Consider the following 72089-nt stretch of genomic DNA (forward strand, 5'->3'; position numbering starts at 1 on the left):
TTTAAAAATTATTTAAAAACACATGTTTCAAGAAAATTATTTCTCTCTCTGTCTTTATAACTCTTCATTTTAAAAAAAAGCACACAATTCAAGAAAAACAGATAAGAGCTTAAAAAAAAGCTCCTCCTAGGAGAAGGAGATTTTAGTTTTCAGCTTTTTTCTTCATTATAAAAAAAGAGTTTTTCATTACAAGAGCTTTTTCCAAAACTTGTTTGGCCTAGCTTATACTTATAAGTAGCTTAAAAAAAAGAATCCAAACAGGCACGAAATGTCTAGACATGTCATAGTAAGATAGTTAAATTTACCAACAAGTTTCTTGTACCCAAAGAGATTTGGTAGTAATTCTCCATCACATACACTAAGTTTCATGTTGAGTATTATAAGGCCTTGTTCCTGTAGGTTAAGGATATATTTCAATTGAGAACAAATAAAAATTTATTTGTACATGATTTAATTTTAAGTACAAGTATATATGTTTTTATTTGTTCAGTAACCTACATATTCGCCACGCTTCAAGTTAAAACAGTTTTAAGTGGCCAAAGTTCTTGAATTTGGCTTGGAGGAAGTTTTAATGAGAATAAAAGGATACAGGATGCAACAGTCTTAGCATTGAATAAATTGAGCAAATTCTTTAGCTATCATTATAACAAGTTTTGTAGATAAGTTGCTAGATTAAGCAACTTCATCAGTAGTAACATATCAAAATGTTGTTGTGACTGATTCTTTTGCTGAAGCTTTCCAATAGTTCTTTTTATTATGTCCTAGACCCTAACAAATACAACAAATGGGAGGTTTCTCAAGATTCCGTCCTTCGTCTACCATGTGTGCCATTACATGATGCCATAGGGTTGATTGGGAAAGCTCTTGAGCAAGTCATAGGACGCTAGAGCATAACTCCTTTAGCGTCAAATTATCAGAACTTATGAAAATTATCAACCATCAGATAAAGAACTGCATGATATGCAGAGGGGATCACTGTCCTAAATGTGCTATTTAGGCACTGATTCTTGCTTTCCCTATTAATGTAAAGTACATAAAAAATAACATTATAAAATACTCAAACCTCTCGATACAAACTTAATCATCAAGAGTGCATTTACCGATACCTTATCACTTTTTTGTTACCAACAAATCAGAGCTCAGACACATGTTGGACCAGACAAGAAAACATACAAATCCCAAATGAAGCTCAAAATAGGACAAGTTTTTAATCCACTCCTTGTCACAGTTGTAGTCTATTTATTTACTTTAATAATGCATCAAATAAAATAGATAATTATTCAATCAGTTCAGCTAACAATCGAATCTCATAACATTCACAAGACTATCAATTTTTAAATTTCTATAAATATCAGTCTTTTACAATGACTTTTGCAAGCCCGGGTTGCGTGCTAGGTGTTACATTTTTGGACCTCCATAACATATTTGATATAAAATTCACATTCCAGAAAAGACATGGGCGTAATATACATGAATGACAAAGGTTTGTAGTATCCGTCTCACTTCACAACTCATACAGAAAGTTCTAATAATGGTGGCTAGCAACAACTAACCCAGCTAAAGTATAAATAATTCATTTATCCTTGGACTCTTCCTACCACTCCTATTTTTACCTTTCCTATTGTATTTTCCTCATTTTCGGATATATAGTTGGCAATGCTCTTGAAACAGTGCATAGACCAAAGCCGAACCCAAAAAAATAATATATAAAAAAATCAATTCATCCTTGTACTGTTCCTTCTTCCCCACCACTTTTTCTTTACTTTCTCAAGTGCACCATCTTCACTTCCAAGTTTATTTATAATGACCTTTGTTTCACGCAGTCTTGCCCCATAATCCTTTTTCCAAGCTTCAAACATCTGTTTTAACCTTCGAAGCTCTTGATCTGGGTTCATACTTGCTTCTACTTGACCAGATTTTACCTCAACCAAGAACTTGGCATCATCACCAAATACTTGACTCCTCTGCTCGAATTCTTCAGCCAGCCGACTTATAACATTCAAACCAGCACTCGTTGATCTTGTCCCATTGCTTTCTTGGCGCTTGTGATTACTTCCTACATCCCAGCTGTAATCCCGCTCGTCACTTGCATTAACAGATGCATCTGAATTTCTTTCAGAGTCATCAATAGCAAGGCTCTTCTTTGCAATGGAGAGGCTAGATTGTAGGGATCTCATTTGTTTCTGCCACACTTCTTCCATGGATTTCATCTTCAATTCATACTCAGACCATCTGCTCTCGTATTGTTGCAGACGTTGGTGAAGGATGTCATTTTCCTCTTCTTTCTCTCTCAAGGCAGCTTCAGCCCTAAGTACCCGGCGCTGTAATTCAGCCAGGAAAGATGACTTAACCAGAACCTCATCTGACTCTTTCATCTGTTTTGGAGTTCATGTTTGTAAGTATCACAAAGATGGAGCTTAACAAGCAGAACATAAGAACTTTGCTTGTGCATAAAAAATAAAAGGAGGCCAGATATTATAGTTTCTGAATTTTGGGAAAATAATACCTTCAAGTCTCTGGATTTCAAAAATCCAATGTCTCCTGAGCATCTTCTGACCAACCAACCACGAATAACTGCAAAAAGTAGCTCAAATAAAATTTACCAACAATACCATCGAAAAGACAGCTAGCTGTCAACATTCCAACAAATATAGCATTTTTAATGTATAATTATCCTGTACTGCATTCCTACAATAAAAATTAGGAATTTGGAATGCAAAACACTTGGTGCAACACCTATGCTAACTTGTGATCATCATCTTGCATACTTTTAAGTAGAATTTTGATTTCATCTGTTTAAAGAAGATAAAGAAATGAGAGCCAATCATCTGTTTTTTTTAAAAATAAATAAAAAGGTGTACAGCCTTTATAAGCTCTAAATCAAACATCCAAACAATAAAAATTGGCAACACATATCTCAGCATGTATAAAATATAAACTCTTAACCTGATTGTATGACAATTGCAGCATCACTAATAGTCCTCATTCTATTTCTTGCAAGTACTGCTTTTATCCGCTTCTGTATAATAACAGCAGCTCTATGTCTCCGAAGTAAAGCTGCATATGCCTTTCTGGTTTTGTCTCCCCTAATAACTGCATGAATAAAAAGATGTTTGCATTATGTTGTACTTTTCTTCAGACAATATGACAGGCTGAAAGAATGAGGTTGTAAAAAAGGAAATACATGACTGCAGAGTAGTGATTCCTCCCCGAAACTCCTTGAGAGAACAACGAGCTTTGTGACCCCTGAAGCAACTTTGGACACGTAAAATGCCATGGAGGGTACGATTTCTAGTATCTTCAAGCACACCAATCTGCGATGTGGTCAAAGCAGCATAAATTGGAATATATTAGAAAAAATTCATGCTCCTACACCTTTCGTAAAGGAAACCAATATTAGATATAAATAGAACTATAAACTAGAAATTCTTATACAAAAAGAAATCACTATAGTTGAAAATTTCTTAGTTTAATATGCAAAACATAATCTGGAAATTATAACCCTAAAATATTAATCTTATTCTTCATCGGTACATTTGTTGATACTAGATTTCTTTCCTATACCATACTTAAGTGAAACACAGAATACAATGGTTAAAAAGTACATGGAGATAATCAAAGATATTTTGTTTAAAAATTCAAATAATAAGCATATTACCTGCCCTGTTCGGAAAAATAACTTGGTGTATCCAACTTGATACATCTCATGCAAAATTTTAAACTGATGAAGAATTGCAACTGAAACACTAAGTGGATCCTGAGATGCAACATTATCAAGCAGAAGAAAACCATATCTGATTCACCACAACCAAGCCAATAAGAAAAAGGTTAAACACATAAAAACACCAAGGAAGAGGGGGTGCGGGTGGTGGTAGTAGTTGAGAGGATATGAATCATCAGTTTCCTGTTATTATACCTTCTGGCAAACTTTTGGTGAGACATTCTTGTTGGAAAGCCTGATCTCGATATTCGAACTACTTCCAGGACCCCACAGCATCTTAGCTGTTGCAGTACAAGCCCTTGCTCATATGATTCAGGCGATTGGAGATTATTGGGCTTAATGCAGCGAATAAAATGTGGAGTAGTGCTCTCTAATCGTTGCATCAGTTGGAACAATTGACCCTGCATGCCAACAGAGGAAATAATTTTTTATGGCAACTAAAGTCAGATAAATATCTCCACCTATAAAAAACTGAATATTTAAGTTGATTTTAGTAGAGGGAAAAGTTTATAATTTATCTAGCTTTCTGTTAGGATCCTGTTAGAAACCATTTGCAAGGTATGGGACTTGAAGTCCCACATTAGTTGTATGGGCAACTAATGTGGGGTTTATAAGGCCTTCGACACCCACACCCTTTGAGCTAGCTTTTGGGGTGGTGCAATCCAAGGTTCTTATCAAATGGTATCAAAGTTTTTCACTATGTCTCCCGGTTGCAATAAAGTGGCGCAGATGGTGACGTTGACATTGTAATGTTTGCCCGGGGCTAGTAAAAGACTAGCGCAAAGCCAGCCTGCGTGGGCGCCGAGGCTATGGAGCGTGGTGGAATGTTATGACCCATTTGCAAGGTATGGGATTTGAAGTCCCACATTGGTTGTATAGACAACTAACGTGAGGTTTATAAGGCCTTGGACACTCCCACACTTTGAGCTAGCTTTTGGGGTGATGCATCTCAAGGTTCTTATCACTTTCATATAGTGCATGGTTTGATATATTGGAAATTTTACCCTATAGCCCACCACCAGTGTTGTTAAAACGTCGTTTCAAAATGTAGAAATGTCTGTTTCTATGTTTTTGATTGGAACGATGGTAGGAACGGATATGTGTAGAAACGCCGAGTTGACTCGGTAAACTCGGTTGACTCGACGAGTTTACCGAGTTGACTCAGTATTGGAAAAAAATTACATATTACTGGAGGATGGGTTCAGAGGGAGTGATGTGGCGGCAGAGGGAGAGACGGGTTTGAAGGCCTCTGCCACTTGAGGTTCCTGAGAGAGGAATGGGAATGTGGTGATTGTTTTGATGGAGGTGGTTTTGGTGAGAAGAGAGCGAGTTCGATACAAGATCGCGATTTGCGACGCCATTGATGGATTAGTGGAGTGAGTAAAGTGAGGGGTTTAACATATTTAGGGTTTGAGTGCTTCCGATTGGGTTTTGTGGTGGTGGATGAGCGACAAATGGTAAATTCGAGTTTTTTTCTTTTCGTTTGGAAGAAAAGGGGATTGAGGTTGGGCCTTGATTGTTTGAAAGAGGCCCAGTAACAAAATGGAAAAGCAGAACAATAAACAGGTCAAACTATGCAATAAAGACAACAACAAAAAAAAGTGCTCCAAAATCAAAGTATCAATCAAAAATTCCAGTGAAGTACCTTAAATCCAGAACCTAAAAATGGATCAAACAGCTAAAATACCCTCAATTGCATACAAGTAAATCCCAAATCATCAAAGCACAATAAACGCAAAATAAGGAGGAAAAAAAATCTCTTTTATAATTTTATTACCTAGGTGTTTTGATTTTAATATGTATTATGATGACTGAGCTTGAACTTAATTTTTATTTCCTTTGGTGTTTAGACTTAAATTTGTGATGACTTATGTATTGGTGTGTTTTAGTTTTATATATGTTGGATATATATATTTTTTGGTACGTAGTAAACTCTTACGTTCTGTTTACGTTTTACGTTTTTACGTTTCTGCTCACCCGTACCGTTTCTACGTAGACTCTACGTTTTAATAACATTGCCTACCACTACTTACATTTTCAGTCCTACGAAATTACAATATTGGTATCTGTTCCCCATCCTACTCCTGATAACCTAAACCAAGTTACAAGCAATATTCATTCAGTAAAACATGTAACATGAATTAATTATTTGTAGCAATTAAAAGAACTAATTTGAAGTATCTTGGTTGATACTTGATAGGCCATATCATGAGTAGGTCCATTGATATTTAGATGAGACAGTTTATTTTCCAGCAGTAAGTGCAATATTTCACATGGTTTGATCAAGATAAATACCATCAACAGCATAACAGAAAATCTAGCATATAGGTTGATTAGAAAGAAGGTTGGGATCACTTTATAATTAAGCACATGTACCTTGAATTTTGTTGCAACACTTAGCTTTTGGGAATCTGCCCCACCTGACTTGTGTAACGGACCAACTACCGGCTTATCAGACAGAGTAAGCATATGAGATGCAAATATTTGAGGAAGATGACATGTGGATGAGGATAGAAGTTGGATGGAATCCAAGTGCAATAGGTCCCTGTTCTTCTCCAGAAACCCAGTTGTATCATAGGAGACCTGAGGGGAGGAACAAGTAGAACTATCAAACAGTCAGGTAGGATAAGCAATTAAATTAATAAGAAATAAGTGACTCTCTGCTTTTGAAATTTCAATCAAATTTTGGGAGTTCAAAATTATTGCATATGAAATTTCAACCAAAATTATGGTTCCCTAATATGTGGACTCGAATCTGGTGGAATAGTGTCTCGCTACTTACATGCCCCGTAAAACCCAGTTGTATCACATCATAGAGGTCACAACAGAAGTTCAAATTGAATGCCTTTTGTAATGTAAATCATAGCGACAGATTTTAAATCTTATGGCAATTTTCAATAAATTTGGACAGTGATAGAACCAATATAGTTATATGAAAATGATCAGATAAATACCTCCCCAGCATAATGACACACAGTAAAGGCTTGGTCCCTTTCTCCTTTGAAACATAAATTAGAATTCAAATGCTGTTTCAGCTTGTTAGCAAATGTTAAATCCGTGCCATTTGGGAAAGTGGACTCTTCATCTAATAGGGATAATAATCCCAGTGGCCTCTGCAAAAATATCAGAAGTCAAGTTTAGGACACCAAAATTTCTAATTTCTAATCAAAACTGTCTGAATTTCCACAGCAAAATATAAAAGTGTAGCTGCCACAACAAACTTCATCTATTTACAGTTCACCAATAGGTCGGTACCTAATGTCAGGGATAAAAGGAGAAATCATTACTGTCAAAGCATCACAAATTAAACGGGTAGTAATACAGTTTAAGTTTGTAATTAAAGAATTTCAATCAAGAAAAAGTGCACTAACAGAAATCAGTCCCGATAGATTAGCACACTCTCCACCTTTGACAGTCCCATTCACAGGTGCTTTAGAAAGTAAACCCCTTTGGAAGTCCAAAGCTCCCTCTAAAGTTAAGTCTTTTATTGGGACAGCTGTGCTTTATAAAGTTTATACCAATGGCATGCTACGAGTTAGTAGGCACATGGTGTAAAGCACATGGTATGGTCTTTCTAAAGGTATGTCCCTCACATATGTTGAGGGATTGGGTAGCTTTGATACATTGATATCTTTTGTTATCTTCCGTCTGCTTTTTTCTTTTTCTTTTTATTTTAAGTATTATTCCTTATCCTTCTTTATAGATATATATAATATTATATATAATATATATATATAATATATATATATATATATATATATATAATATATTAGTCTTATGTAACAGTACTGCAGCTGTATAGTTGTACTACTCTTTATTTAAATAGGACCTATCTATATATTGCTAGACACTGACATTCACATAAAATAATGCTAAATTGCCAGTTTGCCATAAATGTACCAGTCAACACAGTTCATTAGTTTGGTATGTCAGAATATTCGATCAAGTATCGGATTAAATGCGCTTATTAAAACCTATCTAAAAAATAAAAAGGATAATATACTTTCGTTTTGAAAATCCAAAGTTGTGTTTCTTTTACACTGCAGGTGCAGATGCAAGACATCACATGATGATAAAAAATCAAATTGAATATATAAGCACTCCATAGCCGACTAAAGCTTAGATTAGCTAACATTTTCCCATTGCAACCATTCAATTAACAAGCTGTCAGCAGGCCCGAAAAATTTAGTTCGTTTTGTTGGTTAGAAAGAGAAATAACAGGATACAAATAATAGGAGGGAAGTAATGGAGTTCGGTTTTTGTTTTGGGAATGTTTGGGGGGAAAGCCAATACTCTCGAATTTCCTAGGGTTGGGAGAGTTAATTCCCAGTATTCATACTTTTCCATCTTCTATCTTGATTCTGCAATCACCTTGATTCAGATTTCAGAATTAAGGAGAAGAGTGACACTCAATAAATGATACATGTTCATCTCTTTCTGTTTTCTACTAGTTTCTGGTCTGGTTCCTATTGCAAGCACACTAAAGATTGAGCAGAAGAGGGGTTGGGGAATAAACAAATTATGCACCTTCTCAAAAAGATTAAGGCAGTCTTGGTTGTCTTCAAATTCAACTTTAGTCCAGTCAATGCCATCTTGTATATATTCCTGAAAACAATCAACAGTATAAGCAGATGTTTAGCTTTTAGAGGTAGGTATTCAATATTTTCTTTCGTTTAAGATATGAAGGCATTCAATACTAGTTTAAGTATGCAGTTTCTGTGGGGTACATACCTCCTGTTCTAACTTGAATAAATGACGATTGAAGTGTTGCTGTAATCTCTCATTTGCATAATTTATGCAGAACTGCTCAAAACTGTTCCTCTGCAGAAATAAAATGCATAGCATCAATAAATCCAAAATATTTTAAAATTGATAAGGATGGTGAGATAAATCTAAAGAAAGAGGGAGGTAAGGTTGAAGTTGAACGTAAACATACATTAAATGATTCAAAGCCGTAGATATCAAGAATACTGATTGATCTGCCAGTACGTCTTTTGCCAACAGCAAGTGATTTATTTATTTGTTCAACCAACCAATCGAACAGGCTTGCATATATTGACTTTGCCAAAGCATCTCTTGCATCAATTGCCTACAAGACAAAAGAAAGTAATATTTAAGCTATTGAGAAAGATAAAGTCTGTCATTATGATGTCATGCCATCATGCATCTTACAAATCTACGGAGGTCCAAGCCTATCTATATGTTCAGCACTACTTGCACGATGTTTTGACATAGAACGTACGCCTCCTAACCCCCCTCCCCAAAAAATCTTTTTCCTTTTCTTTTGATAAGTATAAACTGTTGTTTCAAAATCATTCAAGGTGCCTACTTATACTGTTATACAGGGATTTTAGAATAAAATCACACTCAATTTCACAATGTAGTACAAATGCACAGAAGCAATCGTCATACCAAGACCCTAAACATGATCTTTCAGATGTATCGAATGGGCCTCCTTTCCTCACAACAGGAGTAATGCGCCCATATATGCATGAATCGTTCACATTCAAATGTTTAACGGAACTCCTAAGAAGAAAATTAAAACAAGACTAGGTTCATGACCAATGAACTTTTTATTTCCTTTTCTTTCGAATAAGAAATTAAACAAATTGGCATATGCTCATTGAGGAACACCATACACATTCATGTTCCCAAGATATTCCAGCCTAGTAACTAGGAAGTTGCAATCTTTCCATCCATAACTTTAGGCAAAAGTAAACTTTTAAAACAGTAGTGTCATTTACCTGTGATAGTGTCAACTTTTGGACAATATTATCTTTACCAACTTTCATTTTGCGGGTTGATAGAGTCAACTTGAGATCTTCAATGTCACAGCCAATCAATTTGGCAACGTGGGACAGACCTTTAAGAAGTCAGAAAAGGAATAATTTTAAGTGAGGTATTGAATAACTTGAAACACAAGAAAGCATCTAAAATCTGTTCAAAATCTATGCACAGAAATTTAGGTATCATACACCATATGCAATTTACAGTTGTCAGATGAAAATCAAAACAAATCATAGTTACTACAAAAAAAACTTAAATGACAAGTCTGTGAAGGACCACCTCTCCTAAAATATTAAGTTATTAGGTAAAGGCTCATGAATTGTTTGATAATTTATATCCAACATGCTCCCTGTTAGAGTATAATATAAACTATTAAAGAGGCCCTCACCTAACAACTTAAGCTTTTGGGTTGAATTGGTTCTTTATATGGTTCAGAGTGTCCCGAGTTCGATCCTCACCGCCCCCCATTTTCTTTGTGGAATTTCTTAGCACAGGTCGGCTTGGTCTGATGCATCATCCATCTTTCAAGCCCAATGGGCTCTCTTGTGAAGGGGCGTGTTAGAGTATAATATAAACTATTAAAAAGACCCTCACCTAACAGCTTAAGCTTTTGGGTTGAATTGGTTCTTTACACTCCCTCGCACAAACCTTTTGGGCTTGAGAAATTGACAATGTATGGGTCCAAAACCACTTGATTATAAAGGCTTTGATATACTATGTTGAAATATATGATTTAGATAGGGAAGAAAGACAAGAAAGAATAGAGAATCTAAATAAAAAGATATCAGAAATAGTGTGTAGTGATATCATAATGATATGCAATTATATCAGAATGATATGGAGTGTACTTTATCTTTATGATATTTTCTTTTTAATGTGTTCATTTGTCACGAGCTTATGTCAATCGCGAAATGTACTCAAAGTTTAAGCTATTAAGTGAAACCTTATGAATGATTTTTATATCCAACACAAGAATTCTTTGGGCTCCAAGCATGGGCAATGCAAAAACTCACCTTACCTCATGTTGAAATTCAATTTTTATTCAAAAAACCACTGGGTCATAGAGGCTTTAATACTGTAAGAGATATAATATTAAATCTGTGGGAATTTCTTGTAACTTAGTGTAATGGGCCTTAGCCCATGTAGCTTTTGTTGTTTCCTTTTTTACCTTTTTTTCCTTTGTTATATATTGTAAAATCTCATTCCATTTGAATATATGAATGAAACATTCAGTTCTAATTCATTTGTCACTCACTTAACAGCTTTAAGCTTTAGGGATAATTGGTTCATAAAATGGTATCAAAGCCTCGATGACCAAGTGGTCTAGAGTTCAATCATTGTTGTCCCCATTTTTCTAATAAAAAGTTAAATTTGAGCACAAGATAGGTGGGCTTGTGCATTATCTACGTTTCAAGCCCAAAGATCTCTTGCATAAGGGGACATACTAGAGATCTAATATAAAATCATTCATGTGTTGTCACTCAGGAGAGTTGGTTAATGACAAATACCATTTCAAGGACCAATTCTCATAAAAACATACGTTGTAAAGTGATGGTTCATGAATACTTTCGTATCTAATATGTAACAACGAAATCAATCAATGCAATTATGAGATGTTTTGGGCATATTCTAACATCAATTAAATAAACTACAAAATCCTCTCCTTCTAAGTTACCAGAAAAATTATATATCAATCCAAAATGCCAAAGTAATTCCAATGCAGGATATGTTGAATGAAGCTAAGTGTTCTTCAAATAACATCCCAAACCTAAAGTATAGCATAAGAGAGAAGATTTGTACAATTTCCTAGAACACACAACACAAGTATTTCTTTAGTAGATTAGTTGATCACCCTTGAGGTTTTCATGCAATTACAATGACTTCCCTTCTACCTTTGGAAATTACTACAAATACCTTCCCTACTTTGATTTTTCACCAAACATATTCCGCTTGTATTTGCGAGCTTAGAGCATTGATAAAGTTACTCATTTGTAACTAAAAGGTCACAAGTTCGAATCTGGAAAATAGTCTCTATGCAAATATGCAAGGGTAAAGCTGCATACAAAGATTACGCACACCTACCTTCACTAGTCGGGGTTTGAAGGGGAGTGGTTTTATATACGCCTTGTATTTCTAATATTCATAGACATAAATCCCCTCTATACAGCCTTCTACCAATTCCACAAAGGTGAAAAATACACATAAAAGGAGGAAGAGGGAAACAAATGGACTCTGGTGAGAAAAATGAATCAAATGGAGGATAGTCCAAATAAAGGGGTAGAGGAAGACCTAAGCAAAGAAAAACCATTAAAACAAAACCGTCCTCAAACTGGTTTTATTGAAAATTTGGTATTCAATAAAGCTCAATGACGTTGATTAATTCATTCACTCAAACCCACCTAGTAGGACAAGGCTTTGCTGTTATTGTTATCCCCACTTCTCATCTCTTTTTATCCCACTTTTTTATATTATTTCTATCTCTACATGTTAAAGTGATCAGCTATGAATGCTTAAAATGTGGGATGAGTAGGTTAACAGTAGTTATAAATTCCAAATATTTCTTTTGGTTACATATAAAGTCATTCATGAGCCTACACCTATCAGCTTAAGTTGTTAGGAAAGCTGGTCCCTGAAAATTCAATTCACAATTATTGGTATGCTTATTTGAATGAGTTTAGGCACGTAATGACATATTAGACATAAATTTGCATGCAGTACATTACAACATAGAATCCAGAGTTTCTAATGCCAAAACAGGTTATACCGTTGTAATCTGCAAACTATCATACCCCAAAAATAATATAATGTGCATGCATTCAGTAAAGGTTCTGGAAAATTCTTACCCTCATCTTCTACAGCTTGAACATGATTTTCATTATCAATCACAGTAAATGATATGTTTCCTAACCATAACACTGCAGCAAGCATTGCAAATGCATTCTCCTGGTCTTCTTTACTAATGTGGACAACATCAAGAGCTTCCTGGAAATTGGTAAAATTATGATAAAGTTCGCATTTTTGTCAAACTATCATTTCAAAATCAATCAGTCGATCAAAGCAGAGGTAACATTTAAGCCTATACGGAGGCAGATCATCTTTGAACGACATAAAATAGTTTACCATGACTGCGCAAAATTCTTCTGCGTCATTAACACCAGTAACTGAATAACAATTGCTTTGCCTCAGATATTTATAGTCTTCTGCATTTTGTAAGTTTAGCTTCCCTGAAAATATCAAAGATCAAACAAACAATGAAATATAAAGTTAAATAAACAAGAATATAAAACATTAAATGTTACAGACAAGACATATATAACTTATGTGAGGTTATGTTCTAATTTCCAAGTATTCACCTTAATTTGTGTATGTTATCAGTATTCTCCTAACTAACAAGAATTAAAGTCAAAGGTCCTTTGTTGGTTCAGACCCATACTGTTTGTGCCTAAAACCCTAATTGATTATTGAATTGAGTAATACGGAACTAGGTACCTGTTTGGGTTAGATTGTAAAAGAATTGATTATAAAATGTTGTAACAGGCATCTACTAAAACTACATGTTAAAATTATAGGGATTTAAGTATATAAGGAAGAAAATAGAGAACAAACTCTGAATAATAGAATATAATATTGATATATGGTGTGTAATGATGTGTTATAAAAGACAAATACTAAGCTTTATTTATATTAATAGAAGACTCCTAATTCTAATTAAATAAGGAAAATATTATGATATATATGATGTTGTAATACTCCACATCAGTCTCGCATTCTATATCAAATAATATTCTCTGTAATTTATTATATTTATTATAAAATATTCTTTTACAATAGATATGTCATTATTTTATGCAATTAAATATTTAATTAGGTCTATATATTAAAATAAACCCATGTACAGTATTATTCAGAAAAATAATGTGCAATATTTTTCCATTGAGGTTGATATTAGAGCTCCCAATCTAGCTTCAATAAAAAAGCCTAGTCTGCCTTCATTGAGTTGTTGTCTTCATTGCGGTTAGCTTGACCTTTCATTTTGCACCTTCATCGCGCTCAAACCCTTCCCAACAACTCAAACCACCGCTGCCATTGCTGATCACCACCTCTTTGCCCTCAAGCAACTCCACACAATACAACTTCTTGTGCATGAGGCCACACACCTCTTCTTCTGGAAGTGTGTGGCAGCACATTTGGCCACTGTTCTGCCTACCGCCGTTCTGCTTGTCTCTGGCTCCTTTATCCAGATCTGGCCTCCCCTTGCCGTATTGACATCAACTCGCCGGTCTTTCTCCCAAACAGAAAGCCCTAAAACATTTCTTAATTACAATTGCTCACTTTTGGAAGGTATGACTAAAGGGAGGCCCCAAAGGTGGGAGATGAAATTCCAGTCATTAGTAAGGATAAGCTGAAGCACCTGCCACACTCTCATTGACCCTCTTAGTAAACCTTTTGGCTCTTGTTATTTGGTTGTGATTTGGTAAAAACTTATGTTCTCAATCCTTTAATGCCTCTAGTACCATTTCTAAGCTACTGATCATAGGACCTTCCATTCTCCACAATTTTTTGTCCTATCAACCCTTATCTGGTATACATCACACAGCATTCACTAATGGATCTCATACATAAGTTACAGGTTGTGGTAATATTGAGCTCAATTTTCCTCATATTTAATCAATGTGCTTCATGTTCCCAATCTTAACAATAATCTTATTTCTATTCCTAAGCTACCAAAGACCAAAATTGTGCAATAACTTCTTTTTGTTCTCATGGTGTGTTTTACGATCTTGCCACGGGAAAGATGATTGGAGTTGCTAAGGAACAGGGATAGTTATACCATCTCAATCTGCAAACTTAAAAGTGATGCAGGTCAGAAGTTACTACCCTACTGTCATCAATCTAGTTCAGAGTCTAAAGCTTGTCAAATTTGGATCCAACACAAACGTCTTCAACATCCTCCTTTTACTTTACTTGAGTCTATGTTTCCCTCTCTTTATGAAAGAGTCTGACGAATCTTTTCATTGTGATGTTGATGAATTTGCTAAACACCATCATGCAAAATATTCTCCTAGTTCCACTAAGTGTGTTGAACCTTTTGCCCTTATTCATTTTGATGTTTGGGATCCTGCATCCCTCTCAAATATTTCTGGTTACAACTGGTTTGTTTTGTTTATTAATGATTGCACTCAAGTAACTTGGGTATATCTCATGAAAGATAAATCAAAAGTATCCCAATTGTTTATTCAATTTTATCATATGGAAAGCATGTGATGACAAGTCATTAGTCGTCAACAGTCACATGACAGAATAACAGTGGAGACACCTATTCTAACGTCCCCCGTTGTTTGTGGGTTCAATTGGTAGATTTTCAGTTCATAGAAGCTATTTGCAACTGCCCCAAAAGAATTTGTGATTTTTCCATTGACAATATAGAGACAACAATTATCCACAATATGCAACAAATATATTAGTAGAAGTGAAACAGTAGGCTACAAGCTAGTTATTACCTCTGAGAGATGGTGATGCACCAGCACATAGCTGATAAAATATATGATACGATCTTTCCCCTTCATTGCATTGGACTACTCTGGACTGCTCAAATACCAGATAAAATTAGTGTTTACTAATGTAATATGAACATAATGTAGAAAATAAAATTAGCTCAGAAGAATGAATAATTACCTTTTCCAGCAAAACTGTTTATGGTCATTCCAGGAGCATCACATAGATTCAACACATAGATGCAAACATTTAACATTATAGTTAGTCAGAAACTTAGGAGCAAAGACACATGGTTTCAGCCAGCAGAAAACTTACATGTTTGAATATTAGCACCAGAGATTTTTCCAGTTTCACTGAAGTGAATCTCAATGAGCTTTCCCTGTCACACATTCAGCAAAATTAAGAGAACTTTCAGCTTTAAAAGAATATAAGATGACAGCTTAAAATAAAGAGTATCACAACTTGAAACCCACAAGAATGTAACCTTAAAGAATAATGTGATTAATATGATGAGGCAGGAATCTTACAAAACGACTTGAGTTGTCATTTCTCAATGTTTTTGCATTACCAAAGGCTTCTAGTATTGGATTAGTCTTTAATATCTCACACTCTATTCCACTTCCACCACCAAGGGCAGCCAAGTATTGCATTGCTATCTTTGCTGTCTCTGTCTTCCCTGCTCCACTCTCACCACTGAATATGTAGATGATAATTAATACTATAGGTCCCAATTCAGATACAATAAACAATAAAGGGGCACACAAGGTTAATGAAAATCAAGAAGAGCTTGACTTTAATGACAAAATCTGCAGACAGCATGAAGAAGTTTTATGTCCATCTAATTCTAAACGTTAAGCCAAGATGGGAAGATGAGAAGGTCATTTAAGTACATAGGAAAAGTTCCTCCATTACACGAAAGTTAAAACATCAGCAACTATAAATGGAAGGAAAAAAACTGAAGAATTTAAGCAAGGAACGCCCCAATTAACAGACCATAAAGAGTGGGTCTAGTATACTACAGAAAAATTCTGTAATTCAGCCATTGAAAGGTCAAAACCAAACCAAATACATGCATCTAGGCACTTGAAACTCAGAAGAAAATAAAACAAAAATAAAATGCCATAAATACAAAATTCAATCTATGAGTACTTAGGGATTATACAAGGTTCTATTCACTCTTTTTCTCAGGGGGTGGGAGGTTATGGGGGAGTATATTTCTTTCTACAGGTAAACTAAAATACTACTTAATATGGACAAATAAATTGTTAGGAAAAATGAAATTACAAAAATGGAGTTCAAACAATTAACCACTCAAGTGGTTAGTCATTAACCACTCTTTGAATATTGCTAACTGATTGAGTAGTTAATTGTTGTTAAATTGTTGAAAATATTTTTACCAAAAATTCCTTTTTCATAATTTTCCCTACAAATTAGTAGGCTTATTCCCTTACTTGATCCAGAATAATTTCAAGGTGAAATGACCAATCTGAGATTCTGTGTAGCCCTTTAAAAATGAAAATGTTTAGCTGATTCTCCAGAAAAGAAGTGTAAACAAGAATAAAATCAATAATCATGACATCGCAATTTAAAAAATTAATAAATTGAGTAAAACTTTAACATCAGTATTCATACAATCTTTGAACAATCTGCAGTTAAAATAAAATTTAAATTAAAGCAGCTTATAGAAAAGAAATTAAGAACGGGTTGTCATGACTAGCAGCTCATAAAAGAAAAATTTAACAAAATATTACTGACCTTATTATTATAGATTGATTAACTTCATCTGGAAAACAAAACAAGAGTTAGAGTAAGAAGTTCTTGCTTAAAACAAATGGAAGTGGTCTTGACCACTAAAACTTCATCCATATATGTACATATAAGGAAATAAAAAGCTACCTCGTATCATTTCTCGGATGGCTGTGTCTGTAATTGCATATACATGAGGGCTTTCAATTGTTTTACGCTTGTAGGCTTCAATATAATCATTACCATACAGAGGAACTTTCTTAAAGGGATTTATAGCAACCAAAACAGGCCCTGCTTTAGTCTGAATTGCACAGTTATACAGATAAATATGTTAGAAGTTTTGATAAGGAATAATGTTGTAAATAATAGTATTTGTTTATTTATTTTCATTCTAGAATCTTCTTTGGGCTTAGCCATTAGGTTATTTAGTCTCTTTATATAGAGAGCAATTGTACAGATGTAATACACAATTTTATCAATAAGACCATCTCACCCTATTTTTATCTTCTTTTGGCTTAGCCCATTAGGTTATTTAGTCTCTTTTTCAACTTGGTATCAGAGCTCTCGATTCTGAGGGCTTTGCTTCCGCAAATCACCGCCTTTAAAAATCAAACCTTATTTGCCTCTCGCCGCCACCGGAAAAAAAATTTCGGGGACCTTTTGGACCGTGAGGACCCCTGTTTCACTCCGTTTTCTCAGATCTATCATTCTACGGAGGTTTCTTTTTCATCAGACGACCGGAACAGCTAAAAAAAAAAAAACTGTTCACGGAGGTACTGTTCATCGCGCACTGTTCACGGGGGACTGTTTACCGCGCACTGTTCATCGGTTACTGTTCACTCAAAAAAAAAAAAACTTTTCTACTTGGTTTTGTATCCTCTTTCCGGATCTGTGTTTTTCTCTTCGGTCAGACATCATTTGGATTTGCGTTTGTGTGATTTTCACCTCAATATTATGACGTGTTCAAATGGTGCATCATCAGAATTTATTCGCCGAGATGAGTTGGAGCAGATTCGTACTAATTCTCTGAGTAAGCCATCTAATACTAGTGCTTTGGCTATGACTGGTATGAGCTCCGCTACTCATTCTTTTCTTTCTTCTTGTACTGATTTTAAACATTCGTTATTGATTTTGGTGCTACTGATCATATGGCTTGTTGTGCTGACTCCTTTCTTTCTTATAACCCTACTATTGGCACCCATACAATAGCTGTAGCTGATGGCTCACACACATCAGTTGCGGGTTCCGGTAACATATATTTACAGCCTTCCTTACATCTCCAAGATGTTCTTTATGTTCCCAAACTCTCCACTAATCTTCTTTCTATCCATAAAATTACCAAAGATTTGAATTGCACTGTAACTTTCTTCCCTACTCACTGCGTTTTTCAGGATCTCGCCACGGGGAAGACGATTGGGGGTGCTAAAGAGCAAGGTGGGCTGTACTATCTGGTGCCAGAATCTTCTGCAAAGTATGTTAAAGATCACACCTTGTTGACTGAGTCTCAGTCTACTGCCGACTCTTTGATTTGGCTCCAACATAAATGCTTGGGGCATCCTCCATTTCATTTGCTTAAGTCTTTATTTCCATCATTATTTTTGTCTAAGTCTGTTGAGTGTTTTCATTGTGATGTTTGTTAGTTTGTTAAACACCATCGTGTCTCTTTTCCTTCTAGTACCATTAAAAGTGTTGAGCCTTTTGATCTTGTTCATTCTGATGTTTTGGGTCCTTCTAAAGTTCCTCATGCTTCTGGTAATAAATGGTTTGTTTCTTTCATTGATGATTGCACTCGTGTAACCTGGGTTTATTTAATGCATGAAAAATCTGAGGTACCACAGATATTCTTTCGATTTTATAAAATGATTGAGACCCAATTTGGAAAAAGAATTAAAAGACTAAGGTCTGACAATGGTACCGAATATGTCAATCAGTGTCTTTCCAAATTCATCCAAGATCAGGGCATGATTCATGAACTTACTTGTGTGGACACCCCTCAACAAAATGGAGTTGCTGAGAGAAAGAATCGTCATCTTCTTGAAGTTGCTCGTGCCTTACTTTTTCAGAATCATGTACCCAAATGCTACTGGGGAGATGCCATTCTTACTGCAGCTTTCTTAATCAATCGCTTGCCCTCTCGGGTCCTTGACAATGTAAGTCCTATTCACTCAATGACTTCATTCTTTCCCTCTGTTCCCTCTATGCAGAGTCTTCAGCCACGAGTATTTGGGTGAGTTGTCTTTGTCCACGTTCAGAAACATCTTCGCAGTAAGTTGGATCCTAGGGCTCTCAAATGTATCTTCCTTGGTTATGCCTCTGATAAGAAAGGCTACAAGTGTTATCATCCTACTAGTTGAAAATTCTTTGTCTCAATGGATGTCACATTTCATGAATCTGAGTCCTTTTTCCCAAGTCTTCATCTTCAGGGGGAGAGCAGTTCTTCAGTAGATTCATCACCTTCTATCTTTGAGTCTGGACCTTCCATGCCTTCTCCTACACCTCTTCCTCCTGTTTCTGATTCTTTTGTGTCTGACTCATCTGATACATCGAAAATACGGAGGATTGTGACACCTGAGTTGGTATATCAAAGGAGAAAGCAGCCCACACTACTTCACCAGCAACCTCAATCGTCTAAACCACTAGTAAGTCCTGAATCTCTTGTTTCTGATTCTAATATTATTACTTCTCCTATTTCTGAACCTAATATTGTTGCATGTAATGACTTGCCCGTTGCTTCTTATAGCTTACCCAGTACCTCTGATGACTTACCTATTGCCTTAAGAAAAGGGAAAAGATCTTGTACCCAACACCCTATCTCTCATTTTGTCTCTTCTACTAACCTTACGGAGGGACTTCCCTCAGAAAGGTTTCAAGAGCTTACTAGCAAGATGGGAATGATAAATATCTATTCCTCAGCTTGAGGGGAAGTGTTGTAAATAATAGTATTTGTTTATTTATTTTCATTCTAGAATCTTCTTTGGGCTTAGCCCATTAGGTTATTTAGTCTCTTTAAATAGAAAGCAATTGTATAGATGTAATACACAATTTTATCAATAAGACCATCTCTTTTTCAACTAATAATGAGAATAACTTCAAAGAGACATAAACACTTACATAAATCATATTTTGATTGTATCTATATTGCAGATTGTATAAAACTGACGGTTCGTTTAAATAACTAAGTTGCATGAGGTCATCCACTCCATCAAGAATATCAGGATTTGCTGGTAGCAAACTTTCTTCTTTCACTTTCAAAACCTATAAAGAGGGGGGAGGGGGGAACATAGCATAGTTAATAAAGCCAATAAAGAAGAGCATTACACTTGAAAAATATTATAACTTGGCTTGCCTTTCCATCAGGCAGTGAAATGACTGATTCAGTTCCAGAAGTCGTTAATATCTTCCCCAGCTCCCAATTCCCATTAGGAAGTTGAAACCATGACTGAAGCTTCTGAAATTGTGAACTTCAGAAGTAAGGGAAAGACATAGCAAATTCTAAACCTTCTAGTAATGATTTATAACTAAAACAAGCTCACAAAACAAATGTCCGGAATTGCTTACATGACACTCCCTGTTTTGAAATTTTAAAGAAAAAAATTAATGAAAGCACTGGAAGAATTGCTTACATGGCATTCTCCAGTAAAACAAATTCACACATAAAACCATTAAATAAAGGAAAAAAAGAGAGAAAAATAACAAAGGCATAGATGCTTTTGTTTGGCAATAGAATAGCGACAAACAATAAAAAGTAGTGAATCTCTAAATCTACATAGGTTACTCTTTACCAAGACACTGAGCAGTCCGCAGACTGATGTAAGGAACTGAGTCAGTAAAAAGCAAAAATATCAAAGAGATTGAATAATGACTCTACTTCAATTTTCAAACCACCAAATAAGGCTATTCTGTAAAAACAAGGCCAAATTAAAGAGATAGCAGATGAAAAATAAGATCACAGCCCCCATCCTAACAGTTTCCAAACTTACTAAAGAAATTGAAATGCAAATAAATATTTCTTTTATTTAAACCCTATCTTTTAAGGCTATTGCCCCAGCAAACTGGAATTTTGAGCAAAAATGCATAGGAAGAGGAGAATAAAGAAAAGTTTCTTGTACTGGATATAGTATAAATTCTGATCAGATGGATGCACCTTCCAACTAATATAGGATTCTCTAGTGCAATTTTTCTATGGCTTGCTTAACTAATTACTGCTGGTAAAGCTAAAAGCCTGCTGCGATAGTCCCACATCATTTACATTTGTACTCATTGTAATTTTTTACCCATGGATTCTAGGTTGTCAGCTAGAATCCTAGAACAATTCCTAGCCCCGTCTTTCATTCCTTTAGGCTTGCCTTTGTCTTAGATGTATTTTGACCATAATTTAGAAACAGGATCATGACTCAAGTGTCAAGACTGTGACTCAGGATTACGATCAAAATCATGGCTCAGGATTAGGATCATGACTCAGGAGTTTCAATGTTCAACTGTTTCTGGTCATGTTCCCAATCTGACACTCAAAACCAAAATTGGAAACTAAAGAATATGAACCAACCCATATGAATCCAATGTTTTCCTATCATTGTTTCTCCATCTTAAATACTTATACTGTTATACAAAAAATTATTCAGCCTGTATTAAGCATCTTTTTTACAAAATCACATCAAATTTCAATAAGTAGGGTTTTCCTATATTGCTGCTAGTCAACACTCATGACTTTGGAAGAACCCTCAACATGTTTTTTGATACATCTATACTAAAGAAGGACAGATAAAACTACTTTAAAGTCATGAGTACTCTGAAAATCCTGAACGTAATTGTGAGAGACTATATAAATAATGATAGTAAAAAATATGAACAACCCACAATAAACCCGTACAAATTTCAACATTCAAACCTCTAAATTAAATAATTTTGGGAAAAAAATCTATTTCTTGAGCATTGTTTAAGAAAAATCAAGTTATTTATCCAATGCAAGTTTCCTTAAGCACTTTCAAGATCCAGTATGAGATTAAATTGAAATCTGAAAAAAAAAAAAGTACCTTATTTGAAGCATAAGGTGTTGTATCACTCCACCTGCGTTCCCTAGAGGACATCGAAACTGATGGGAAGGGCAGAGGAACAGATTCTAAGTCCTCATCAGCAATTGATGGCCTGTCTTCCAATGATACAACTTTTCTGCTATATGCCAAGTCCTCATCAAAAAGACCCATGTCACCCACATGGTCCTGAGCTTCTTCAGAAACCTCCCCAATTAGAGCATCATTTTCAGGAATACTTGATTTAATCAAGTCAATGCTTCTCAATTTAGCATCTCCACAGTTTTCCATTAGATCAGGGTTTGGATTACCAGTAACCTTGAACCCAGGAGGCAATGATTTGATAGACTGGAGAGCAGGCAGGACCTTGGATGTCAGAGACATTTTCCCTTAAATAGCAATGCCACAGAACAACCAAGAATGGTTAACCACAACAATTGCGATGGCAAAAGATAGATTTTAAAAAAGTACTCCGTTTTAAACCAAAAGTGCCTCTCAAACTTTATAACAGGTCCCATTGAGTGGCTCAATCAGATAAACATAATGGAGGGGACCATAGCTCAAAATCAGACTCTACAGTCTAGTGCTGTGTTTCTCCCTTTAAAGTGACACATTCAACCTCATCCTAAGCTGTAAAACTTACAATTATCAATCTGACAAAGCCTCACTCCCTCTGAGCCTAATCTAAGGGACCCAAGCAACACCACCTTCAAGTTAACCGAACCTAAACCTTCCGATCTGAGATACTTAAACGTTACTCAAAGTTAAATACATCTTCATGCTTCAAACTTTAAAAAAATAAAATCAAATCAAATCAAAATCAAAATCAAAAATAAAAAATAAAAAATAATATAAAATTGCTGCTACAGTTGCACAAACAGATCATCCGATTTCCTGAAACATTGATTGCTGAGAAAAACTATTGAAAATTGAAATGTGTTACTTTTAAAACTTCACGAGATAAACCACATATTTGAAAGCAAGTTCAAATGCTTCAATTGCTAATCGAAAGAAAAAGAAAAAAACAAAAGCTTAACATAACGATTCTCAATTTTCTGTAAGCAGTCAGAGGAAAACAAAAGACACAAGCAAGAAGATGAAGCTTAAGAAAAGCACCTAGTTTCTCCGATTGCAGTTGAACCGATCCAGTAAACTCAGAAAATTCAGCACATGCTCTGTTCAGTTAAGCAGATGAAGCTCTGATCAACTTGTGGAAATTAAAGCTGAGATAGAAAGAAGCATAACGGAACAGAAGAAGAAGAAGAAGAAGAAGGTGAAGATCTTGAAGACTGAAGAAGGTGTGAGTGAAAGCATTCAGACAATCTCAACAACAGAGACTCTGACAAAAAGGGATGTCTGTTTGGTTTCCGAGAAAGTTGAGAGAGAAAATGAAAAATAATTTGCCAACCATCCAAGGCGTGTGGAGAAGAACCAGCTTTTTTGCTTTCCTGTCCTTTGCTTTTGCTTTTAAATTATCAGAATCATAATAAATTAATAATAATAAATAAATAAAGTAAAGAAAAAAAAATGTTATAAATCATAATACAAAGAATTTGCTTTAACTATCTACCAATGATGATAAACTTTAATGTGTTTAAAAAACTAGTAATGCAACTTTTTAAATTAGCACTATTTTACATTATTAGATAAATTATGAAGTTGAATCGCTCAATTCCAAAACGAGGTTTTACAATTACTTATGGATAAAGGATTTCTTGAGTCACTCGAAATAAAGTTATTTTCAGTGAGTTCAAAACGACGTTGTTGCAGAAATTAAGGTGTTTTTATAATTATAATATATTTCAGGTTATATTAGTCTTTATCATTATATTTTTTTAATTTTATAATCTAAAATGATGTCGTTTTGAGCTCACTGGAGATAACTTTATTTCCGGTGACCGGAGAAATAATTTTTCCTATAATTATACGGAGTTATATGTATTTTTTAAGGGAATTACTTTTCTTATCTTACATAAAAAAAAATTTATCTCCTACAATCATATTTTTCAAATGGGTCCCACAAAAATTTTTTCTCTCACCTTCAACTTTTTTCTCTTTCTTAATTATTGTTTGAGCATGAGATAATACTTCTCTTATGCAACATAAGAGAAGTATTACCCTTTTTTTTTTTAAATGTTAACTCCTTTATGGGAATTTTTTTGGCATTTAAGATTTTAAATTGGGTTTTTTTTTTTTTCTTTTGCAACACATTTTGAATTTTGAAATGAAAATTTTCTAAGCACACTGTTTCATAGTTAGAGCCAACAACTAACAAGTGAATTAACGAAACTAGCCATTTCTTGCTCAACTATCAATTTGAAATTTTATTTTTTTAATAATCGATTCTGATTATGTTTTTGAGAGGAATTAGATCTTCCAATATTTTTATGAGTTCAACTCTTTGAGCCATTTATAAAATTAATCTGAAATTAGGGTGAATCTAGAATTAAAATTTTATATATTTCTTCAAAATTATATTTAGTGAGAATGGAATCATGAAATTTTCTCACACTGTTTAATTTCATTGCACCAACTTAAGGTATGAGCCATCAATTTAGAATTTTAGTATGTGTTATTGGTTAGTTAGTAACTTAGTACAACACCGGCACCGTCCTACATTAAATGACAAAGATCCCAAATTAATAAAATAAAAAATTTTCTTAAGGAGGGGCTGAACTTTTAGCCATCACTGTTCCCCCGCACTTCGGATTAGTCCCATAGCCGGCTCAAAGAGTCGAAGCTCGTGGAGATACCGGAGGGAGTCAACTCGTCTCAAAGAGATAATTAGGGTTGGGTAACTCCAAAAAAAAGAAAAGCAGGCTAATAAATTTATAGTATTTTTTCCCCGAGTATGTTGCTTGCTTGTGTAATAGATTTATTTTTAAATTTAATCAATAATTTGTTAGTTTTTTAAGCTCCAATTCAATCAATAATTTGGTAGGACACCCTTTATATCAGACCTACTATGTTTCTGTCAAATGTCAATAAAAGTGTGCGATCACCAAATATATGTAATGTAAGTCACACATAATGAAATCAAGTTTTTTTTTTTTGTTAATTCCTCTATGTCATAATATCAAATAATTTTCAGAAATTATTAAAAACCAGTATTTTGAACTCAAATTTTTTTTTTTTGTTAGTTACAATTGATGTTTAAATACCAACTTGAAGAAAATACATAATTATCGTGATATAACCTTGAAATTTCTAGCGTTCATTTTTTTTATACATAAAGAATAAGTTATAAGTTATGTTGCTTAAGTTTGACTACTTTTACATTTATTTATTTTTGGTAAATTACTTTTACATTTTTACTTTATATTATACACTGGTTCGTGATTTATTTCATTACTTCTTAGTTTGGAAAGCATCAATTCTTTTCCCATTAAAAATCCTTTTAACTTGATAATTTAGCATCCAATATTGGAATAGAAGAATCATGAACTTCATGTTTAAGATATTACTGCATATAAAATTATCATTACGGAAGAAGCATGACGCTCTGTGTTTTAATTTAAAAAAAAAAAAAAAAAATCACTCATCAAACATCGAATCAACTTTTTTATTATTACCAATTCTAGTACGTACGTTTTAAATATTGCATAAAATTAAAAGTCTTTGACTATTACAAAAATATCACGTGTACATTTGTTTTTACAGATATCCTTTCATTTTTTAATTTCATAATTTTATATTTTCCCCAATAAAACTTATTATATTATTCAGAAAAAAATATTTTAAAAAATCACATATTATAATATTTCTTTATTAATTAAAATAATGTGATGTAGCTATGAATTAAACAGAAAAATATGTGTTATTTTAAAGGATATAACGTTGTGTTATTTCAAGTGATAGAAAGAGATAGATGGGGAAGAGAGTAGACAAAAAAAAAAGATACGGGTCTCACTTCTTTGTGAAAATAAAATAACACAAATTATATCATTTAAAAAGATAAATATTTTTCCCTTAATTAAAACTTGAAATGCAAAAATATATTATTAATAAAAATAAAATTGTTTACATATAATATTTTTACACACTTCTCCGTAATTTATGAGTTATATAATTATAAGATCAAATATACATTTTTTGCAAATGACTTATTTTAAACTCTACAGAAAAATTAGGCCTCATTCATATTTTCTTCTAAACTATCGTTCTGCAATCTTCATACTTCTAATAGTTATTATCCATTAAAAAAAATTAGTGATGAGGTCATTTACTTTTTCTTATTTTCTTTCAAAGTCAAAAGAAAAATAAAGGGAAAGAAAAAAAAATGTAGGAGGTCAAATTAAAAAAAAAAGGTAAGATGTTTGTGTTGACGAAAAGGGTAATATGGCTCTAACAGAAGGAAAAAGGTTATTTATTAATCGTATTATATATTTTAAGGGATTAACATTTTTTTCAACAGTAAATAAAGATATCTTTTATAATTTAAAATAACGTTATTTTGGGTTTGAAAAAAAAATAAAATATCCCGTTTTCTTTTTTGCAATCCAAATAGAAAAAAGTTATATTTACAACAACTTTTCGTTTTCTTACAATCAAATCTTAACCGTTTATTTCCGTCGACATAACGATTATAATTTATTGAGAATTAATAATTCATTAATAAGTATGATCCAATAAATTATAATTGTTAGATTATAAGAAATCAACGGTTAAGATTTAACTATAAATGAAAAGAGATTATAAATATAACATTCCTCTCCAAAATAATATTATTTTAAAAGTAAAGTCCATTTTGGGTCCCTAACAAAAAATGTGGTCTCCACTTTAGTCCTTTATAAAAAAAAATTAGTTCGGAGGTCCATAAGAAATTCAAAGTGGACCCATTTAGTTAGAATTGTGGTCCTTCACAAATTCATAAAAAACCCACATTAGTCTCTTAAAATGACTAAAATGGATTCACTTTAAATTTCATAAGTATCAGAGGACTAATTTTTTTTGTAAGGACTAAAGTGGGACCATATTTTTTGTTTATGACCCAAAAGGAATTTTACTTTATATTTAAAATTGCTTGAAATAATCCACTAGGGCTAGCTTAGTGGTGTGGGTGTGGGTGAGTGTGTGGTTGTGCGCTCTGTTCCCTATGTAACTTGCAAAAAAAAAAAATTGCTTGAAATAATTTTGAGCAAAACTCATTTTGGGTCCCTAATAAAAAATAAGATTCCTATTTTAGTCTTTTAAAAAAAAAAAAAAAAAAGTCTCCAAATTCTTAAAGAATTCAAAATGAACTCATTTAGTTAAAATCGTAGTCTCTTACAAATTCAAAAAAGATTCACATTAGTCCCACTAAAATAAGTCTATTTTGAATTTCTTACAAATTTCAAAACTAAATTTTTTTTTTTTTGTATACACGGCACTAATTTTTTTTTTTTAAAAAACTAAAACAAGGAATATATTTCATTTGTTAGGGAGTCAAAAGTGACTCTACTCAATAATTTTTTACCGAAAAAACACGTGTGCCTTAACGATGAATATGTTTGACTTTGACAAATATAAATAGAACAAGTGGAGGGAGTCAAAGCAGGTTAGGCTATTTTGAATTCTCACCGTGTGATTTCCATCATGCGGGTATAAATGAAGTTAACGGTGAGAGTTAGAGCACGCGATTGAATCTCCGTGACGCACATCTTCACCTTTGAAAGAGGCCTCGCGCCGGCAACTGTTAGCTGCGTAAGGTGTGATGCAGTTATACTGTTCCCTTCTCATTGTCGTTTTGAGATCTGTGCGGTTGATGGATGGGCCCGATGATGACGTGGCTTACACTCTCCAATCATAACGCTTTCTTTTCCTCATTGAAAAAAATAATATTTGATTCTCTGATTTTTTTTATTTTTTTTTTTTGAATACGATTCTCTGATATTTTGTGTACCAAAGTTTATAATACTTATTAGATCCCTTAAAAACACAGAGGAGTTCCTCAACAACAACAAAAAATGAAGAAGAGTAACATATAAGATTTCATGTTGTTTCTTAGTAGTTAATTGTGCTTTTTCAATTGGATACTCAGAACTTTATCATCAATAAAAAAATAGTCGTTACACCAATCCGAATATATATATATATATATATATATATATATATATATATATATATATGGGTTGGATTTTTCTACAATCACTTTACATATAATAATGACAAATCTTTCATATATATATATATATATATATATATATATATATATATATATATATATAAATTAAAATATTTAATGTGAGGAATCATAGTCATACAAAAGGTAAAAACATTAAATATGTGGAATCATAACCATACACCTATCATTGCTACACGTACAGAAACTTTAGACATGATTTTACCCAATGTTGTTAAAATCGAGACCTTAAGTAAAATCGAAAAGGGATTAAAAAATCGTAAAACGTAAAATCGTAATGTAAAAAAATCATAAAAACGTAAAAGCGTTTGGAATATTAGTAAAATCATTTTGATGAAAAAAAATTGTAAAAGCCTAAAATCGGAATGATAAATCGAGATTTTAACAACAATAATTTTACCTACATATGTGTGTGTGTGTGTGTGAAATCATTTCTCGTTGCTGGACGTCCAACAATAAACCTTACATCGTTGATTGATTTTGATTCTCCCAATTTAATGTTTTCACCCACCTTGTATGATTATGATTCTCCGAATTTATCTGTTGGACGTCAAGTGGCTTGAGAAACGATCCCCGAGTTAATAAGTTTGATTCTCAATAAATAATAACCGTTGTGTTATGGATATATATCATATCCTAACTACCTACCTAAGAGATCATCAAAGGATAAAGATTCAATTATCCTAACAATATTAAACAACAAAGATACTCAGGATATAATCCTTATCTCAACAGAAAGAATGCTGAATCCTACTGCAATTGGAAGATCTACACAAACCCTAGAGGTAACCCTTATAAATAAGAGGCTAAAGACCTCAGGTATACACTTTTTGACCTATTTACTAATTACTGCCAACACTGTGCACACACCCACGTCTCGGCTATAAGCCTATTGCTTGTGCGCAGTGATTAGGATACTGGCTATAAGCCAATTACGGCACCTACCTCTAAGGTATCTCTGAGCGCATACCATTCGGTATAGCAATATGATCTTCTAGGACCTAACATTGGCGCAGCCTGTGGGGAAAGATAAATTTCGATTCCCATCCCACGATGACGAACACTCGTTCAACGTCTAGCAATGCTCAACCCCAACCGCCGCCGTACCAATCTGCGTTAGGATATCTCCAATCAACCGCAACTCCAGTTTTGGTGGATGTCCAGGTCGGAGAGGTCGGTACAGAAGTGTCGTCCTTCATGACCCAGTCCAACCCGGCAGTGGAATCTTCATGCTCGCCTCCGCATAATGATCAGCCCATAAATGAGGGTCATGTAGTCAATACTGCCATGAACGCAATCCTTCAAATGATGCAAGAGATGGAGAACAAGTTCCTGGCTCAACAAAGGTTGAATGCCCAGAGGATAGAGGCATTGGAAGCTGAGTTGCGAAATCAAAACACTGAAGGCCGAGGTGGAGGAGCAGGCCAAGCTGAAACTAGCGAGCCGGAACATCAAAACCAGGCTGTGACGACTGAGAATGTCTGAAATCCTCGCAACACAAACCAACAGGAAGGCGGAGGACATGGCAAAAATCAAGGAGAGAACTATCTCCATAATGAAGAGGTTAATGATAGTCATTCCACTAAGAGGCTCATGAACTTGGCAATTCCGTCGAGATTCGAAAGTGCCAAAATACCCCCTATCATGGAAGTCAGGACCCAGACGCCCATCTGGAGGCGTTCAAGACTGAGATGTTGTTTAACGGGATAACTGGACCTATTAAGACCAGAATCTTTGCTACGACCTTAACAGATCAGGCGATGGCATGGATAACCAGGCTTCCCAGGAACTCAATTGATTCATTTGAGGATCTAGCTTGGACTTTTCGGTTGAACTTCGCTACAAGTAAAGCGCACCCCATGCCGACCTATGCTTTAGGGAGAATTCGGCAGAAGAAGAATGAACCACTAAGGAAGTAACTCGATCGATTCAAGGATGTTGCCCTCAAGGTTCAAAACTTAACTGAACCGGTCCACTTGCATTTAATCATTTCAGGATTAGATGATGATTCTCCACTCGCAAAATCCATCTATAAGAACCCGATCAACTATCTAGAGAAATTTCGACGAAGGTCGGATAAATACATCGACGTTGAGGATATGCAAAAGGCTTATGGTGACTCCCGGGGGTGAAGCCCGAATCGCCGAAGTCCAAGTAAGAAAAACAAAGATAGAGATCAGCGAGGGCCAAAGAAAGGATCTGACTCTCATGACAAGAGGTCGGACGAACGATATCTGAGGACCAGATACGACAACTACACACCATTAAATAACCGTTAAATATGTCCAGATCTCGGATATAGAAGGAAGTGGCTCAAACCGAGAGGCGCAACGTCGAAAGGCCTCGACCCCTTAAAAGCAAGGGTGGCTTGGACAAAAACAAGTTTTGTGCTTTTCACGATCAGAATGGCCACACCACGGATGACTGTTGGGATCTTCGAGATGCCATTGAGAAGAATATAAGAGAAGGAAAGCTGAAGCAATACATCATCCGAACTCAGGGCAAGAAAAATGGCAAGCGAAGGCAGAGAAGCCGGAGCAGGAGTCATAGCCCGAAGAGGGAGGAAAGGAAAGATCGTGAACAAGACCGCCCTCATATGGGCAAGAAGGTCGAAAATAAAGAGGAGAAGTTCCAAGAGGATGAATTTGAATGCAATGTGATAAGCGGAGCCTTCAGTGGAGGAGGTGACATTGTAAATGCCAGGAGAAAATACCTAAAGGAAGTCATGTCGGTTAGAGACAGATTGACCTTCAAAGGAAAAGCCAATAATCCTGCTCCCCCAAGGCTGTTCTTTAGTGAAGTCGACCTAGAAATGGTCGTACCCGGACATACTGATGGTTTGGTAATTACCGGGGTGCTAGTTAACTGCCGCGTTAAAAGGATCTTCCTCGATCATGGAAGCTCAGCTGACATTCTTTTTTTGGACGCTTTTCAGAGGATGAATTTAGATGAGCAAGATTTGTAACCGTGCATCACCGAGCTGATTGGCATTAATGGAGAACCATCTCCTCCAAAGGGCTACATAGACTTGAAGCTGACTTTAGGAACAAAGGAGGCATTTCGAGCTAGCAGAGTTTGATTTATAGTAATGGATCCACCATCCTCCTACAATGTGATTATTGGTTGGCCTACGATCCATGAGTGGGACATCTTAGTCTCCACTAAACATCAAACACTAAAGATGGTGGGATCAAAGAATAAGGTCATCACCATAAGAGGAGATCAGAAGGAATCTAGAGAATGTTATTATAAGACGTTAAGGATTATCCATGGAGGGCCATCATCTCCTCCTAGAATTAAAAATGGAGGTAAAGCCTCCATCAGAGACCAAAAGGTATACCCATGTGGGAACCAAGTAAATTTGGTCGAGTTAGACATGAGGGAGGAGCTACAAGCACCTCGTCCAGAACCCCAAGGTGAGTTGGAAAATGTCGATATTGGGGAGGACGACAAACGTCATATCAAGGTCGGAAAAGGCCTAGACACCGAGGTAAAAAAGACACTAATCTCATTCCTCAATGAGAATTCTGATGTGTTTGCATGGAAAGCATCGGAAATTCCGGGGATAGACCCAACCTTTTACTTTCACAAGCTTTCCATGTACCCCGGGTCAAAATCAGTATCCTAAAAGAAGAGGAAAATGGGCCCTGACCGACGTCAGGCTTTAAACGAGCATGTGGACGAGCTATTAGAAGCTGGCTTCATCAGAGAAATACAATATAACACATGGCTCTCCAACGTAGTGATGGTAAAGAAACTTAGTGGGAAGTGGAGACTTTGTGTAGACTACACCGACCTCAATAAGGTCTGCCCAAAGGATTCATATCCCATGCCTAGCATAGATCAGCTAGTTGATAATTCATCAGGATTTCAGCTACTATCGTTCATGGATGCGTACTCCGGGTATAATCACATCCCATTACATCCAGATGACCATGAGAAGATTGTATTCATCTCGGAGAAGGGAAACTTTTGCTAATATGTCATGCCTTTCGGCCTCAAGAATGCCGGGGCGACCTACCAGAGGATGATGAACCGTGTCTTCCAGAATCAAATTGGAAGGAACCTGGAGGTGTACATAGATGACATGATCATCAAATCCATGCACATAGCTACACATGTAGCCAACCTAAAGGAGACCTTCGAACAATTGAGAGCTCGTAGAATCCGATTGAACCCAGCCATGTGCGCTTTCGGGGTACCTGCTGGGAATTTCTTGGGCTTCATGCTCACCAACAGGGGAATTGAAGTTAACCCTGACAAATGCAAGGTTGTCTTGGAAATGAAAGAACCACAAAACAAAAAAGAAATCCAGCAGGTCACAGGTCGCCTGGCGGCCTTAACTAGGTTTTTGCCAAGATCGGCAGAAAAATCCCTGCCTTTCTTCAAGCTCCTAAAAAAGGAGGCAGAATTTGGATGGTGGAAAGATTTCAAAAGGGCATTTGAAGAAATAAACAAGTGCCTAGCAACCCCACCTGTGTTGTCAAAGCCAGAGCCCAGAGAGACGTTGATCCTATATCTTTCTGTAGGAGAAGAGGCTATTAGTGCTGCCCTAGTAAGGGAGAAAGTCAAGGGACAACAACCGGTATACTTTATAGGGCGAACTTTGCAGGGACCTAAGTTTTGGTATCAAAAGCTTGAAAAGGTGGCATTGGCCTTGCTTACCACGGTAAGAAGGATCCGACCTTACTTTCAAGGACATCCAATGGTTGTGAGAACCAACCAGCCTATCAGACAAGTGCTACATAAGTCGGATTTAGCTGGGAGGATGATCAATTGGGCCGTCGAACTCTCAGAGTTTGACATGTCATATGAACCTCAGCAAGCAATCAAGTCTTAGGCACTGACTGACTTCGTGTTGGAACTTACTTTCTTTAAAAGAAAGGAGAAAGAGAATGAGGACCTCTGGACAATATATGTCGACGGATCCTCAAACTCCAAGGGAAGCGGAGTCGGAGTAATTATAGAGAGCCTGGATGGAGTGTCCATTGAACACTCACTCCACCTTGAATTTTTTACCTCTAATAACCAGGCCGAATATGAGGCTTTCATCGCGGGAATCGTACAGGCGAAGGAGCACGAAGCGAGAAGGATAAAAATTCTCAATGACTCGTAATTGGTGACCTCGCAAGTCAAAGGAAAGTATCAAGCCAAGGGGCCCCTCATGATGAAATATCTCCAACAGGTTAAGAAACTGTTGGCTGAGTTCGAAGAGGCGGTGATCCACTACATACCCCGAAATGAGAATAGTAGGGCGGACATCCTGTCAAAGCTCGCCAGTTCGAAGGGAGCAGGAAATCATCGAACGGTGATACAACAGACCATCCCAGAGCTGACTTGCGTGATGGTCATAACTGAGAGTGAGGACTGGAGAAGGCCAATAGTGGTCTACCTCGAGAAAGGAATTCTTCCTGACGAGGTCCAGGAAGCCAGAAAACTCGTGAGGAACTCGGCTTGTTACACCATAGTAGAAGGGAAGCTCTAACAAAAGGGCTTCTATACACCTATGCTTAAATGCCTAAACAAAAATGAGGCTGAATACGCCTTGACCGAGATCCATGAAGGCATTAATGGGCATCACATGGGAGGAAAAACTCTAGCTAGGAAGGCACTCAGGGCAGGATATTATTGGCCTACTATGAAAGCAGATGCGAAGGAGCATGTCAAAAGATGCCAACAATGTCAAAAGTACGCACTTATCATCCATGCACCTCCTGAGGAGCTGCAAACCATCATTGCACCTTGGCCATTCTATAAGTGGGGGATGGACCTGTTATGGCCCTTCACTGCAGCTGAAGACAACTCAAATGGTTGATAGTAGCAGTGGACTACTTCACCAAATGGATTGAGGCCGAACCACTCACCACTCGCTACCATAACCTCGGCCAGGATTCAAAGGTTCTTCGAAAGAAACCTGATAAGCCAATTTAGATGTCTAGCCGAGATCATCGCTGACAACGGAACACAGTTCGCTGATAAGAAGTTTCAAGAGTTAATGGCCGACTTCAAAATCAAACATCAGTTCGCATCAGTGGAGCACCCTCAGACAAACGGACAAGTTGAGTCAGCTAATAAAGTGGTCATCAACGACCTCAAGAAAAGGCTATTTGATGCTAAAGGAAATTGGGTACAACAATTACATCTCGTCTTATGGGGATACCGAACAAGTGCCCAATCTGCTACAAAAGAAACCCCCTTCAAGCTGACATATGGATGTGAGGCCATGATCCCAGTTGAGATCGGAGAGCCATCCTGGAGGAGGTGCAAAGGTTGCAAGGAACTGAGGAGCAGAATAGCGAGGCATTGGCTGTAGAGCTTGACCTACTGGATGAGAGTAGGGAGAATGCCAGATATAGAAATATGATGGCAAAGCGCCTGGTGATGACTAGGTTCAATAAGAAGGTCAGACCTCAGTCATTCCAGAACGGTGATTTGGTACTGCGAAGAGTGGACATCGATAACAAAAATGTCAAAGATGGAAAGCTCGCCGCAAATTGGGAAGACCCTTACAGAGTTAAGGAAAACTTGGGAAGAGGAGCCTATACATTGGAAACCATTTCTAAGAAACCTGTCAAAAGAACTTGGAACGCGGACAAGCTCAAGGCTTACTACAGCTAGACCCAAAGTCTGACTTCCAAGAAATTGTGAATAGATTCTTATTATATGCAAATAAGACGAGCTTCTATGCTCAGTCACTAGATAGACTTTATTTCTACGCAAATAAGACGAGCTTCTAAGCTCAGTCAGTAGGTAGATTTATTTCTAAGCAAATAAGACGAGCTTCTAAGCTCAGTCATGTAAATAGATCTCAGTTAAATGCAAATAACATGAGCCTCGACCTCAATATGTACGCATATCGATTTCTTTTCAAATAATAAAGGCCTTCGAGCTTAACGATCTAAAAAGGAATATTTTTTGTTGACGAACAAAACTTATTCTAAAAAGTGGTCGAAACAATCTTGTACCTCAGCATTTATAAGTCGGAGTGCGATAAAACGAGATCGGAAGTGAACCCCATGATATGATTAAACGGATAGTGAATCGAAGCAACGATCTCGGAAATATAAATGACAATAAATTGCAAGTCAAAAAGCTGAATTAAAACGGCAAAGGTGTTCATACGAGTTTAGAATGGGGGCCACACCCCCCAAAATACAATTACATCATTAAAGTCAGCATACCGACCCCTTCATTCGGCTTCGGCTTCGTCCTCCTCAGGGGACTCAGAACCTGGAGTCTCAGGAACAATAAAGTCGTCCTTCACGCCATACGAAATATCCATCGAGGCAAGGGTTCAGGACCTGGGCTTGAGCAATGACATTGGCAAAGGAGTCGGTGGCAACATTCACGATCATAGCTCGAGCCTCATCAAAGTCGACTTGCAACTTCTGGATCTGAACGTCCTTCTCGGTCAAAGACCCAGAAAGGGCCTCCTTCTCCACCCTCAAATCATTTGCTCTAGCCTTATCCAACTCCGAAGCCTTCTTCACTTTAGCTAGCTCAGAAGATAATTCCTGAACCTTCATCTCCAGCTCAGACTTGGACTTGCTGAGCTCATCATGTTTCCCCAAAAGCTCTTCCACCTTAATGATGAGAGATGAGTTGGAAGCAGTTGACAGGTCGAGCCTTTGATGAAGATCTTGGAAGGATTGGAGCAAGGAAGCCGCCTTCAAAGCATCTTCTTCCAGCCGAACTAGCATAGACCTCAGGTTGGAAGTCAAGGGAGAACCACCCATAAGCTGTTGAGGGGGCTTCATAGCAACTCTGAGTCGATCTGAAACTCTGACTTTCCATAGTTCCCCAAGTTCCAGGACAACCATGTCCCCTTGAGGAACAGTGAGAAGAGGTGGAAGTGGAGATGATGGAGGAGTGAAACGAGGAGCAGAAACCTCAGTTAAAATTACCTCTTTGCCTACCGCAGAGCTGCTACCAGCTACGACATTAAGTCATCGTTTCTTCGAGGTCTCAACCCCGAAAGAGGAGTCATCTTTGGCTTTCCCTTTGGAAGAAGTCTTCTTGGGCTTCGGCAGGAATTTCTTGTAATCTGAGCTCGTCATGCTAACTGTAAAGAAGAGACAAAAATCAGAATATGAGTTATAAGATATACCAAAATAAGCCTCTAAGGGAAATCACATACCGAGCTCGCAAAGGAGATCTTCTTCAAATTTATCTACAATTTGACTTAAATCGATAATGCCAAATTCATCGGCATAATCAATCAAGACGGAAGCCGCTAATCTCTCATAATCGAAAAAAGCTACTGTCGGAGTGGCATAATCCCTAGGACGCCTTCGATAATGCCTTTGTGTCCAGTAAAGCTCAAAACAACAAGACAAATCCCCATGGTCCAGCCATTTCTCGGCAAACCAAGGAAGAGAATCATAACGAGATGCCACTTTAAAATAGGCATCCTTGAAACCTTTAAAGGATTGGGAGTAGGGAATAAAAATACCCCAGTTGGGAGCACCTCGAAGGGTAACCCAACCTTTCCTTTCTTTAGCCTCGGCGCCGGTCCGGGCTGTATATACATCAAATAAAAAGAAAAATAGATTAACTGTGCAAGGAAGACAGAGGTATGCACACACTTGCTCAAAACCTTGGATGAAAGCCCATGAATTAGGGTGAAGTTGTGAGGGAGCAATCCGAAGTCGGCGAATCACGGTATATTGAAATTCAGAAAAGAGGAACCGAAGTCCTACCTTGGTAATTAAATCTCGATAAAAATAGAAGAAATGAGGTTCGTTCTCATCAGGACCCGCACATATCGGGTAATCACCGGTGGGGATGATATCAACTCCAGTGGGGTCTCCAACAGGAAGTTAGGATACCTCGGCAGGAGACATGGTTGACCTTTTGTTGAGAATTTCGAGAAGAACCCAGTTCTGGACGTCAGATTCCTCCATAACTACAGCCCTGGAACATGAAGGATGAAGGTCAGTATAAAAATCAACTAAATCTAACCTTGGACTACCGGGGTCGGATGGCAATGAGCATGGGCTCCAATAAAAAGGTAAAGAACTGTCAAAACTACTAACAAGATCAATAAACAACATTTGACATGAAGTCGAATCATTGAATAGGGTAGAAAGGGCTTTAGACATCAGAAAACCTAATCCAGACGAAGAACTAGAAGAGCTATCAGTGAGGCTAAGGGGAGGGATCCGATCTAAAATGGATCTCGGACCTGGAATAACCTGAGATGAGGGCAAAATGTAAGATAAGGGAATTGGATCACGATGGGAGCTTGACCTAGGAGGAACAGCGAGGTTCGAGACCGGAGAAGGTCCACCCCTACCAAAATTAAGCTGGGTTTGGTGTTCCCTACCTCCTCTCTGACCTCTCCCTCTCCTGCCACGCCCACCTCGAGAATTCCGACGACCTCCTCGATGGCTTCGAAGAAGCTGCTGAAGCTTCTCCTCCTCGGTGTACTCCTTACCATAAAACCAGTATTGAACGGCTCAAGGTAATCGTTTCACCATTTCTTCATTAATCTCCTTTCCATCACCTCACCCAACAGCCGAGCCAGAAGATGGACCAGGGGCATCCATAGTCAGCCCCAGAAGAGAAGAACTTTAAAATACTCAGGGGAATACGATGAAGGGGCGAAAACCAAGGTCCCTCCCCAATAGAAAACAGAGAAATAGAAAAATACTGAAAAGACTTACAACGCTACTCAAACCAACGACAAAAGGAGAAAAGGGGAGAGAAAATACCTGTTACAAGAAAGGAAGAAGGAATAGACAAACTGAGAAACCTCCAATGACCTTCGCAGCGAATAAAGACGAAGAAGTTAAAAGACACAGAAGAAAACACCAAAAACAAAAGCAAAGTGAAACCCTGCAAGTGAGACGAAGTGGAGAATTTAAAGTAAACTTTTGCTTCAGGCGCGAATACGAAAGGTTTACAAACGGTTAAGAAATTAAGGGCAAGGAAGTAAAATCACCCTTCCCACGCTTTCAATATGCGCAATTATGACCAACGGCGCACTGTCCACGATGCACGAACCTTCAATGGGCATGAAACAGTGGAGCTCTTAACCGTCAGGAATAAGCAAAGGGCCACATTGATAAGACAAGGGTCAGACACGGCCTTATTCGTGACATGATGTCCAAGAACTACATCGCGGCCAAATATGATAAAGGAGACCTCGGTAGAAATAACGCGAGGAAAAACTTTTCATGTCAAATCCATTACCCAACTGACATCTTCAATGTCGGAGTCACACCTCAATCAACATAACTCTGGAGGAGCAAAAATAATTGAGCTCGGCCAGATCGAGTCCAAGACAATACTTCAACACCCCGGCACTCCGAACTTCGCAATACCGAGCTGAGGGGCCACTGTTATGGATATATATCATATCCTAACTACCTACCTAAGAGATCATCAAAGGATAAAGATTCAACTATCCTAACAATATTAAACAACAAAGATACTCAGGATAGAATCCTTATCTCAACAGAAAGGAAGCTGAATCCTACTGCAACTGGGAGATCTACACATACCCTAGAGGTAACCCTTATAAATAAGAGGCTAAAGACCCCAGGTATACACTTTTTGACCTATTTACTAATTACTGCCAACACTGTGCATACACCCACGTCTCGGCTATAAGCCTATTGCTTGTGCGCAGTGATTGGGATACTGGCTATAAGCCAATTACGGTACCTACCTCTAAGGTATCTCTGAGCGCATACCATTCGGTATAGCAATACAGTCTTCTAGGACCTAACACGTTGATTGGCGGAAATTAACGATAAGAATTTGGTGTCAAATTTTAAAGTTTGACACCGATATCAAAAGATCATATTTATATATATATGAGTTTATCGTTCATCAAAGTTCCTTAAGATAAACTTTATCTCCGCCACTAAATTTTTACAATACTTATAATTTTGATTTCCCAATCTATTCTCTTTCTCGGAAACCCAATTAATACGGTTTAAATAATATCAAATATTTAAATTTATTAATGCAAGAAAATTATTATAATAACTGTTTGAGTATTATCAGACATCTAAATTTATTAATGTTTGAGAATTATTACAATTCTAATCTGGTTTGAGCATCACAATATTTGTACAGGGGACGACTCTTCCCATGATTATTTTTTTAGGGATCGAAAATTAAAATCTTTAATTAAAAAGAACAAACTCTTGCTACTTAAAGAATATATTATGTTGAATACCAATATATATATATATATATATATATATATATATTATATTTTGGTTAATTATTCATCAATTTATTTATGATACACGAATGTAGTTAAAACAAAATAAAAAATAATAGGAATATATGATATATGAAAGTCCTAAATATATCATAAAAACAAGCATTGACAAAATTTCCTAGTCTGAACTTTCTCAAAACTCAAATCTTGCCCCAAACCTCCACTTAGCTTAATGAGTCCGTACAAACAATTTTCTCACTTAATTTGTGAATAAAAGGATTCATCAATCCTATAGACGCCAAGACTCTTTCAATTTTAACTGTCTAAAATCCTAAGCTTTATAACTCTAAATCTCAACTATAAATGCAAAGTAATTGTTAAGTATTTATCATTTTTAAGATTACATTTATTGACATAAAACATTTAATTGAAAACCAATCATAAACAAATATTTGACAACCAATCTCAATTATAAATCCTGGTTTATTGGTAACTCCAAAGATAACCTTCCTTATCTGGTGACCAGTATCTGAGACTGGGGTAAGAAAAATCGAAAAATTGTCTTCATCCATGCTATTAGAGAAAAGAACATGTGTGCAGACTGGCTTGCGGGCCACTCTTCTACTGTCCTGGAGAATCTAGTGGTGTTTCAGGAAGCTTTGTCTGGATTAGGTCCTCTGCTGAGCCTAGACTCTATGTTTTAATTTCTTTTGTTTTTCTTTAGGCTTCGGCCCTCTTATATACTAAAATAAATAAATAAATAATTTGATGAACAATTAACCAAAATATAATATATTCATTTAAGTAGCAAAAGTTTGTTCTTTTTAATCAAAGATTTTAATTTTTGATCCCTAAAAAAAATAATCACGGGAAGAGTTGTCCCAAAAATAAATTGTAATATGATAATTATAATATTAATGAAGAGAACACTTTAAATCTCACATACATATATATAACCCAAATGTTATGGTGACTCTTTGATTTTGATGAGCTAATTTAATGACAAACAATAAAAAAACTAATGTAACAATACTTTTGTTCTGAATGGCCCCCGACCAGTTGGCCCATTAAGGCAAGCCCAAACCCCTCCTCTCATCCACTTCAGTCCTGCTGACCAAGGGTTACCAACCCTCCCTCCTTTCTGTCCCTACAGGATAGTGTCCCCAAGGTAAGACACCAAAATATGTTACGTTGGGATACTACCTCCCTCGGGTAGCGTCCCCATACCCCCTAAATAGGTGATTCATCTTTACAGCTACAGCAGCATTGACTGCAACCAGCATAGCAGGAACTACATTGTTGTCGCTGCAGCAATGTCAGGCGCCTCCCCAACAAGAGTTGACCCGACTCGCCCTCCCGTGTGAGCAGGGAAACCTCTCCCCTATAAATACCTCTCCATCACTAAGCAAGAAGGATTCATCTTATGTGTCGTTACCCTGCCAGTTTCTCAAGCCCTTGCTTCAACTCAACACACACACACACCCCTACTTACAGAGTTAGACTTCATACTTGGGACATCGTTGTATAGCTTGGTCTCTACCTCTACTAACAACAATACCCATATAGAGACATATATCCCCTTCAAGGGGCATAATGGGCTTGCGGTTCTCAATGATACATTGATATCGTCTGTGGGAATCGAACCCACGACCACAACCTCAAGGCCTTATCAAGAGAGATAGGCACTATCAGAGAAGACACCTTGGCGCTATGAGCTCCACCATTAGCATTTTCCTCAATGGTGAAGTTTACAATCTCGCCCTGAGTGACGGGAACCATATCAGATCTACCTAACACAGGAGAATCATCCTTCCTCGCCTGCTCAGACAATTTCGGTTTAACCCCCACCAACTTAGTCTTCTTCAACGGGGGGCATCCTTAGACCTAGACCTCTTCTGTCCGGAGTGAGCCTGCTCCGACTTTACAGGCCGCCCAGGAGTTTTCTCCACTGAAGAACCGTGAGCCCATCTTGCCCATCTTTGATGATAGGCCCCTTGGCTCTCTTCACCATTTCCTCTGTAGGAATATCAGCTGCATACCGAATCTTGACTTTCTTTTCTTGGGGCGTAGGCTCTTTCCCTTTGTTACTTTTCTTGTCCTTCTTCTCCACCTGGGAAGGAACGTATGGCACCCCGCCACTAACAATCCTAATTCGTGCAATAGCCTCACGAGCAGCCTTTAGCAAATTCATCGGCAAACTGTCAACTACAAAGAAAAGAAAAAAAACATAGAATATAAGTCAAAAATAGGGAAAAACAAAATGACTTCCAACAAACACCCCAGCAATCGCCATACCTCCATAGCGACCACCTTCTTAGTCAGCCACCGCCCCAAGGGTTTCTTAAAAGCTTCAAACCAGTCAGCCACATCTTTTTCCTCCCATGACAAAGTGTCATAACCAAATGAGTAGTGACCGGGCGAAATCTAATAGTTCCTCCTAGACCAGTATAACTTAATTTGGCTCTCCCTGCTTTCAGGATCCACAAAGAAAAGACTTTCGCCATTACCTAGCACAGGTCTCACCCAGAAAAAGTTCTCCCGCCAATTCTTATAGGAGTCGGCATAAATGGTAAATATTTCCTCCATATTTCCCCCCAGCTTGAGTGAAACCCAACCTCATTTCTTTCTCGTCGGAGAAACTTGAAAGCAGTAGAAAAATAGCTTCACGCTGCAGATCCACCCGAAGTACTGACATATGATCTAAAACACCCGGATAAAGCCCCAAGCGTTAGGATGAAGCTAAGAAGGAGCAACGTGCAAATGACGTAGCACGTCCAACTCTGCGCTGCCAAACGGTCAGATTGACGATCGCCTTGCCATACGTGGTCAGAGAATCCGACCGTAGTAACCTGGGAGGAGGAAGAGAGATAAGGTCAGAAGCCAAACACTTAAATCAACAACGTGGAACTGGTGCACTACACCCAGGGACAGACCACACCTCCCTTACTCCCTCTCCAGGTTCTAACTCAGCCACTTGTGCACAAAACACCTCCACTACCCCGCCAAACTACGAAAAGATCTAGGGACTAGTGGAATGTACCTGTTGGGTTCGAACTTGTTGGTTGCTTAATATATTCTTTGAAAGGACGTTCCTATTCCGTTCATCGAGAGAAAACACATTCGTTCTCTTGACTTCAACTCAAGTGCGCAAGTGCACGCATCAAGTAATAAATGAGACTATTAATGCCCAGATTATCGTTCCCACGAGGATAGAACTCTAAATTATACCTTAACTTATTTTATAAAGAATTAAAAATAAAAAGAAAAGACAGTATTTGAACTGTTTGGTCGAACGTTCCCTACTATCTTGACAACGTTCCTCAAGGATAGTAGGTTCAGTCTGACTTCAAACAACTCCTCGCGTCGTTATATATGAAATCTTTCTTGATGAGAAAAGGAACGAAAATATTCATTGGAGATTTGGTGTTGTTGTCACAAGATGTAATAAAGAAAATAACAATAGCATAATAATAATTTCGAGACAACAATATGGGTGGATAAAAACAGTTTTTAACACAAGGAACAGATCCACTGTTCCATTCTTAAATAGCTATATTCTCAACCCAAGACTTAACCCTTCTGAATTTGTTCATGTCTTTTCACTGCCAACTCTGATTCCTCACCTCATGGACTTTAATGGCTCACAAGTTTTCAAATTCCTATAGCTCCCTTGACTCCAACAGTTACTAAGTTCAGAACCTTCAGTGAACGATGTGGTTCCTTATTTCTAAGGCAACCAGTAGTGTTGTTTTCAGTACACTACCTTCCTCCTCTGATTAAGCTGTCTGAAATCCCTTCCTTATGGAAGTCCCTCCTCTGATATGCAATGAATATAGCATACTTAATCACAAAAATACAAAAGCTTCAGTGTAAAAGTTTTGAAAATAGTTCTTTAAGAACTTTGCAGCTTTTCTGTTCCACAAATAACTTAGCCCATGGCTATAACAATAAACATAATTATTCCAAACTGAAGTCCCACAGACCCGAGATTCAGTTCACGAATGGAAGAAAAGAAAAATAACAACTTATATTAATAAGAAACAAGTTAGGTTACAACAAAATAAAATGGAGAAGTATGGTTGCTGCTCGTGAGGAGTCTCAAATGGTGATATAGAATAGAGGAAGAGTATTGTCACTTAACTACTGCTAAACTATACTACTGAAAAGTAAAAACTACAAATAAAACTAAGTGATCTCTTCTTAAGAAATTCGATCGTTTCTTTGTGCTGGAACGTCCTATTTATAGGCAGAAGAGTGGGTGGAAAAACTTGTAATTTTCATTGAGTTGTTTTCTTGACTGCATGAAAGAGGCGGTGTGAACAGTGCTCAGAGGGACACAAGTTGCTGGATGAGATACTTATTGTTGAGATTTTCCTTTTCTTCTACACTCTTTATGCCTTGCTTTCCTCTTAGCCAATGGAAACTCTTTATTCTTTGTTGTACACGTTTCTTCCTGCTTGATTGCTGTAGCTCTTATGCTTTGTGGAAGCTTCTTTTTAACGTTACCTGCAAAGTGTACATAGAGATTGAGTTAGTGGAGCAGGTGTATTTAATGTTCCCATTATGTTCCCCTTTTTCTATATTTCTCAAATGATTACATCATCATCCGTTCCCCATTGTGTTTTTGTCACAAAGATATAAACACGTGTTTTTAATGCTGAAGTTGCTCATCAGATGAGGGAACGGATGGTATTTTTCCATCCAAATGGGCTTAGATGAGAACGAATTTTCGTCCCATCAGTACCCCCCAGCTGCGCTTAGGGCGACTGAAGCATTTGTAGGTGAGTTTACTATTTGTAAAGGGTGAGGCTGATATGTTAACTCCAAAGGGTGGTATCGAGGATCCTGGTTTATAGTGGACAATGGACGAATGATGCACCCTTTACCAAAGATGGATCGCTGTGAAGTCTGGCGACCTAAACTGAGCTTAAAACCATGGGACGAACGCCCAGCGGTACCAGAATGCCTCCCGCCCCGGGTGGTTTTACGACCACCCCTATGACCACCAGGAGGACCAGACCCCCCAACTTCTCCAGAATATGAAACCACAGGACCCAAAGCCCTTTTCGGCATAAGTGCTCGAATTTCCTCCTCACTAAAATCTACAAGTTCAGGAACCCTACCATGGGGCAAAGACTCTACCCCTAGTATCAGAGAACGACTACTACCAACACCACCAGAATTACCTCTACCATGGCTAGCAAGAAACGCTCGTATCGCCTCCCCAACACCATAACCATCAAAGGTGTCAAATGCCTCATCAAATTCCTCCTCCTTAACAGCCACCTCCAACTCACATAAAGCCTTCTCCGTTAACTCACTCAACTTAACCATCTCAAAGACAGAAACCCAGAATCCAAAGAAAACCCGAAAATAAAAGAAGAAATTAGAAAAAACACTGTACCTCAGCAAAAAGGGGCAAAGACAATCACAGGTCTCTCAACAACACTGATTTTCACCCTTCAATCACGTAAATGATTAACGAAGGAACCCAAAGAAAGCACAAAGCTTTTCTTCAGTTTGTCTACGAACGAACATGTCTAGACCAGGTTGAAAGAGAGGAAGAATGGAAGGATTATAAAACATAGTTCAGAAGAAGGATAATGGGAAGAGAAATCCCCGTTAAATAGGGTTTCAGGAGCGACACCCTAAGTTCACCCACCGTTCGATTTGAGCAACTGACTAGATGAGGGGCCCAACCATAATCTTGCCAATACCGGACACCCCTTACTTCACATTTAATGCGGCACATTCAACAACGTTAGGCTGGCATCATTACGAATTCCCGAGAATCGATGAGTTGCTCCCATTCAATGGGCAACATGTGTCCTCGAAACATGAGATGCTGCCAAACACATCACTCAGACCTCAAGTCGCCAAATGCATCACTCAGACTTCACACCGCCAGACGCATTGCCTAGACTTCAGAACGCTAGATGTGACCCTTGTGACATGGGATTATACACAACTGTGAACTCAACAAAGTCCAACCGCCCAACAAGAAGTAGTTTGGCAAACACTAAGTATGCCACCACGCCCCTCCAGACAGATGTAGTCGCCCTAAAGAATAACACTTTCCCGCCAAGAACACAAGAGCCTAGTCCAACACATTCATCTCGGCACCAGAGCTTCATTCGCTACCGAGCTGGGGGGGCTCCTATTCTGGATGGCCCCCAACCAGTTGGCCCATTAAGGTAGACCCAAAGCCTTCCTCTCATCTACGTCAGCCCTGCTGACCAAGGGTTACCAACCCTACCTCATTTCTCTCCCCCCGGGAAAGTGTCCCCAAGGTAAGACACCAAAAATGTCTTACGTTGAGATACTACCTCCCTCGGTAGCCTCCCCAGACCCCCTAATATAGGTGCTTTGATAAACCTTTGGCTTACCATGTTTTTATGCTAAATTCTACAAGAATTATATTGTAGATTGCATGGAATTCAAGGTTTTATATGATAAAATCATAAAGATTTGAAAATTGAGCTAATTTTTTGATATCTTGCATATTTTGAAAGTAAATCCACAAGATTTGGTGCTAAGAAGTGATCAAAGAATCATAACAAAAGATTTAAAGCTCAATCTAAACCAAAAGAAACCAATGCAAGCCCAGTCAGCCCAATCTGCAGGATCTTAAATAAAAACAGAAATAAATCAAGATTTGATTGGGAATTGATAGAGATTCATGGGGAGATTTGATGAAGAATTAAAAGATATGACTTCAAAGGTTATAAATAGGGAGCTTGGGGTCAATGGAATTGACTCATTCACAGACACACCATGGGAAATACACAAAGACCCAAAGGAGGAATCCTGTTGCGGAGCGTTGGAACACCGGGGAGCCAAGTCAACATCACACCAATAGAGGCTTGGGGAACTATTTTCATTCTTATTGCTTTTGAATTCAGTATGCCAGGCTAAGTTTTTATGTAGTTAGAGGTAGATGGAACTCAATTGAATCCTTATGTTTATGAATTAAATTGGCTCTGAATTCTTCTCTTTTTATATTTGAACCCTAAAAGATGATGCCAGAGGTTGGCTACAGTCACTACCTCAAGGAAGCATCACCAACTGGGATGATATAGCAGCCAAATTCTTAGCCCGGTTCTTTTCATCTTCAAAACGGGCTAAGCTTAAGGCTGATATCTCTGCTTTTGAACAGAAAGAGAGAGAATCTCTTTACGAAACATGGGCAGAGTTCAAGGGACTACTCAAGAAGTGTCCTCATCATGGGTTCAAGGCTTAGGAGAAAGGCCAAATTTTCTTTCAAGGGATGACGCCTAATACAAAAACCTTAGTTAATGCTGCAGCTGGAGGATCTTTGAAGACCAAAACTTCAGAGCAAGCATTGGAGTTACTTGAATTATTAGCTTCTCAGGAATTTGATAATGCTCAAGTGCCACAAAGGAGAGCATGGATCAAGAAGCTTGACGAGTATGATGCTTTGTTGGCACAGAATGAGCAGATGATATAGATGTATAAAAAGCAACAACATCAGTTAGATGCCCTTACCAAGCAATTTTCTTCTCAGCAGATTGCGTCGGTAGATACTCCTCCGATCAGTTATGGAATTTGTGCAAGTGCTCATGCTATAGAGGATTATGATTTTATGAGAGCACCAGAAACTACGGATGTAAATGGAATCTGGTACGATCAAAAGAACTAGAATAATTCGGGGAGGAACCCGTATGGGAATAACTACAATCAAGGGTGAAGGAATCAGAATCAGCATCCAGGGTTGAGTTACAAATCCAACCATCAAGTTAATCCTCCTCTCCCAGTGCAACCACCTTCTCTGCAACCAAGAAACACTTCTGAGTGGGAGATAGCTTTTGCCCAACTCTTAAAGATCACCTCTGATTATATACAAGGTGCAAATTCCTTCAGAGAGGATACTTCTGCTTTTATGCCACAAACTCGGACTTCATTCCGGAATCAAGAAGTATGTATCCGGAATCTGGAGACTAAGATAGGCCAGTTGTCAAGGCAGATTTATGAGAGAGCTCGGGGTACTTTTCCAAACAACACAATTGTCAATCCAAGGGAGAATTGCAACGTTATAACAACTAGGAGTGGAAAAATCATTCAACCTATAGAGAAGCCTTCTGAAGAAAAGGAAAGAGAGGCGGAACCTAATGTTCAAGAAGAGACGAAAGAAAAAGCAAAAGATACTACTGAAGTTGACAAAGACAATCCTAAAAAAGTTGAAAGGAAACTGTTTAAGTGGGAGAAGAAGAAAACTTTAGAAAGGAAAAACAAGCCTTTGGATCTCTCCCCATGTGCTCAAATCCCTTATCCTCAGAGATTTAAGTAAGAGATTCAGAAGCAGCAACATTCAAAGTTTCTAGACATATTTAGGAAGTTATAGATCAACAGTCCTTTCGCTGAAGCCTTAGAGAACATGCCCAATTATGCGGAGTTCATGAAGGATTTACTCTCTAGAAAGCACAAGTTGAAGGAGTGCGAAACAGTTACTTTAACTGAGGAGTGTAGTGCAATAATTCACAAAAAGCTTCCTCCTAAGCTCAAAGATCCGGGCAGCTTTAGCATCCCTATAGCTATTGGGAACATTGAAGGGGGTAAGGCACTGTGTGATCTTGGAGCTAGTATAAATCTGATGTCTTTCTCTATGTGTAAAGCTATGGGAATTCATGAGTTAAAGCCGACTACTGTCTCTCTACAGTTGGTCGATAGATCGATCAGAAGGCCAGACGGAGTGATAGAAGATGTGTTGTTCAAGATTGACAAGTTTATCTTCCCTACAGATTTTATAATTCTGAATATGGAAGAAGATGCAGAAATTCCTCTACTTCTTGGGAGACCATTCCTAGCCACCACAAGAGCAATGATCGATGTGGAGCAAGGGAAACTGATGCTGAGGATGAATGAAGAGACAGTCACCATTGATGTCTTCGAGTCAATGAAGCATCCATCTGATGGAGGAGACTGTTTCATGGTTGATATAATTCAAGAAGCAGTTGATGACACGATGAAAGAAGAGAGTTCTCCACTTGAGTTAGAGTAAATCAATGAGAAAGTTGAACTTGTTGATAAAGAAAAAGAACTAGTGGTGGAAGAGCTAGAGAAAAAGAAAGATGACATCCCTCTTGGAGCATCAAAGGTGGAGCTTAAGGAGTTACTCCAAATCTGAAATATGCTTTCCTTGGTGACAACTGTAAGAACCCGCACCATTAATTAAGGAATTTAATTAATAAATTATGAGAAAATAGGAAATGATTCCATAATTGACCCTAATAATTATTATGAGGCTTTAATAATTATAGTAAGTGGGTAATATTGCTGAAAGTCGCTTTTCGGAAGAAAAGTGCAGATACTGCTTCTGCTAGTCAGTATAAATGAGTATCGAAAAAGTATCCCGGAAAATTAAATTAAGTGCATGTTAATTACTAGAATAATATGTAGGACTTGTAAAATGAGTTTCAAGTCCAGATAATGAGAACTGGTGCTAGAAACCGGTACTGGCTTGGAAAAGCGCGTACCGGAAAGGTGCTCAGAAAATTATAAGAAAAATATGATAAATCTTAGAAAATTATGTAGTTTCATAATCCAAAGTTTGGGATTAAAATGCTAAGCGTAGCAATTAAAGTTAATACTGTGTGTTAATCTTTAAGTGGGCTATATATACCCTTATTAAGGGCACAAAACCCTAGAAAACAGTTTCTCTACGTGGGTGAGGGGCTAGTCAGCTGCTGGTTCCACTGTTACATTGCTTCACCACCATTTTGTGAGCTTTGTGACCTCTCTTGCTCCTTTTCTCTTCACTTTGTACCTTGGGTGAGTGGGAGAGATCATTGTGAGTGTGAAAGAAGCTCTTTTCTTGAGTGTGGTGGCTGTGTGGAGGCTGTTTGGAGTCTGGACTGCCTTGTGGAAGTGTGTGAGCTTCTTCCTTGAGTTGTTGGAGCTCCAAGGAGCAACCTTTGTGAAAAAAGGACCCTCCTTGGTGTGTATTTCCGTGTTCTGTGAGAGACAGAACCTTAGAGCTGTTGTGTGAGCTCCAAGAGCACCCTTTTTCTGAGTTTGAGATTTGGTAAGCTTCATCACCCTTGATCTTGAGTCTTTAAGCTTAAAAATGGAACCTTGATGCATGAAAAGGTTAAAAGATGATAACTTAACGTTGGGTAATGTCAAACACACCTAGAAATGTATGTTTAGGTGTTTAAAATCGATAAAAACCCAACCTTGGATGGATATCTTCACGAAAATGCAGAACTGCATTCTGTCGTGAAATATCCGGATATCTGCCCGATGAATATCCGGATATGTGATATCCGGATATGGGGTTTTGGATATCCGGATATGGGATTTTGGATATCCGGATATTGGATATCCGGATATGCACAGTGAGATATCCGGATATGGTCCCGAGGAATATCCGGATATTCTGGGATTTCGAAGAACAGTAGCTGTGCTGTGAGGACAGTAGGCTATTGGGGGTTTGTGGACCCTAGATTGATGAAGTTGAACTTCTGTTTTAATTAAACTAAGTCAGAATCAAGTGATTAAGGGCTTATGGCTTGGTGAGAAGCCTTAAGACATAAAGCATAATGAAAAGGCGTTGTCTTTAATTTGTATGCATGTGGTACATGTTATTGATTTATATTTGGTCCATATCAGATTGTGATCTGCTGTGATTGGACTTTGAGCTTGTGGCATTGGATAGCTAGCTTAGAGGTAAGCTTCCGTGTTCTCGGTTTAGCCATGTTGTGGTTCCACCATGTCCCATGGGGGTATGGTTTATGCATGTTGTGTATATGCTTTTGGATATTTGATATGTTGATTGAACTTTACATGTAATGGCTTTTAATATGCATGTGTTGTTTCATCTTGACGGGAAGCCTGAGTATGTAGCGCCATACAAGACGGTGTACTGGGGTGAATGCAAGTGGTACTTGCACGGTGTGTAGGTGATAGACGTATACCTGCACTGTCTCTGGCCAGTAGATTAGAATTGACACACATGACATGATTATCTGCTGCATTGCATTGTTTTAGAAAAGATAAATGATAAACTGCTTTTGAACTTATATTGCACATGTAAGTGAGCTTGGGGTGGAAGATCCTTGAGGACTCACTGACTTACTGAGATTTCTAGATTAGAGATCTTACCCCACGTTTGGGGAATGCTTATTTCAGGATCAGGTAGTATGGGTACTGATGCCTCAGGCGGCAGGAGGTCGGAGCTTAGCTGATTATGTTTTACTGCTTTATGTTAGCATGACTGGATTGGGATGCTGTTTATGTTTTCCGCTATTTATGATATGTTGTTGCTGAGACTGATGTTGGGCATGTTTCCTTATTTGAGTGAGCATGGAGATTGTCCATGACACTTTCTGTTAGTACTTTTAATTGGAGTTGTATAAACTGTTAGATGGTCCGGTCTACTTTGTTGTAGTCCCGTGACTAGAGCCACACTTATATTATCTATGTTATGAGGTATTTCAGTTAGCTGTTTTATTGCAATTACATACAGGAGATGTTTTATTAATTGATTATTAAGCAAGTTGGTAATGTTAATGGCATCATAATTGAAAAGAAAAAGTAATTCCGCATTTTTAATTAAGCGCAACTTAATACGATATTATGATAACATTACCGGATATATACGGGGTGTTACAACAACAACACTTATCCAGTCATCATCAATGTGGAATTGACAACCATGGAAGAAGAAAAGCTTCTCAAGGTGTTGAAGAAGCACAAGGCTGCCATAGAATGGTCCTTCTCCGATTTAAAAGGTATAAATCCTTCCTTTTGTACTCATAAAATTCTAATGGAAGATGATATTAAACCTGTTAGGCAGCCGCAAAGGAGACTCAATCCAACCATGAAAAAGGTTGTGAGGAAAGAGGTAGTTAAACTGTTAGATGCAGGAATGATCTATACTATATTTGATAGTGCATGGGTAAGTCCAGTACAAACTGTACCCAAGAAAGGTGGAGTCACTGTGGTAAGAAACGAGAACAATGAGTTGATTCCAACAAGGACATTCACCGGGTGGAGGATGTGTGTTGCTTATAGAAGATTAAATGCAGCCACTAGAAAGGACCACTTTCCTATTCCTTTCTTGGACCAAATGTTATAGAGACTAGCTGGCCATGTTTTCTACTGCTTTCTAGATGGGTACTCGGGTTACAATCAAATAGCAGTAACTCCAGAAGATCAAGAGAAGACAACATTCACATGCCCTTACGGAGTCTTCGCTTACCGGAGGATGCCTATCGGTCCATGCAACGCTCTGGTAACTTTTCAAAGTTGTATGCTTTCTATCTTTTCTGATATGATTGAGAAATATATTGAGATCTTCATGGATGATTTTTCTGTTTTTAGCCCCTCTTTTGACACTTGTTTAGAAAATTTGTCATGTGTTTTACAAAGATGTCAAGAGAGTAACCTTGTTTTAAACTGGGGGAAATGCCACTTCATGGTAAAAGATGGCATAGTTCTAGGATATAAAGTGTCCAAAGATGGTATAGAAGTTGATAGAGCTAAAATATCTTTTATTGAGAAACTTCCCCCTCCCTCTAATATTAAAGGTATTCGAAGTTTTCTCGGTCATGCAGGTTTTTACAGGCGCTTTATCAAAGACTTTTCCAAGATAGCAAAGCCACTATGCAAGCTGTTGGTCAAGGATGAAGAATTCAACTTCACAGAAGAGTGTTTGGTTACATTTAACATTTTAAAAGATAGATTGACCACTGCACCTATAATCACTGCACCAGATTTTTCTTTACCTTTTGAATTAATGTGTGATGCTAGTGATATGCCATAGGAGCTGTCTTAGGACAAAGAAAAGATAAACTTTTGCATGTGATTTACTATGCTAGTAAAATTCTTAATGATGCACAATTAAATTATGCTACCATTGAAAAAGAATTACTAGCGGTTGTCTATGCATTTGATAAATTTAGACCGTACTTACTTGGGTCTAAAGTAATTGTTTACACTGATCATGGTGCTTTAAAGTATTTGTTGAATAAGCAAGATGCAAAACCACGACTGCTCAGATGGATGCTGCTCCTTCAAGAGTTTGAAGTTGAGATCAGAGATAAGAAAGGCATGGAAAACTTAGTGGCTGGTCATCTCTCGAGGATCCAAGAAAAAGATCTTCAAGATGGACCTGAAGTTAAGATCATAGAAGAATTTCCTGACGAGCAAATTTTGGCAATCAAGGATATCTCAGATCTGCAAACCGAGAAAGTGCTGAACGTTAGCACACCTCCATGGTTCTCAGATTTCGTGAACTTCAAAGCAACATGGAAAATTCCAGTAGACTTCATATGGCAACAAAGGAAGAAGTTTCTGCATGATGTCAAGAAATACCTATGGGATGAGCCCTTCTTTTTCTATAGATGTGCTGATGGAGTAATAAGAACGTGCATTCCAGAAGAAGAGATGAAGGACATCTTATGACAATGCCATGCTTCAAGCTACGACGGATATTTTGCGGGAGAAAGAACAACCGCAAAGGTATTGATGAGTGGCTTCTACTGGCCAACACTCTACAAGGATGCAAGGAAGTTTGTTGAAGCTTGTGATAGATGTCAGAGAATGGAGAATATCTCCAGAAGACATGAAATACCCTTCAACAACATATTGGAGGTTGAAATCTTCGATGTGTGGGGAATTAATTTCATGGGACCTTTTTCCCCATCTTATGGCAACAAATACATCCTTGTTTCGGTGGATTACATCTCTAAGTGCGTGGAGCAAATTATATTTAACGATTCTCGGGGTAGTCATTGCCTTCCTCAAGAGGAATATATTCGTCCGGTACAGAGTACCGCGAGCAATTATAAGTGACGGAGGAACGCACTTTGACAACAGACAAGTGGAGTATGTGCTGGCTAAATGCAGAGTGAAACACAAGATCGCCACGCCTTATCATCCGCAAACAAGTGGGCAAGTGGAAATTTCCAACCGAGAGCTGAAGAGTATCTTGGAAAAGACGGTTGGGAGTTCCAGAAGAGACTGGTCCAAAAATCTCGATGACGCACTATGGGCATACCAGACTGCATTCAAAACTCCGATTGGTATGTCTCCTTTCCAATTATTGTTCGGAAAGGCTTGTCATTTACTAGTGGAGCTAGAGCATAGAGCCTTATGGGCGATCAAGTACTTGAACTTTGACTCCAAGACTGCAGCTGAGAAGAGACTTCTTCAATTGGATGAGCTCGATGAATTCAGATTATCCGCATATGAAAACACAAGTTTATACAAGGAGAAAACGAAGAAGTGACATGACAAGAAGATCCTGCCTCGAGACTTCAAGGTAGGATAACAAGTGTTACTTTTCAATTCTCGTCTGCGTCTCTTTCTTGGAAAATTGAAGTCCAGATGGTCGGGACCGTTCACTGTGAAGAACATAAAATCATATGAAGCAGTGGAAATCAGTCATCTGGATTCCTATAGGACCTTCACAGTCAATGGCAAGCGATTGAAATTATATATTGGAGGAGAAACTGACAGGGGAACAACCACTGTTGCCCTTGTAGAGATAACATGAGTCAGGTACGTCAGGCTCGTGACGTTAAACAAGCGCTAATGGGTAGGCAAACCCATAATTTACTGTTTTATTTTAAATTTCATTTTATTTAACTTTGAATTCAATTAAAGAAAATAAAAATAGGAAAGATAGAGACTAAGGTGATCAAGTGATAGTTGAAAAAGAGGAACACCAACTGTTGGAGGGTCAGATCCGTCAGTAGAGAGTTGACTAACTGCTTGGAGACTCAGGTGGGATTCATCTGGCGCAGGAACCGGTATATGCAGAGGAGGAAACTTGATTATCAGGTGTACATGAGCTCGCAGATGGCATATCTCTGCATCAACCGGCCCGATGGACCACCAGCCTTCCAACCCGAGCCTTATGATGGATCCGAGGAGGAGGATGCCTATGACGCTGCACTGAGAGGGATCAACACATTTTCAACCACTGAGGGACATGATGATGATGATGATGCTGGAGAGGATACCGTCATGACACCCGCCATTGTGCGAGATGCAGAGGACGAGGAGCTTGAAGACTGATCACTTTAGTTATTTTCATGTTTTATTTAAGTTTTCTTTTATTTGAGATTATTATTGTTTTTTTATGATATGAGATAACCCTGTGATGCAGTATGGTATTTCAGCACTGATGACTGATAGTTTTGATTGATGTTGTTGCAGAGGAATCCACTAGTTCCTAACTCTCAACGCGATTATTTTTTTAGATTTAAATCAGTTGCTGGGGACAACAACATTTAAATCTGGGAATGAGAAACACGTAGTTCATCAGGTGGTATTGCTAAATGAACCGGAGAAACTGCATGAGTATACACGGAACATCCGGCTACTACAGGGAACTATCTCAACCTTTTTCTTTTCCTTAATGCAACATTTGTTTTAGAAACTGAAATTTTTTTTTTTTTAGAGTTTTAAGTAATAAAAACCCCAATCCATTGTTTTGTGAAAATCTAAAAGTTTTACTCAGTGCTTTTAAATGGAAGATTGGTAGGAAATTTGATCAGTGATTTGATCCAGAGCATGATGATGCACCTTCTTAATTTTTCATAATGAGCATCAATCTAATAATTTTCATGATTCATTGAATATTCTCTTTAGTGATGAATTTTTTTAAGATAAAGAATAGGGGAATTCCTGTGCATCCCACTATATGAAAGACTCTAGAACTTGCTTTGTTTCTTGCTTGAATTGGTATGTGATATATTCTATGGATATGATTGAGACATGTTCTTTCTTTAAAATAGATGGCCAAATAGCCAACCATTGCTGACATTCCATAGTTAAACCCTTTTGAGCCTAGGCCTGTTTATTCTTTGAAAACCTATGAAGATGAACAAGCCACTTTCCATATAAATCCTCACATTATTTGAGATTAACTTTCAGATTTGAATTGAGGAACGGGTGATAATTAATTGATTACATAAGTTGTGATGTATGGGAGTACAGGGAAGAAAGGCAAAAGCTAAGGAAGTAAGGTTGGTTAGAATGAAAAAGAAACAAAGAAAAGGAAAATTACTCAGAAAGAGGAAAAAGAAAAGAAGTGAAAAGAAATAAGAAAACTTGTTATAAGAAAAGAGAACGACAAACAAGAGAAAAGTTCAAAAGAAAAAGAAGAAGAATGGACCAAAAAGAAGGAGAAAGTTATTTACAAATTGTTAAACGATTGCACCTATTCCTCTTTGAATTTGGATTTTAATCGTGGAACTCATTCTCTAAATTTTTCCTTCCTTTAGCCAGGCCAAGTTACAACCTGAGTAAAGGCCTTTTGATCTGTTGGATATGTCACAATAACTGTGGAGAGCGAGAATATAAGAAAGCCTATGGTAGTGTTGATTCAGTGGGATACGAGTGAAACACCAACCCTCTAAACAGTTGAGTGTGAGTGAATTTAATTCCTAGTGAGGGAGTGTTTCAGGAAATTTTCCTTATTCTTGATCTTAAGAAATTTTGTTGCAACTTTTAACTGATGAATTATGAATCTTGTTGATTGATGTATCATTCCTTAGAGTCTGAATGCTCTGTAATCATGTCTCTGATTGAGTCATTCCTGTCAAAATTCCATGCAATTGAGGATTCCTACTCCCTATTCCCTTAGTTTTATTCTGATTGATTGCTGAGGACATCAATATTCAAATCTGGGAATATTTGATAAACCCTTGGCTTACCATGTTTTTATGCTAAATTCTACAAGAATTATATGGTAGATTGCATGGAATTCAAGGTGTTATATGATAAAATCATAAAGATTTGAAAATTGAGCTAGTGTTTTGATATCTTGCATATTTTGAAGGTAAATCTACAAGATTTGGTGCTAAGAAGTGATCAAAGAATCATAACAAAAGATTTGAAGCTCAATCTGAACCAAAAGAAACCAATCCAAGCCCAGTCTGCAGGATCTTAAATAAAAACAGAAACAAATCAAGATTTGATTGAGAATTGATAAATATTCATGGGGAGATTTGATGAAGAATTAAAAGATATGACTTCAAAAGCTATAAATAGGGAACTTGGGGTCAATGGAATTGACTCATTCACAGACACACCACGGGAAATACACAGAGACCCAAACGAGGAATCCTGTTGCGGAACGTTGGAGTACTGGGGAGCCAAGTCAACATCACACCAATAGAGGCTTGGGGAACTATTTTCTTTATTATTGCTTTTGAATTCCGTATGCTAGGCTAAGTTTTTCTGTAGTTAGGGGTAGATGGAACCCAATTGAACCCAATTGAATCCTTATGTTTATGAATTAAATTGTCTCTGAATTCTTCTCTTTTTATATTTGAATAGATTTATCTGTCTTTAATACTTTCTATGAGTTTGCTCCTTAAAGATTGATTTAGGGGAATTGTATAACAATAGGAATGTTGGTGCATGAACCCTGATTTGAAAAATTTATCACAATCCTTGTGATCTAGGGATAGTCATAGGGCAATTGTGCAATCATTAAATTCTTGATCTTAATGCATGTTTTCTTGGAGAATAATCGGGGAACTAGAATTCTTTCAAGATCACATAGATTTAGGGTAACAAGGAATTGAACCCTAATTAACTTAGAAAGAATTGATTGGCATTATATTAAGAGCAGATTCTTGACAGTTTAATTCATAGCATATAGAGGAGATTGGGGGAAGTCAAAACCCTAACTACGCTTGTTTTTAATCTTTAAATCAATTATCTTTCCAATTGCTTTTTAATTTTGAATTTTAATTTGCATGTTATTAATTGTTTTCTTTTTAATTTCAATTTTCTTCATCTAAATATTGATTGTCCAACTAAACTGCAATTACTGAACTAGTGTTCGAAACCCAATCCTCGTGGGAACGATCTCGTACTCCGGTACACTTTTATTACTTAACGACCGGTGCATTTGCTGAGTCGCAACATGCTTCCTCTCCACAGCTACAGCAGCAGTGACTGCCACCAACATAGCAGGAACTACATTGTTGTTGTTGCAGTAATGTCAGGCGCCCATAGCACTCTCCAAGAAGAGTTGACCCAGCTCGCCCTTCCATGTGAGGAGGGCAACCTCTCCCCCTATAAGTACCCCTCTATCACCAGGCAAGAAGGATTCATCTTATGTGCCATTACCCTGTCAGTTTCTTAAGCCCGTGCCTCAACTCAACACACACACACCCCTATTTACATAGTTAGACTTTATACTTGGGACGTCGTTGTATAGCTTGGTCTCTATGTCTGCTAACAACGATACCCATATAGAGACATATATCCCCCTCAAGGGAACATAACGGGGTCTCGACTCTCAACGGTACAACCTTAATTTTTAGAAGATCAAATTCAGGTTTTTTCTTTCTTTTCTTTCTTTTTAACATTGTCCTTCGAATAATTTATTCGCGATGCGTCATCATAACAAATGGCTATTTTGTCAAAAACATTGGTCACTTATTTTTTATTAAAAAAAAATCCTTTTTTTTATCAATTATTTTAATGTAAAAGATGTTATATGAATGAGAATTATAAAATAATAATAATAATAACATCATTAGACAAAAACAAAGTTTCTAGAAACAACGAAAAAATTTGCTTCATGAATTTTTTATTCTAATAACATAATTAAAAATTAACGTGACATAACTTGAGATAGCAGGCCCACTAAGTATTAGAGAAATTATCAATACATGAAGCCTCTAATACATAATAAGGGATAATCACATAATTTAATGAACCAAAAATTGATACAAAAAAGTCATAATTTCAGCCAAAAAAAAAAATGACGTAATGAGGCCGATGCCTCGTGTGTTTTGAAGGCACTTTTAAAATTTTCGACATTCTATATTTAGCAAACAAATATTTATTTTTGAACATTTTCTAATAATGCCCTAAATAATGATATTTTTATTTATCAGCATGCTTAGCTAAAGTTCCCGAAAACACAACACATATTTTAAAGTTATTCTTATTGGCCCTTAATCTCTATTGTTTCAATATATTTGCTTCTGATAAGTGACTAACATTAAATTCACTTAACAAATCTAGTTCATAGTCCATTTTTAATTAATAGTATACCTTATCCCATTCCCAACAAACCAACGATGTATTTCAAGTTAATACTTAATCAATATGCAGCAATTGATTGTGATTATTCATAGCAAGGAAGCCTATTAAATTGAAAGGGATATTGAAAGTTGGGAGAGGCTGTATCCCACTGCTACAGAAAGTGACTATTCATCCCATAAGGCTTTTACAACAACATTCCCACATGGGTTTGTTCCGGAGGTTCTCCATGTGGATTTTGATCGAACACCTGTGATTGTGTATGACACAAGAAAAAATTCAGAAGAGAGAAAATAGATCAGAACTCAGAAGTAGATAGAGAGAAAAAAAAAAAGGAGAGGGAAAAGTTACCAAACTTTTTCCTGTATTTCTTATATGCCCCTTTGGCTATTACAAGGAAATTAGTTCCATTACATGAAATCGTAAACTGCAAGGAAATTACAGAAATTAAATTGAAACTAATGTGTTGATAAATTCTAATTTCTAGTAGGGTTATTATCCCCCTAACTAGTCCATGATAAAATCTTCAAAAACGTTTGGGCTCACGTATCTCCCCTTTTTTTATATGGCTTTAATATTTATTAGGTTGTTGGAGGTAAATTTTATTTCCTACATATCCATAAAAGTGTGTGGAGTCCATATGGACTCATGTGAGGAAGAGAGAGAAAGAGAAAATATAGGCCTCACGTACTTTTATTTGTGCATATGAGATAAATTTATCTTCTACAATATGTTAAATAATAAACCCTTTATCCTTTTAAATGACACAATTTACATTCTTTCACTTTCACAAAACAATTTACATTCTTTCACTTTCACAAAGAGGTGAGACCCACACCTTTATATTTTTTTGTCAATTCTCTCTCCTCCTTTATCTATCTCTTTCTCTCTCTTAAAATGATACAACTTTACATACTTTAAAATGACACACACTTTTTCCATATATATATATATATATATATATATATATATATATATATAGGAGAGAGTTCTTTTGACTCCAAAGTAAGATTTAGAAGTCTTACTCCCTATCTCAGCCGTTGATGGACGAAAATCAATAGTTATTATTTGTAGTGAAATTGATAATTAATTAATTAATATTGTCTTCCTAAATGGATCCTTATCTACCGAGAATACATAGTATAATTTATAAAAATTTATAAAAAAATTTATAAACGGATTCTTCTCCGTATATATTTGTAAATAGTACCGTAATTTATTCATCATGTTATAATTATTAATATATTTTATATGTATACCAAGAATAAGTTGAATAAGCCGCCGTGTTAACTTTAACAGTCTGTACATGATAATAAAGAAATGAAATTAGTTACATCAAGTTTCCAAGATAAACAGAAAGCAAGAAAACATGAACCTGAAAACAGATGTGGTTTGTACGGGGTTCTGTTCATTATTCTATGACCATTTTCCATTATTATGGTAGTACAAGAGGGCCAATTTTTATTTTTATTTTTAGTAAGTACAAGTGGGCCAATTTAACTTATTCTTACAAGCAATATACAATGGTTGTGGTTACCAATTCCTATTTTAATTGAAAATAAATATCAAGACTTCATCAAAGTATGCTTTTTAAATGCCATATGCAACCACTAAAGAGTACAAAAATTCCCACTAGTCTCAACGTGTTTGGTTCAAGTTTTTGGAGAGGATTACCGGTAATCCTTCTTTGGTAAATGTAATTATCACGTTTGGTAGAAGAAATAAATTACGATTCCCAGATATCCAAGGATTACCGGTAATTTGATTTATAAAGAAAAGTCACTATTCAGATTATCAAAAATAATATGGTAATTTGGAATACCAAGTAAAGGGAAAGCACAACAATAAATTTTGAGACAAAAATACCCCAATACACATAAAAATCTAGACCCAATCTATCAATTACAAAAGTAAAAATAGTTTGGGGTTATTTTTGTAAAATAACCTCATATTCCAAGTCATATTTCGTTCTAAACCAAATATGGAATCAGTAATTTTTACCCAGTATTCCCGGTAATATTTTGGCGAACCAAACACATCTTTCGTAAGATTCCAAGTAAACTCAATTTCTACTGAATTTCCATTAATCATGATTCCCGGTCACCAAAAAATTTCTCGTGTACCAAACACACCCATAGTATCACTCTTTTACCAGAAATGATAAGGATGTATTTATCTAATATAAAAGAGTTATAGTTGAGCCGGAAGAGAAGTTTTCAACGGCATACAACTTCAACTACGACCTATTCTTTTTTCACAAAGTGAACCCTTCATCTCATCTCTTTCAAAATGATAAGTTTCCCATCCTATAAATGCATACGCTTGAGCACAAGTTCTCTCCATCTCCTCCTTAATTAGTAGCCAACAACACACAATCTCTCTCTCTCTCTTCCTTGTCCTGTCCTTAAATTAGTTATAACATTATTCAATCTTTTTAACCATAAATAATATTTGTGCTGAGTTTCCTACTGCCATTTAGCAATCAAAACAGAATATGGATAGTGCTCCACATATGCACCTAATAATGGTTTCTAGCTTGGTTCTGATCATTCTATGTATTTCATCATTGGCCTCAGCAACTCTGCAGGTGGGTTTCTATAGCTCCACATGTCCATCTGCTGAGGCAATTGTCAGAAGCGCAGTCAACAAAGCAGTTTCTGTGAACCCGGGTTTTGGTGCTGGTCTTATTAGAATGCATTTCCATGATTGCTTTGTGAGGGTAAGTTCACTGTTTAGATATATAAAATTTCAACTTCTGACTATATAATAGGTATGCAAATGTCTAACATTACTATGTCCTCTTCTCTGTCTATATATATATATGTATGTAAACAGGGTTGTGATGGTTCAGTGTTACTTGCATCCACACCCGGTAACCCACCTGCTGAGAGAGACAACTTCATAAACAATCCAAGCTTACGTGGGTTTGAAGTGATTGAGGATGCTAAGTCCCAATTAGAGTCAGCATGTCCTCACACAGTCTCATGTGCTGACATTATCGCCTTTGCAGCTCGAGACTCTGCTCTCAAACTTGGTGGCATTAACTACGACGTTCCATCAGGACGCAGAGATGGTCGTGTCTCCATCGGTGATGAAGTGCCACAAAATGTACCAGCACCAACCTTCAATGTTGATCAACTTGTTGCCAATTTTGCAAGAAAAGGGTTGTCAGCAGAAGAAATGGTGACACTTTCAGGAGCCCATTCAATTGGTGTATCACACTGTTCTTCTTTCTCTAAACGCCTGTACTCATTCAATGACACAAATGCTCAAGATCCTTCGATGGATCCTTCATATGCTGCATGGTTGAAAACAAAGTGTCCGCAACCAGCGAGCAACACAGACCCAACGGTGGCACTTGATGCAGCCACGCCAATTCGATTGGACAACAAGTACTATAAGGGAGTGATAAACCATCGTGGGTTGTTGACATCGGATCAGACATTGTGGAGCAGCGAATCAACAAAGGAAATGGTTATAAGCAATGCTAATTATAATCATAATTATAATTATAATTATAATAATAATAACGGAGCAAGTAATTGGGCTGTGAAGTTTGCAAAGGCAATGGTCCACATGGGTTCTATAGATGTTCTTACGGGCTCAGATGGCGAGATTAGGACAGATTGCAGCTTTGTTAATCAACAATAGCCGCACTACCCTTTTGAAAACAACGAGTTAATTTGTTCCAATTAAGTTGCATATATGTTTTTCTTCTTCATAGGTTTATTATTTTTGGAGAAAAAGATGTTTAATTGCGTCTTTCTTTGAAGTTAATTGTATAATTTTGAGCCTTTTCAATTCAGGTGTATATCCAATGAGGATGAATGTCTTGCTATCCTTAGCAAATCCTTCTATTTTTGTTTGTTCAGTGATAAAAAAATTTACATGCCTTTTAATTTAATTTCATCTTTACTCGGTTATATTTTTTTTATTTTTTATTTTTAACAATTTGATCATGTTGGTTTAGCTTTTTTTTTTCTTATTAGGTTTAGCAGATTGAGATTATTCTTCCATCTCAATTTGATATTTTTTACATCAATACCAATAGGAATTTTATCTAATATACAATAATATATTAAATCTTAAATAGTAACTTATATTACAATAATATACATGTTGCGACAGATTCCAATTAAAAGATCTGGAGTAACGCAAAGCATGAAACTTGACATGGGGTAGTGGGATTTTATAGCCTTAAACAACAACCATCGTCATATAAAAGCAGATCTTTAGAGATACAAAATCTGAAAAATAGTATTAAAAATAACAATCAAAATGTACTTGCTAGTATTAAAAATAACATTATCAATCTTTAAAAAAAATAAAATTATCAGCAATTAGGTACGAACTTGGTTGAGGCCCGTCAGGGTCCAACATTGAAAAGGAAGCCAAAAGAATTTATTTCAATAAACTGGGCTGGCCCATATAATTGTGCAGACGATCTTCTATTCTATACCACTGTTTAGCCAATGCGTGTAACATCCCGTAGTAATCTGGTATGTTATTATTACGTATAATATTAAACGCAGTTACAATCACAACAATTCTATTAAAATACGACTTAACTTTTTCTTTTTAACGTTACACGTTTTAGTAATAATAAGTACCATATTTAAAGTAAACCAAAACAATAATTGTAACTCAGTGACATTGCGGAATAATCAACTATAGTTTAATCATATCATATTGATCCTATTAGACACAATTATAGGGTTCCTATAAACCCCATAGCACAATTCCCAATTTTCAGCAAGCTGAGCTCCTCGCTGAAGCGAGCTCCCCAGCAAGCACTTTGCTCAGCTCACTAAAACAAGTACTACAACGATCAATTAAATCCCCAGGCAATAGCTACTGCCCAGGTGCCATGTTTCCTCGCTATTCATCTTGTTGAAGCGAGGGCATCAGCGAGTTTGAGCGAGCACTTCAACGAGCAGTCCCCTGTCTCAGCTCAGTTTTTGTCTCACTTTTAATTAGCTCGCTGGCCCTACCTGCTGAAGCGAGCATGCCAGCGAGCAAAGCCATAATTTGGGTTTGTCCCATTTGTTTCATGGCTCACTCCACACATGTTGGTACTCCACTTGGGTACCTAATATACATGGAAAGATAACCCATAGCCCAACAAACTAGGATGCTCTAACATCCATAAGAAGTCCCATCAATTCAAGACACTTTTTTTTATCTTTACTTGATTTCCAAGTTATGTATCCTTAACTTAATCTACACAACTTTTGACAATCATGCATAATACTATATACATAGCCAACATGGTAAAAGTAAGGTACATATGTAATAGACTATAGAACATGCAAAATAGGCATCCATGACCTTTCATCACGTTTTCCTTTTTGTGGCCCCTCTAGGTGTCATCATTTCGAAACAATGACCCATTTGTCACTTTTTTTTTAAAAAAAATTCCCAACTGCCACACGAATATTAAAATTTGCCAAAGTGCCACGAATACAAGTTCGCTACAGCAGCTAGCAAACTTTGTTTGCTGATGTGGCACTTTATGGCAATCTAGTTTGCTATTGTCGGTAGCGAACTACGAGGTCAAAATGTCATTATGCTCCGAACAAAAGCATGACACGTAGCGATCTCTCCCAAGTTCGCTACAGGCCATAGCGAACTATGAGAGAGAATTTGATTGCTATTCTTCACTCCTGCATATTCTTCCTCCTCTCAAAGTTGTGTTTAGTCTCCCCTTTATGGAACCTTTTCTAAGGACACACTCTTCTTCTTTTCAATATCTCTGCTTTTGTGTTGCCTCTCCTTTCTCACTTGTGTTGCCTTTCGTGTCTCTCTCTATTCCTCTCTCAAAGAATTTTTGTTGTTGTTTTAGAAGTGTGTTGTAATATCCTAGAAAAATAATAGTAATTTATAATAATAATAAATTAATAATAATAATAATAAACTATAAATTAGTAGTAATATATATATATATATATATATCTATTAGATGATAAATTGTAATTAATTGAATTATTAATTGATTGATGATTTATGCTTTAATGTTTGATTATTTGATTGGTAATGTTTGATTGGATTAGGATTAGTAAAAATAAAACATAATTTGATTAGATATGATGAGTCAACATTGAGTCAATAATGAGTTAGTGATGAGTTAGCGATATTCTGAGCCATAAGAAATTAAGAATAAAAAGGAAATTGTATGAAGCCAATATCTAACCCAGATACATCAACGAAGAATAAGGAAATAATTGCACGAAACCCATATCCGAGCCCAAAACTTCAACTATAAATAGAGGCCTAGCCTAACCAAACCAATTCACTTTCAATCCTCAATATTTCTGTAACATCCCGTATAATTAGGAATCGATTTAAATTGCAATTAGGAATGTGGTATAGTACTTGCCTTCTAATTGTATAAATATTTTCTTTAGGGTGGACTTAATTTAAATTAAGGAATTATTTGAACAATAATTGTGGGGAAGTATTTATTTTTGGCATTTGAAACTCTAGTTAGAAGTATAGGAATAATTTAATTGTAACATATAGAAAGCCTAAGGATACCTAAAAGACATGGGAACTAATAATTTAGTGGGCTAGTTCATAAGTTAGTAGAACCCTTGGACTTGAATTATTGGACCCCATCACACCCTTGACCGTCGGCCCAAGAGCCTCAAGGGGGACTTAGGTTCAGCCCTAATCTTTTATCCATCCTCACCTTATCTTAAGAATCTTACAAGGCAGTCCATGATTGGCAAAGGATCAACACATGGAAAAATTCAGCCACTTGGCATTCCCTTGTTCCATGCGCTGATATGGGCAGAAAGCAATATGAATGCTTGTGCCATTAGGCAATCTCAATCAGCCTTTTTAACATGCAGTCAATGTTAGAAGTGTAGTCAGTTTGCATGTCATTTTATTGGGTAGAAATCCCACACCCCTTTACACCCTCTTGTGCGCATGAAAGGGAGAGAGAGCCAAGTAATTTTCTGGTCCTTGTAGCTTTTAAATCAGCCTTCTAAACTCCATCCTTTCTCCATTAAGCGCTGAATGTGTAGAGCAATAAGTGGAAAAGTGATCTTATTGAACCAGAACAAAGACTTAACCATTCAATCTCCTCCTTTTCCCCCTAAAACAGTGAGCTGTGTGGAGTAAATACATCAAGAAAAATCACATATCATCCTTTCCTCCCTTGCTAGAACCATGACCATCTCCATAGAACACCACCAACCTAGATGCTATTATAATCTTCCATTTCCCCCTCTAGCTAGAGACCGTGAGCTCCATGAGCAAGGGACGAAAATAACTCAACATCTTCTCCTTTGTTCTTTGTTCAGCCGAAAGTCCATCATAAGGAGGTGAGCCATTTTCTCTTCTCCTGATTCCTCTCTACACACGAATCGGTTCTTATGGGTTGTTCTTTTTGAACGAACAAGGTTCTGTTTTAATAAGTCATCTTCCCCATTGCATGTCCTTGGGCTAGAGTTCTTGGAACGTTGAAGGAAAAAGTTGACTCCTTGACCGATTGGTAGTTTTGGTGTGTAGAGCCAAGAAACCATAAGTTCATCTCAAACCTCTCTTTTGTTTTCCTTGTGGTTTTTCCATGTTTGCATGATAGGATAAGTTAATGCATGTTGTCATTCCTTTTCTGGTTGATTTTGCCCTTTTGTACCGATTGGGGCCTTGTGTCCACAAGCACACAGAATCGATTTTGTTGGAGCTTGGGATATAGTCTCCCTTGGGGAACTTTCTGCTTTGTTGAACTTAGAGGAGGTAGCTGCTGTTGTATGTCTTAAACTAATTTGACAACATGTTTTAGGGTCCTTTGTAGCGCACCATAGGTTGTAGGGTTGAAAATATATGAATAAAAATCATGAGACCTTTTTGTATGAAACCCGAATGGGTGACTTGAGAAACCTTGAATTTTCTTCAATGTTAACAAGTTAGAAAGAGGACTTGAAGTCAGAAAAATGAGTGAGTAAAAGACTTATAGAAACCGTGTAAAATGCTAAGGCTTGTAGGCATGGCTAGTGCTTGAAAATTATGAGAATCAACGTTTGAAATTCTGTTTGGTTTTGCTTGATTAGGTGCGCATAACCCTTGAGTGTGGACTGATTATTGCTGCTGTTTGATTAATATTTGTGGCACGCGAGGTAAGTGTTAGGTGGCATTACCTATTCTTACTATTAGCTAGTATGGAATTGTGAACTGTTACTCACATGGGCTTTGGATTCGTATTCTGTTACCTGTTATTTGTATTCTGCCTTTGGACTTGACATGATGGATATTCTGTTTTGGGTAGTATTTGTTATTCGGCATCTTGGCATTAAAAATCCATAAAATATATGCTATCTTGATTATGACATAGTCATGCTCATACACATCATTATTTCATCTGTTTTGCTTTTGTGTGCGAACCATAGCATGGCATACATGCACGAATTTCATGCTGATTTTGAACTAAGAATATTTAAGAAAAGAAACATTTTTCTGAGCATGCATCATGTAGGCATCCCTCAGGTACCAGGGAACGGAACCGTGGCTCAGTTCGCATAGGACGCAGTTGGAATTCACCTTGATGGGCCATATGGAATCTCCACTGTGCTTGTTAGTAGTACGTGCACCACAGTGCTATGAACGTACATTACTTTGGCGTTATATACGCACTTTGATTACTATTAGTATCCGCCGAAATTTAAATGTTGATGCGACTGTTTTGAAATTCTGTATCTAGTTAATACTGTTGTATTACTGGTTTTGCTATCACACTACTGGGATTTTTCTCACCCCTTTTGGGGCTTAATTTTTATAAAATTGCAGGAGGAAGAAAAAGCATATGATGACGTTATTATTTTGGATATTTGTTGTTGACTGCTGCTGTTTGGAATTTCTGCTGTTATCTGCTTTGTTTATTGGGTGTTGGCTGACTTTATTATATGGATGTAATATTTTGGAAGGATGGACTACGTTGGAATCATGTTTTTATTTTGCTGTTTTTAAGATTTTATGGTCAGTTTGTAATTTGGGAGATTCTGGTTACGTTTTGCGAAAAACAATTTCTGAACGTTTCAAGTGCTGATTTATAAACAGATTTAACGAGCACCTTGCGAGTTCTGTTTTGGGGGATACAGACCTCCGATTCACTTATAATTTATATCCACGCGAGGCCCCAGATGTCTAGTTTCAGATTATATAAACTTTATGCCAAAATTCTGAAAGCTCGATTTATTATGATTTTTGCAAACAGACAGGTTTTTCTGGAAAATTATTGATTCAGCAAGCAATGTATTTTGTAAATTTTCACACTATTTATTTAGTACAAACAGATTTCAATACAAGAAATCATTTTGTGATGAAACAAGGACGTTTTAGTACTTAATTCAATGACGTCCGACTCTAATCCGCTTAGCAGACGTCTCCCTTGGATGCATACAGGGGAGGGTGTCATAATTTCTCCACTACTCTTCTTCTCCTCTACTCTCTCTCCTTACTTCAAATTTTGATTTTTTTATTTATTTTTATTATTATCTTCCTTTGGTTACCAACCGCTTCTCTTCCCCAAATTTTAGAAGTCACCAACACGGAGTCCAGGTAATCCTAATCCCTAGATGTTCTTAGGTTAGTTTTGTGTGAACATTTTTTTTTATATATAGGTAAATTTTTTTTTTAATTTAAATCACTACATGTGATAATTAGAATATTTTAGAATATTTTATTATTTGGAAATTATGATTATGTGCGATATATGAGTCTTATGATTATGATATGATATATGAATAAATTTGGAAACTATGATTATGATATTAAAATTCATTATGTACATGGATCTTATTGAATAATTCTACAAATTATGAAATTATGATGTTTTTAAGGAAACTTTCTGAATAAGAGATTTATGATTGAATTGAAATTATGTGGGATTGTGATTAATTAATAGTGGGAGGATAGCTTTGGGATGGTACCTCCTAAAGTGATGAACACAACCTTTGGGCTTTATGCCTCCGATATATTTATATGATGTGAACATATATTATCCGTTCTTCTGAAAGTGGTATCTGGCAAGATATCCGGGATACTAGTAGAAACTTTAGGAAGATGTGTGCACACTAGGAAGAAATGTTTTGATTATGGCCAATTTGATTATTTGTGACTGACAGGATATCCGGGTCATAGGGTAGACTGGCAGGATCTCCGGGTCTACCATGGTTTTCTTCCCACTAAAGGAATTTAAAGATAATTTATAATAATAGATTTAATTATATATAAATGATGAATATTGAAATTGTTATGTGATTACATTTTTGAGTTATATAATTATGTTTTGATTAGGATTACTAGATTTGTTGATTTTTGTATTTGTTTGACTGCAATGATCCTTCGGGTGGAGCAGATTTTTAGTAAATCAGGTTGCAAGGAATCGAGCTAGCAGTGGGCATTGAAGATAACGACTCAGGATTTCTAGTTAGTCATAAATATTATGCATAAAAGTGTAGTCTTAGATTTTTATTTGAATGTAATAGAGTTAGCCTTGCACTTGTTCCTGTACAGGTGCGGCAGTAACATTTTCCCAAATTAGTTTTAGATTATCTTCTGCAATATTTCTATTATCATAATTATATGAAACGTGAATTTTGACAATTTATTTATTATAAGAATATTGTATTAATTGTTAGAAATTTGAGGTGTTACATATGCTGTGAGAATAAGAATCTGTCCTTTTTTTTGTTCTTCGAAGACCCCCCATCTTAGAAGTAGAGCTCTCCTTTTCATCTCCTCGTAACTCCATATCTCTTAGAGCCAAAAACCCATCCCCCTTTCTAATCTAACCTTCGTTTCATTTTTATGGCCAGCAGTAGACCTTGAGATCCCTAATATAGTCCCTCCAAAGATACAAGAGCCACAGTGCATTTGTCATTTTCAAGTTTCCCTTCTTATGAATACTTTCCTGATTCCTTTCCTTTTTATTTTTTCTGCCTCATTTTCTCTCTCATAGTTCACTATGGTCTGTAGCAAACTTGGGAGAAATCGCCACGTGTCTTGTTTTTGCTCAGAACAAACTGATATTTTAACCATATAGTTTGTTACTGAAAGTATCAAACTAGGTGGCTACCAATAAGGTGTCACATCAGTAAACAGTAAACAAAGTTGCTATAGCAAACTTGCACACGAGACACTTTAACAAATTTTACTGTTGGAATTGAATATTTTTTTTTTTTGTAAAATGGGACACCGTTCCCATTCTTTCCTCTTTGTCATTCTCTCTCCTTTCTTTTGCACGTTTCTGATCATCATTTGTTTCTAACTATTTTTCTCCCTTGCTTTGTCTTCTTACAGTGTTTCTTTGTCATCTCTTTCCACCCCTTGCTGACGTGGCTCGTGTTGAGGTTTCTTCTCTCCTTTCTTTTGATTGGGTTGATCCGAATACATCATTTGATTTTTATTTTTTTTGAAAGTTAATGGAATTGAAAACAAACTACAAATCAGTGCACATACGTGGGCTAGTAACGCCCATCAGATTCCTTCTTAACAAAATTTTACAATCTTGGAGAGCCTCGTTAAAAATATACAGATCTCAGTCTGAGAAAGAATGTCTCGCGTCTGCTAACTTGTCTGCCACCATGCTGCCCTCCCTGAGTGTGTGGCTTATCTTTGCCACCATGTTACATCATATGGTTTAATTCTGCCTCCTTAACACGTCCTGCACAAGGTCCAAATAATCAAAATACAAGCCCAATTTAATATTTGAGTAAATATCATTTTTGGTCCTCAGCAAATTTTACGATACCCGCCTTTAGTCCCTAGCAAATAAAAAGACTTATCGTGGTCTCTCATAAATTTAAAATGGACCCATTTTAGTCCTAGAGACTAATATGAGTCTTTTTTGAATTTATGAGAGACCATAATTTCAACTAAATGAGTCCATTTTAAATTTTTTAGGGACCGATGAACCTTTTTATTTGCTAGGGACTAAAACGGACATCGTGAGAACCAAAAAAGGTATTTACTCTTGATATTTTACAACTGAGAAGAAAATCCCTCCTAATTGGACCATATTGTCTATGATGAAATGGTCCTGGTTAAGATAATAATAAAGATGACATGTGAAGTAAAACAAGCAAAAAGTCTTTGAAATGTCAACGACACAGAACTTCAACTACTACCTATTTTTTGTAGGATACAACTAAACGCATTTAGTTTGCGAAAGTGAACCTTCATCTCACCTCTCTCACAATGATAAGTTTGTCTAACCCCGACTCTCCATTACACATTTTCATGTCACAGTCTCTTCAGTTGGATCCTCAATATCTTTGATTCCGACTTTGGGTAAGACTTCATCTATTGGTTCTCTTTTGCAAACTGAATGCGCATAATTGGACCAGCGCTGTGAATGTGCTGGTGAAGCTAGTCTTCAGAGTCAAGAACATGATGGATATAAGTTCGCAAACTCCAGAGTTGAATGCAAACTTCGGTATTTTCATTTCTCTCAGTACCTTTTCTGCTTGATTATTTGATCTTAGAAACCGATATATGTTTTACTTGGCATTGCTTCGCCTTGATTTAAGTGATTTTCTGGATAAGCCTATGTCAAATCCGTTCAAGCCAAATTTATTCACGTTTTCTCATATTAAAGCAAGCTTAATTTGCGATGCATAAATTTTGACATCAACAAATTTTCTTTAGTCACAATCTCTTACATGGGCATTTGTGTATTGTTCTAGACAATAGACAAGGGAACCAAATGGTGGTAACTCCCTTGCTAGCCAGGGAGTTGAGTGAGTAAAAGGAAAGTGTCTCGGTTTGATTTTCACATGTCACATTTGCCAGGAGGGGTTTAATTTTTTTTATTCCTGACCCGTCACGCATTACAGATTAGTCCCATAACTAGTTCAAAAAGTGGAAATTTGTGAGAATACTTGGAGAGCCAACTAGCCTCAAAAAAAGTAATTAGAGTTGGATTAACTTCAAAAATAAATAAAAAATAGAGAAGGACTTGTCAAGAGTTGCTTCCCCAGAGTGAGCACATGGATCTCATTGTAGAGTATCCCTCACTCCGTTGCAGCTCATTACACACATGTATTGATGCACGTCCTCACTCAAGCATTGAGACATAAGGCAAAAACGATTAGGCTCTTCTTTCTTCCTTATCATTAGAGAATATTTCTCACCTATTTATATCTCTTTTTTCCCTGAGGATGTATCTTGTATCCATTACTTTTATGAGTTGTTACTTTGTCAAATTATAGAGCCACCGAGCCCTTGCACACTCCCCCTCTCTTAGCCATACCTGAGATAACATTTACAATGTCTTTCATTGAGCTTTGATCTATACTACTACACCCATATTGTGATACACTTCACCACTTGAGGGATACAAACCTAGCTTTGACTCTACAACAACTCATATATGTTTTATGCTTTCTTTACTTTCTAATCATTATTATATGATGAGTTTATGCCATAATTTTCAAATTTTAGTAATTACCTAGTTGGGTTTAATTATGCCACAATACTAGGGTCGATTTTGTTGGAGGGAAATCATATTTTCATGTTAAATGAGATTGTTCTCTCATGTCACATTCATATCAAAAAATGTGCATTTATTTTAAAAAAAAATTGGTGAACCCCATTTTATTTGTCTTTAAACATGAGATAACTTGTCTCCTATCCCTTTTGTTAAATTACCGATTGGGATGCGCTATATTTTTTAGTTTTATTATAGGTAAAGAAAATATATTTGCATTTATATGTCAAATAAGAGATTTGAAGATGTAAACTTAATCTGTTTGATTTTAATCGAACTTGAATGCAGGACAGACCAAGTTGGTTGAATATAAAGGTCCTCCTACTTCAATCAACAATGTCACGTTGTTGGATTTGGGTCATACGTACTCAACTCAGAAAGATGTAATCCTATACGTGAACTCGGGTGGTGTAAGATCCTACTTCTTTGGCTTGGGCACTAGACCCGATCGAATTGATTGTTATTCGAGGTCATACCCTTTGTTT

At 36.8% G+C, this 72089-nt stretch overlaps 5 protein-coding genes and 1 non-coding gene across 7 annotated transcripts; 4 read left to right on the plus strand and 2 right to left on the minus strand.

Moving 5' to 3' along the window:
• Nucleotides 1-1360: 1360 nt before the first annotated feature.
• On the minus strand, nt 1361-22295 carry LOC133297249 (myosin-1-like). Of its 2 annotated transcripts, XM_061496363.1 has the most exons (24): nt 21784-22295; nt 20249-20251; nt 20097-20198; nt 19862-20005; nt 16901-17051; nt 16760-16787; nt 15532-15697; nt 15320-15383; nt 15185-15198; nt 15010-15094; nt 12629-12732; nt 12352-12490; nt 9466-9584; nt 8658-8810; nt 8453-8542; nt 8249-8326; nt 6676-6834; nt 6098-6304; nt 3917-4122; nt 3659-3794; nt 3185-3314; nt 2947-3093; nt 2507-2574; nt 1361-2375 (listed from the first exon to the last, which is right to left on the minus strand). In XM_061496363.1, exons 1-24 carry the CDS (start codon nt 22162-22164, stop codon nt 1716-1718), a joined length of 3534 nt encoding a protein of 1177 aa, XP_061352347.1. In that variant the 5' UTR covers nt 22165-22295; the 3' UTR covers nt 1361-1715. The 2 variants fall into 2 exon arrangements, with proteins under 2 accessions (XP_061352347.1, XP_061352348.1); XM_061496364.1 differs by lacking the exon at nt 20249-20251 and having other exon boundaries at nt 21784-22294.
• A 10773-nt stretch (nt 22296-33068) lies between these two features.
• On the plus strand, nt 33069-33386 carry LOC133297239 (uncharacterized). The gene has a single exon (XM_061496350.1). It carries the CDS (start codon nt 33069-33071, stop codon nt 33384-33386), a length of 318 nt encoding a protein of 105 aa, XP_061352334.1.
• Nucleotides 33387-46200: 12814 nt separating this feature from the next.
• LOC133297252 (small nucleolar RNA R71) lies at nt 46201-46307 on the minus strand. Its single transcript, XR_009749617.1, has one exon. It is a non-coding gene; the product is annotated as a small nucleolar RNA R71 (small nucleolar RNA).
• A 1165-nt stretch (nt 46308-47472) lies between these two features.
• LOC133297240 (uncharacterized) lies at nt 47473-48096 on the plus strand. The gene has a single exon (XM_061496351.1). The coding sequence runs from the start codon at nt 47473-47475 to the stop codon at nt 48094-48096; it is 624 nt and encodes a 207-aa protein (XP_061352335.1).
• Nucleotides 48097-52599: 4503 nt separating this feature from the next.
• Nucleotides 52600-53328, plus strand: LOC133297241 (uncharacterized). Its single transcript, XM_061496352.1, has one exon. It carries the CDS (start codon nt 52600-52602, stop codon nt 53326-53328), a length of 729 nt encoding a protein of 242 aa, XP_061352336.1.
• Nucleotides 53329-60606: 7278 nt separating this feature from the next.
• On the plus strand, nt 60607-61763 carry LOC133297242 (peroxidase 5-like). Its single transcript, XM_061496354.1, has 2 exons — nt 60607-60831; nt 60948-61763. Exons 1-2 carry the CDS (start codon nt 60607-60609, stop codon nt 61761-61763), a joined length of 1041 nt encoding a protein of 346 aa, XP_061352338.1.
• The last annotated feature ends 10326 nt before the right edge of the window (nt 61764-72089 follow it).

Source organism: Gastrolobium bilobum, unplaced genomic scaffold (assembly GCF_033153095.1).
Source record: "Gastrolobium bilobum isolate Gb01-03AN ecotype WA unplaced genomic scaffold, APGP_CSIRO_Gbil_v1 utg54464, whole genome shotgun sequence".
Lineage (NCBI taxonomy): Eukaryota > Viridiplantae > Streptophyta > Magnoliopsida > Fabales > Fabaceae > Gastrolobium > Gastrolobium bilobum.

Coding starts and splice junctions, on each gene's coding strand:
- LOC133297241 (XM_061496352.1), top strand. CDS start 52,600: ATGCAAGGAAGTTTGTTGAAGCTTGTGATAGATGTCAGAGAATGGAGA.
- LOC133297242 (XM_061496354.1), top strand. CDS start 60,607: ATGGATAGTGCTCCACATATGCACCTAATAATGGTTTCTAGCTTGGTT. Junction 60,832..60,947: donor TCCATGATTGCTTTGTGAGG/GTAAGTTCACTG, acceptor GTATGTAAACAG/GGTTGTGATGGTTCAGTGTT.
- LOC133297239 (XM_061496350.1), top strand. CDS start 33,069: ATGAAATATCTCCAACAGGTTAAGAAACTGTTGGCTGAGTTCGAAGAG.
- LOC133297240 (XM_061496351.1), top strand. CDS start 47,473: ATGCCCAATTATGCGGAGTTCATGAAGGATTTACTCTCTAGAAAGCAC.
- LOC133297249 (XM_061496363.1), bottom strand. CDS start 22,164: ATGTCTCTGACATCCAAGGTCCTGCCTGCTCTCCAGTCTATCAAATCA. Junction 16,788..16,900: donor CATCCGAGAAATGATACGAG/GTAGCTTTTTAT, acceptor TTTGTTTTCCAG/ATGAAGTTAATCAATCTATA. Junction 9,585..12,351: donor TCAAGCTGTAGAAGATGAGG/GTAAGAATTTTC, acceptor GACTTCTTAAAG/GTCTGTCCCACGTTGCCAAA.